The sequence below is a fragment of the Xyrauchen texanus genome, chromosome 12 (assembly GCF_025860055.1).
Source record: "Xyrauchen texanus isolate HMW12.3.18 chromosome 12, RBS_HiC_50CHRs, whole genome shotgun sequence".
NCBI lineage: Eukaryota > Metazoa > Chordata > Actinopteri > Cypriniformes > Catostomidae > Xyrauchen > Xyrauchen texanus.
Window position 1 is genome coordinate 34,773,586 of NC_068287.1, and position 62,356 is coordinate 34,835,941.

At 43.9% G+C, this 62,356-nt stretch overlaps 1 protein-coding gene across 1 annotated transcript; it reads left to right on the plus strand.

Moving 5' to 3' along the window:
- The first annotated feature begins 36,115 nt into the window (after nucleotides 1–36,115).
- On the plus strand, nucleotides 36,116–46,351 carry LOC127653381 (uncharacterized). Its single transcript, XM_052140055.1, has 6 exons — nucleotides 36,116–36,421; nucleotides 36,543–36,643; nucleotides 37,011–37,137; nucleotides 41,346–41,443; nucleotides 45,586–45,769; nucleotides 45,907–46,351. The coding sequence occupies exons 1-6, from the start codon at nucleotides 36,206–36,208 to the stop codon at nucleotides 46,093–46,095; spliced, it is 915 nt and encodes a 304-aa protein (XP_051996015.1). The 5' UTR covers nucleotides 36,116–36,205; the 3' UTR covers nucleotides 46,096–46,351.
- The last annotated feature ends 16,005 nt before the right edge of the window (nucleotides 46,352–62,356 follow it).

The window sequence follows — 62,356 nt, forward strand, 5'->3', positions numbered from 1 at the left end:
GTGAGCGAGTAGGAGCAAAAGTGGGCGTGAGGGCTCGAGCGAGCAAAAAGAGCGTGAAAAGCTCGAGGGGGCGGAGCGAGGGAGTGAGTGTGTGTGCGACGAAGCGGGGATGGGGCAGAGGAGCGGGGTTCGTGACAATATCTCCCTATGGAGGCCTTGTCCTCAAAACAATTTGACTGTAGCTTTAATAAAATGGGTTTACCTGGGGGGATTATCATTTTGGCAATGCTATTATTACACCTGCAGAAATTGGAGTGCCCTCCCAATCTCAGGATGAATATGTCACAGAGACATCACATTTACACTGGTAACATATCTTCCTATGGAGTCTGTGTCCTCAAAACCATTTGACTGTAGCTTTATTAAAATGAGCTTACCAAGGGGGATTATCATTTTGGCAATGTTATTATTACACCTGCCAAAATTGGAGTGCCCTCCCAATCTCAGGGTAACAATGTCACAGAGACATCACATTTACATTGGGGACATATCTTCCTATGGAGGCTGTTTCCTCAAAACCATTTGACTGTAGCTTTATTAAAATGAGCTTACCAAGGGGGATTATCATTTTGGCAATGTTATTATTACACCTGCCAAAATTGGAGTGCCCTCCCAATCTCAGGATTAAAAGTTCACAGGGACATCACATTTACACAGGGGACATATCTTCCTATGGAGGTTGTGTCCTTGTAAAGGTTGACAATGATAAGGAGGACATGAAAGGCGAGTTGCTCCTCTCAGGTAAGGATTTTTTATCAAATTAATTCCAGCTTCACAAAACAAACTCTTCAGCTTCACAATATTAACTCTATAGCTGGAATTAGAGACAGGTGTTAGACATAATTTAGCTCAGGTGTAAGTGCCCTACTGTTGTATTACACATTTATTAAATGTTTAATTTAGGTTCCAATACAATAGTATATAAGCTGAGAAAGTTTAATAGATTGAATTTAGTATTTGAGGTACAGTCAAGGTTTCCAGCAGGAGATTTCTGCCTGTCCTGATCTCTCTATTGTAAGTTAAATTAGTCGGAGTGCTGGGACTATCACCTTTTGTCTTTAAATGACTCTTGGAGCCCCTGACCCAGTTGTTGAGTAGTCCGGCTGATTAGATGTTGATTACAGCACTGTTATGCTGATTAGATCAGGGCTGGGGAATTTCCTGTAACGAGTTGACTTCTGTACCTCATTTACATGCTTTGTATCAACGTGTCTCCACCTCTATGTAAATCCCTCACCCTTGAAAGGTATAAAACTCTATCGTACTGAGTTATTGAGACAGACTTGGATGACTACAGCGATGCAACAGCGACTTCTCAATAAAGAGTAAATTCTGCTTGAAAGATATCCCAACATCTCCTGGTCTCTGCTTCGGAAAAGTTTCCAACACCTTACCGCTTTCTCTCTCTCTGGATGGGCACTTGACCACGCCCCCCACGTCTGTAAACTCTTGTGGCAACTTGGCCACTCCTGCGAGCTGATACGGTGAGAGGTGGTCTCCACAAGTGACTGGGGTGATATGAGTAGGTTATGTGTTTACCTCTGGGCCGAGCTCTGCTCTCTCCAGATCTACCATAGCCAACATCACAGGGACCGCCTCCCTCCATAATTTCAGGAGGTTGAGGTGATATATTTGACGTGCGCCCCCTCTATCGGTTCACTTTACCTCATAATAGAGTTTCCCCACTCGTTGTGTGAACTCAAAGGGTCCTTGCCACTTGGCGAGTAATTTAGAGCTTGATGTGCGGAGTAATACGAGTACCTTATCTCCCGGTGCAAATTCCCGTAGTCAAGTTCCCCTGTTATACAGTCGGCTCTGCCGATCTTGAGCTTGGAGCAAATTCTCCTGTGTTAGTTGCCCCAAGGTGTGGAGTTTTGCTCTAAGATCAAGAACGTACTGATGATGTCAAGCACCCCGCCCGTGCACCGCCCATACATCAGCTCGAACGGAGTAAAGCCGGTAGAGGCTTGCGGGACCTCTCGTACTGCCAATAACAGGGGGTTGAACCATTTATCCCAATTTCTAGCATCCTCGTCCAGGAACTTACGAATCATATTTTTGAGGGTTTTTATTAAATCGTTCCACCAGGCCATCTGTCTGTGGATGGTAAGCGCTGGTGCAAATCAATTTAATACCTAATAGTTCATAGAGCTCGTGTAGTGTTTGTGACATAAAGTTGTGCCCTGATCGGTGAGAATTTCTTTCGGAATCCCCACCCGGGAGATTATTTTGAAGAGTGCCTCTGCATCACTACGTGCTGATATGTTGCTCAGAGGCACTGCTTCCGGATATCGTGTTGCATAGTCCACTAGGACTAATACAAAGTGATGTCTGCGTGCTGTCTGCTCTTATGGTCCGACAAGGTCCAAAACCAGCAAGTCCCAAACCAGGCAGTGATGCAGATGCTCAGGATGCTCTCAATAGTCCCTCAATAGAATGTAGTGAGGATGGGGGTTGGGAGATGTGCTTTCCTCAGCCTTCGAAGAAAGTAGAGATGCTATTGGGCTTTCTTGGCAATAGAGCTGGTGTTGAGGGACCAGGTGATGTTCTCCGCCAGGTGAACACCAAGGAATTTGGTGCACTTGACAATCTCCACAGAGGAGCCGTCGATGTTCAGTGGAGAGCGGTCACTCTGTGCTCTCCTAAAGTCAACATCCATCTCTTTTGTTTTGTCCACATTCAGAGACAGGTTGTTGGCTCTACACCAGTCCATTAGGTGCTGCACCTCCTCTCTGTATGCTGACTAGGCGTTCTTGCTGATGAGACCCACCACGGTCGTGTCATCGTCGAACTTAATGATGTGGTTCGAGCTGTGCATTGCTGCACAGTCGTGAGTCAGCAGAGTGAACAGCAGTGGACTGAGTACACAGCCCTGGGGGGGCCCCAGTGCTCGGTGTGGTGGTGATGGAGATGCTGTTCCCAATCCGGACTGACTGAGGTCTCCCAGTCAGGAAGTCCAGGATACAGTTGCAGAGGGAAGTGTCCAGGCCCAGCAGGTTCAGATTTCCAATCAGGTGTTAAGGAATGATTGTGTTGAATGCTGAGCTGAAGTCTATGAACAGCATTCAAACATATGAGTCCTTTTTATCTAGGTGGGTGAGGGCCAGATGGAGGGTGGTGGCGATGGCGTCGTCTGTTGAACGGTTGGGACAATATGCAAACTGCAGTGGGTCTAGTGAGGGGGGCAGCTGGGTCTTAATATGCCTCATGACGAGCCTCTTGAAGCTTTTCATGATGATGGGTGTGAGTGCGACGGGACGGTAGTCGTTGAGGCAGGACACTGAAGACTTTTTTGGCATGGGGATGATGGTGGTGGCCTTGAAGCACGTTGGAATCTTCTGAGCACCCTGTCAGGAATGTTCTCTGGTCCAGCAGCCTTCCGTGGGTTGACTCTACGTATAGTTTTCCTCACATCAGCCATATTAAGACAGAGCATCTGGTCATTGGGAGGAGGGGTGGTCTTCCTTGCCACCACGTCGTTCTGTGCTTCAAACCTAGCGTAGAAGTCATTCAGCGCATCTGGAAGGGAGGCATTTTTGTCACAGGCAACTGATGTTGTCCTGTAGTTGGTGATGGCCTGGATGCCCTTCCACATGCACCGCGTATCGCCGCTGTCCTGGAAGTAACTGTGGATTCTCTGAGTGTGTGCGCGCTTTGCCTCTCTGATGGCCCAGGAGAGTATGGCCCTCGCTGTTCTTAGGGCAGCCTTGTTGCCTGCTCTGAAGGCGAAGTCTCGGGTCCTCAGCAGCACACGCACCTCCACAGTCATCCACGGCTTCTGGTTGGAGTGTGTTGTGATGGTCTTGGAGAAGGTGTCATCATCAATGCACTTGCTGATGTAGCTGGTCACTGATGCTGTGTATTCCTCCAAGTTGATAGAGTCGCCATATGTTGCAGCCTCCCTGAACATGTGCCAGTCAGTACAATCAAAACAGTCCTGAAGAGCAGAGATGGCTCCTGCTGGCCAGGTTTTCATCTGCTTCTGGAGCGGTTTTGTGCATCTGACGAGCAGTCTGTATGCTGGAATTAGCATAACAGAGATGTGGTCTGAGTAGCCAAGGTGGGGGCGGGGCTCTGCCCGGTACGCGCCTGGGATGTTTGTGTAAACAAGATCAAGAGTGTTCGCCCCTCTCCTTGCAAAGTCCACATACTGATGGAATTTAGGGAGCACTGTCTTGGTTGAAATCTCCGGCGACAATATACATTCCGTCAGTGTGAGCATTCTGCAGTTCACTAATAGCCCCATACAGTTCACCGAGCGCTTCCTTAGTGTTAGCGCTGGGGGGGATGTAAACGCCAGTTATAATAACAGTGGTGAATTCTCGTGGTAAATAAAAAGGTCTGCATCTAACAGTCACAAGCTCCACCAGCGATGAGCAGTAACTAGAGACTAGCTTAGAGTTATTGCACCACTCCGTGTTGAAGTAAACACACAAGCCACCACCGCGAGTCTTACTGCACAGAGCTGCATTTCTGACGGCACGAAACGAGGCGAGCCCATCTAGCTTAATGGCGGAGTGCCCTCCCAATCTCTGGATTAAAAGTTAACAGAGACATCACACACATTCAATCTGTCCCTGAGCCACGTCTCTGTGAAAACAAAGATGCAGCAGTCTCTAAGCTCACGCTGTGTAGTCCAGGAATCAAACATTTGAGAGCAGGATAGACAGGAGAGCTTCCTTGCAAACCGCTTACGGCGTCCCCTCCCCCGGCCACCGGCATCAGCTGACACCGAGGATTGGAGGCCTGGTCTCCGCAGCAAGCCGAGTTTGCGTAGCTTCTAATGCAGATCATCATGCAGCTTGGTTGTTGCATGAATCTTATATTTTAGCAGTGTCTGGCGAAGGTAGATACGAACACCAGTTTCTCCGATGTTCATGTGCCGTAAAAGTCAGGCTAAGTCACAAAAATAGCACCATTTTGGATCCGGAGTGGCCGCTGATTGCTACCACGCCGCCATTTTTCTTGCATAATGTGAAGTCTCTGTGACATTGTAATCCTGAGATTGGGAGGGCACTCCAATTTCGGCAGGTGTATTAATAGCATTGCAAAAATGATAACCCCTCCTGGTAAACCCATTTATTTAAAACTACAGTCAAATGGTATTGAGGACAAAGCCTCCATAGGGAGATATGTTACCAGTAAAAATGTGATGTCTCTGTGAATTTTTAATCCTGAGATTGGGAGGGCACTCTAATTTTGGCAAGTGTATTAATAGCATTGCCAAAATGATAACCCCTCCTGGTAAACCCATTTATTTAAAACTACAGTCAAATGGTATTGAGGACAAAGCCTCCATAGGGAGATATGTTACCAGTAAAAATGTGATGTCTCTGTGACATTGTAATCCTGAGATTAAGAGGGCACTCCAATTTCGGCAGGTGTAATGATAAGATTGACAAAATGATAATGCCCCCAGGTAAACCCATTTTATTAAAGCTACAGTCAAATGGTTTTGAGGACAAAGCCTCCATAGGGAGATATGTTACCAGTAAAAATGTGATGTCTCTGTGACATTGTAATCCTGAGATTGGGAGGGCACTCCAATTTCGGCAGGTGTAATGATAAAATTACCAAAATGATAATCCCCCAGGTAAACCCATTTTATTAAAGCTACAGTCAAATGGTTTTGTGGACACAGCCTCCATAGGAAGATAAGTCCCCAGTAAAAATGTGATGTCTCTGTGACATTGTAATCCTGAGATTGGGAGGGCACTCCAATTTCGGCAGGTGTAATGATAAGATTACCAAAATGAAAATCCCCCCTGTTAAACCCATTTTATTAAAGCTACAGTCAAATGGTTTTAAGGACACAGCCTCCATAGGGAGATATGTTACCAGTAAAAATGTGATATCTCTGTGGACTTTTAATCCTGAGATTGAGGGGGCACTCCAATTTTGGCAGGTTTTATGATAGCATTGCCAAAATGATAATCCCCCCTGTTAAACCTATTTTATTAAAATTACAGTCTAATGGTTTTGAGGACACAGCCTCCATAGGAAGATAAGTCCCCAATGTAAATGTGATGTCTCTGTGAACTTTTAATCCTGAGATTGGGAGGGCACTCCAGTTTCGGCAGGTGTGATGATAAGATTGACAAAATGATAATCCCCGCAGGTAAACCCATTTCATTAAAGCTACAGTCAAATAGTTTTGAGGACAAAGCCTCCATAGGGAGATATGTTACCAGTAAAAATGTGATGTCTCTGTGACATTGTATTCCTGAGATTGGGAGGGCACTCCAATTTTGGCAGGTGTATTAATAGCATTGCCAAAATGATAACCCCTCCTGGTAAACCAATTTATTTAAAACTACAGTCAAATGGTATTGAGGACAAAGCCTCCATAGGGAGATATGTTACCAGTAAAAATGTGATGTCTCTGTGACATTGTAATCCTGAGATTAAGAGGGCACTCAATTTCGGCAGGTGTAATGATAAGATTGACAAAATGATAATCCCCCTGTTAAACCCATTTTATTAAAGCTACAGTCAAATGGTTTTGAGGACAAAGCCTCCATAGGGAGATATGTTACCAGTAAAAATGTGATGTCTCTGTGACATTGTAATCCTGAGATTGGGAGGGCACTCCAATTTCGGCAGGTGTAATGATAAAATTACCAAAATGATAATCCCCCTGTTAAACCCATTTTATTAAAGCTACAGTCAAATGGTTTTGTGGACACAGCCTCCATAGGAAGATATGTCCCCAGTAAAAATGTGATGTCTCTGTGACATTGTAATCCTGAGATTGGGAGGGCACTCCAATTTCGGCAGGTGTAATGATAACATTACCAAAATGAAAATCCCCTGTTAAACCCATTTTATTAAAGCTACAGTCAAATGGTTTTAAGGACACAGCCTCCATAGGGAGATATGTTACCAGTAAAAATGTGATATCTCTGTGGACTTTTAAATCCTGAGATTGAGGGGCACTCCAATTTTGGCAGGTTTTATGATAGCATTGCCAAAATGATAATCCCCCTGTTAAACCTGTTTTATTAAAATTACAGTCTAATGGTTTTGAGGACACAGCCTCCATAGGAAGATAAGTCCCCACTGTAAATGTGATGTCTCTGTGAACTTTTAATCCTGAGATTGGGAGGGCACTCCAATTTCGGCAGGTGTGATGATAAGATTGACAAAATGATAATCCCACAGGTAAACCCATTTCATTAAAGCTACAGTCAAATAGTTTTGAGGACAAAGCCTCCATAGGGAGATATGTTACCAGTAAAAATGTGATGTCTCTGTGACATTGTATTCCTGAGATTGGGAGGGCACTCCAATTTTGGCAGGTGTATTAATAGCATTGCCAAAATGATAACCCCTCCTGGTAAACCAATTTATTTAAAACTACAGTCAAATGGTATTGAGGACAAAGCCTCCATAGGGAGATATGTTACCAGTAAAAATGTGATGTCTCTGTGACATTGTAATCCTGAGATTAAGAGGGCACTCAATTTCGGCAGGTGTAATGATAAGATTGACAAAATGATAATCCCCCTGTTAAACCCATTTTATTAAAGCTACAGTCAAATGGTTTTGAGGACAAAGCCTCCATAGGGAGATATGTTACCAGTAAAAATGTGATGTCTCTGTGACATTGTAATCCTGAGATTGGGAGGGCACTCCAATTTTGGCAGGTGTAATGATAAAATTACCAAAATGATAATCCCCCTGTTAAACCCATTTTATTAAAGCTACAGTCAAATGGTTTTGTGGACACAGCCTCCATAGGAAGATATGTCCCCAGTAAAAATGTGATGTCTCTGTGACATTGTAATCCTGAGATTGGGAGGGCACTCCAATTTCGGCAGGTGTAATGATAACATTACCAAAATGAAAATCCCCCTGTTAAACCCATTTTATTAAAGCTACAGTCAAATGGTTTTAAGGACACAGCCTCCATAGGGAGATATGTTACCAGTAAAAATGTGATATCTCTGTGGACTTTTAAATCCTGAGATTGAGGGGCACTCCAATTTTGGCAGGTTTTATGATAGCATTGCCAAAATGATAATCCCCCTGTTAAACCTGTTTTATTAAAATTACAGTCTAATGGTTTTGAGGACACAGCCTCCATAGGAAGATAAGTCCCCACTGTAAATGTGATGTCTCTGTGAACTTTTAATCCTGAGATTGGGAGGGCACTCCAATTTCGCAGGTGTGATGATAAGATTGACAAAATGATAATCCCCATAGGTAAACCCATTTCATTAAAGCTACAGTCAAATAGTTTTGAGGACAAAGCCTCCATAGGGAGATATGTTACCAGTAAAAATGTGATGTCTCTGTGACATTGTATTCCTGAGATTGGGAGGGCACTCCAATTTTGGCAGGTGTATTAATAGCATTGCCAAAATGATAACCCCTCCTGGTAAACCCATTTATTTAAAAATACAGTCAAATGGTATTGAGGACAAAGCCTCCATAGGGAGATATGTTACCAGTAAAAATGTGATGTCTCTGTGACATTGTAATCCTGAGATTAAGAGGGCACTCCAATTTCGGCAGGTGTAATGATAAGATTGACAAAATGATAATGCCCCCAGGTAAACCCATTTTATTAAAGCTACAGTCAAATGGTTTTGAGGACAAAGCCTCCATAGGGAGATATGTTACCAGTAAAAATGTGATGTCTCTGTGACATTGTAATCCTGAGATTGGGAGGGCACTCCAATTTCGGCAGGTGTAATGATAAAATTACCAAAATGATAATCCCCTAGGTAAACCCATTTTATTAAAGCTACAGTCAAATGGTTTTGTGGACACAGCCTCCATAGGAAGATAAGTCCCCAGTAAAAATGTGATGTCTCTGTGACATTGTAATCCTGAGATTGGGAGGGCACTCCAATTTCGGCAGGTGTAATGATAAGATTACCAAAATGAAAATCCCCCTGTTAAACCCATTTTATTAAAGCTACAGTCAAATGGTTTTAAGGACACAGCCTCCATAGGGAGATATGTTACCAGTAAAAATGTGATATCTCTGTGGACTTTTAATCCTGAGATTGAGGGGCACTCCAATTTTGGCAGGTTTTATGATAGCATTGCCAAAATGATAATCCCCCTGTTAAACCTATTTTATTAAAATTACAGTCTAATGGTTTTGAGGACACAGCCTCCATAGGAAGATAAGTCCCCAATGTAAATGTGATGTCTCTGTGAACTTTTAATCCTGAGATTGGGAGGGCACTCCAGTTTCGGCAGGTGTGATGATAAGATTGACAAAATGATAATCCCCTGAGGTAAACCCATTTCATTAAAGCTACAGTCAAATAGTTTTGAGGACAAAGCCTCCATAGGGAGATATGTTACCAGTAAAAATGTGATGTCTCTGTGACATTGTATTCCTGAGATTGGGAGGGCACTCCAATTTTGGCAGGTGTATTAATAGCATTGCCAAAATGATAACCCCTCCTGGTAAACCAATTTATTTAAAACTACAGTCAAATGGTATTGAGGACAAAGCCTCCATAGGGAGATATGTTACCAGTAAAAATGTGATGTCTCTGTGACATTGTAATCCTGAGATTAAGAGGGCACTCAATTTCGGCAGGTGTAATGATAAGATTGACAAAATGATAATCCCCCTGTTAAACCCATTTTATTAAAGCTACAGTCAAATGGTTTTGAGGACAAAGCCTCCATAGGGAGATATGTTACCAGTAAAAATGTGATGTCTCTGTGACATTGTAATCCTGAGATTGGGAGGGCACTCCAATTTCGGCAGGTGTAATGATAAAATTACCAAAATGATAATCCCCCTGTTAAACCCATTTTATTAAAGCTACAGTCAAATGGTTTTGTGGACACAGCCTCCATAGGAAGATATGTCCCCAGTAAAAATGTGATGTCTCTGTGACATTGTAATCCTGAGATTGGGAGGGCACTCCAATTTCGGCAGGTGTAATGATAACATTACCAAAATGAAAATCCCCCTGTTAAACCCATTTTATTAAAGCTACAGTCAAATGGTTTTAAGGACACAGCCTCCATAGGGAGATATGTTACCAGTAAAAATGTGATATCTCTGTGGACTTTTAAATCCTGAGATTGAGGGGCACTCCAATTTTGGCAGGTTTTATGATAGCATTGCCAAAATGATAATCCCCCTGTTAAACCTGTTTTATTAAAATTACAGTCTAATGGTTTTGAGGACACAGCCTCCATAGGAAGATAAGTCCCCACTGTAAATGTGATGTCTCTGTGAACTTTTAATCCTGAGATTGGGAGGGCACTCCAATTTCGGCAGGTGTGATGATAAGATTGACAAAATGATAATCCCCTAGGTAAACCCATTTCATTAAAGCTACAGTCAAATAGTTTTGAGGACAAAGCCTCCATAGGGAGATATGTTACCAGTAAAAATGTGATGTCTCTGTGACATTGTATTCCTGAGATTGGGAGGGCACTCCAATTTTGGCAGGTGTATTAATAGCATTGCCAAAATGATAACCCTCCTGGTAAACCAATTTATTTAAAACTACAGTCAAATGGTATTGAGGACAAAGCCTCCATAGGGAGATATGTTACCAGTAAAAATGTGATGTCTCTGTGACATTGTAATCCTGAGATTAAGAGGGCACTCAATTTCGGCAGGTGTAATGATAAGATTGACAAAATGATAATCCCCCTGTTAAACCCATTTTATTAAAGCTACAGTCAAATGGTTTTGAGGACAAAGCCTCCATAGGGAGATATGTTACCAGTAAAAATGTGATGTCTCTGTGACATTGTAATCCTGAGATTGGGAGGGCACTCCAATTTGGCAGGTGTAATGATAAAATTACCAAAATGATAATCCCCCCTGTTAAACCCATTTTATTAAAGCTACAGTCAAATGGTTTTGTGGACACAGCCTCCATAGGAAGATATGTCCCCAGTAAAAATGTGATGTCTCTGTGACATTGTAATCCTGAGATTGGGAGGGCACTCCAATTTCGGCAGGTGTAATGATAACATTACCAAAATGAAAATCCCCCCTGTTAAACCCATTTTATTAAAGCTACAGTCAAATGGTTTTAAGGACACAGCCTCCATAGGGAGATATGTTACCAGTAAAAATGTGATATCTCTGTGGACTTTTAAATCCTGAGATTGAGGGGGCACTCCAATTTTGACAGGTTTTATGATAGCATTGCCAAAATGATAATCCCCCCTGTTAAACCTGTTTTATTAAAATTACAGTCTAATGGTTTTGAGGACACAGCCTCCATAGGAAGATAAGTCCCCACTGTAAATGTGATGTCTCTGTGAACTTTTAATCCTGAGATTGGGAGGGCACTCCAATTTCGGCAGGTGTGATGATAAGATTGACAAAATGATAATCCCCGCAGGTAAACCCATTTCATTAAAGCTACAGTCAAATAGTTTTGAGGACAAAGCCTCCATAGGGAGATATGTTACCAGTAAAAATGTGATGTCTCTGTGACATTGTATTCCTGAGATTGGGAGGGCACTCCAATTTTGGCAGGTGTATTAATAGCATTGCCAAAATGATAACCCCTCCTGGTAAACCCATTTATTTAAAAATACAGTCAAATGGTATTGAGGACAAAGCCTCCATAGGGAGATATGTTACCAGTAAAAATGTGATGTCTCTGTGACATTGTAATCCTGAGATTAAGAGGGCACTCAATTTCGGCAGGTGTGATGATAAGATTGACAAAATGATAATCCTCCCTGTTAAACCCATTTAATTAAAGCTACAGTCAAATGGTTTTGAGGACAAAGCCTTCATAGGGAGATATGTTACCAGTAAAAATGTGATGTCTCTGTGACATTGTAATCCTGAGATTAAGAGGTCACTCCAATTTTGGCAGGTGTAATGATAATATTGCCAAAATGATAATCCCCCCTGTTAAACCCATTTTATTAAAGCTACAGTCAAATGGTTTTGAGGACAAAGCCTCCATACGAAGATATGTCCCCAGTGTAAATGTGATGTCTCTGTGAATTTTTAATCCTGAGATTGGGAGGGCACTCCAATTTTGGCAGGTGTATTAATAGCATTGCCAAAATGATAACCCCTCCTGGTAAACCCATTTATTTAAAACTACAGTCAAATGGTATTGAGGACAAAGCCTCCATAGGGAGATATGTTACCAGTAAAAATGTGATGTCTCTGTGACATTGTAATCCTGAGATTAAGAGTACACTCCAATTTCGGCAGGTGTAATGATAAGATTGACAAAATGATAATGCCCCCAGGTAAACCCATTTTATTAAAGCTACAGTCAAATGGTTTTGAGGACAAAGCCTCCATAGGGAGATATGTTACCAGTAAAAATGTGATGTCTCTGTGAATTTTTAATCCTGAGATTGGGAGGGCACTCCAATTTTGGCAAGTGTATTAATAGCATTGCCAAAATGATAACCCCTCCTGGTAAACCCATTTATTTAAAACTACAGTCAAATGGTATTGAGGACAAAGCCTCCATAGGGAGATATGTTACCAGTAAAAATGTGATGTCTCTGTGACATTGTAATCCTGAGATTAAGAGGGCACTCCAATTTCGGCAGGTGTAATGATAAGATTGACAAAATGATTATGCCCCCAGGTAAACCCATTTTATTAAAGCTACAGTCAAATGGTTTTGAGGACAAAGCCTCCATAGGGAGATATGTTACCAGTAAAAATGTGATGTCTCTGTGACATTGTAATCCTGAGATTGGGAGGGCACTCCAATTTCGGCAGGTGTAATGATAAATTTACAAAAATGATAATCCCCCCTGTTAAACCCATTTTATTAAAGCTACAGTCAAATGGTTTTGAGGACAAAGCCTTCATAGGGAGATATGTTACCAGTAAAAATGTGATGTCTCTGTGAATTTTTAATCCTGAGATTGGGAGGGCACTCCAATTTTGGCAGGTGTATTAATAGCATTGCCAAAATGATAATCCCCCTGTTAAACCCATTTTATTAAAGCTACAGTCAAATGGTTTTGAGGACAAAGCCTCAATAGGGATATATGTTACCAGTAAAAATTTGATGTCTCTGTGACATTGTAATCCTGAGATTGGGAGGGCACTCCAATTTCGGCAGGTGTAATGATAAGATTACCAAAATGAAAATCCCCCTGTTAAACCCATTTTATTAAAGCTACAGTCAAATGGTTTTGAGGACACAGCCTCCATAGGGAGATATGTTACTAGTAAAAATGTGATATCTCTGTGGACTTTTAATCCTGAGATTGAGGTGGCACTCCAATTTTGGCAGGTTTTATGATAGATTGCCAAAATGATAATCCCCCTGTTAAACCTATTTTATTAAAATTACAGTCTAATGGTTTTGAGGACACAGCCTCCATAGGAAGATAAGTCCCCAATGTAAATGTGATGTCTCTGTGAACTTTTAATCCTGAGATTGGGAGGGCACTCCAATTTCGGCAGGTGTGATGATAAGATTGACAAAATGATAATCCCCATAGGTAAACCCATTTCATTAAAGCTACAGTCAAATAGTTTTGAGGACAAAGCCTTCATAGGGAGATATGTTACCAGTAAAAATTTGATGTCTCTGTGACATTGTAATCCTGAGATTAAGAGGTCACTCCAATTTTGGCAGGTGTAATGATAATATTGCCAAAATGATAATCCCCCCTGTTAACCCCATTTTATTAAAGCTACAGTCAAATGGTTTTGAGGACAAAGCCTCCATACGAAGATATGTCCCCAGTGTAAATGTGATGTCTCTGTGAATCTTTAATCCTGAGATTGGGAGGGCATTCCAATTTTGGCAGGTGTATTAATAGCATTGCCAAAATGATAACCCCTCCTGGTAAACCCATTTATTTAAAACTACAGTCAAATGGTATTGAGGACAAAGCCTCCATAGGGAGATATGTTACCAGTAAAAATGTGATGTCTCTGTGACATTGTAATCCTGAGATTAAGAGGGCACTCCAATTTCGGCAGGTGTAATGATAAGATTACCAAAATGAAAATCCCCCCTGTTAAACCCATTTTATTAAAGCTACAGTCAAATGGTTTTGAGGACACAGCCTCCATAGGGAGATATGTTACAAGTAAAAATGTGATATCTCTGTGGACTTTTAATCCTGAGATTGAGGTGGCACTCCAATTTTGGCAGGTTTTATGATAGCATTGCCAAAATGATAATCCCCCCTGTTAAACCTATTTTATTAAAATTACAGTCTAATGGTTTTGAGGACACAGCCTCCATAGGAAGATAAGTCCCCAATGTAAATGTGATGTCTCTGTGAATCTTTAATCCTGAGATTGGGAGGGCATTCCAATTTTGGCAGGTGTATTAATAGCATTGCCAAAATGATAACCCCTCCTGGTAAACCCATTTATTTAAAACTACAGTCAAATGGTATTGAGGACAAAGCCTCCATAGGGAGATATGTTACCAGTAAAAATGTGATGTCTCTGTGACATTGTAATCCTGAGATTAAGAGGGCACTCCAATTTCGGCAGGTGTAATGATAAGATTACCAAAATGAAAATCCCCCCTGTTAAACCCAATTTATTAAAGCTACAGTCAAATGGTTTTGAGGACACAGCCTCCATAGGGAGATATGTTACCAGTAAAAATGTGATATCTCTGTGGACTTTTAATCCTGAGATTGAGGTGGCACTCCAATTTTGGCAGGTTTTATGATAGCATTGCCAAAATGATAATCCCCCCTGTTAAACCTATTTTATTAAAATTACAGTCTAATGGTTTTGAGGACACAGCCTCCATAGGAAGATAAGTCCCCAATGTAAATGTGATGTCTCTGTGAACTTTTAATCCTGAGATTGGGAGGGCACTCCAATTTCGGCAGGTGTGATGATAAAATTGACAAAATGATAATCCCCGCAGGTAAACCCATTTCATTAAAGCTACAGTCAAATAGTTTTGAGGACAAAGCCTCCATAGGGAGATATGTTACCAGTAAAAATGTGATGTCTCTGTGACATTGTATTCCTGAGATTGGGAGGGCACTCCAATTTTGGCAGGTGTATTAATAGCATTGCCGAAATGATAACCCCTCCTGGTAAACCCATTTATTTAAAACTACAGTCAAATGGTATTGAGGACAAAGCCTCCATAGGGAGATATGTTACCAGTAAAAATGTGATGTCTCTGTGACATTGTAATCCTGAGATTGGGAGGGCACTCCAATTTCGGCAGGTGTAATGATAAATTTACAAAAATGATAATCCCCCCCGTTAAACCCATTTTATTAAAGCTACAGTCAAATGGTTTTGAGGACAAAGCCTTCATAGGGAGATATGTTACCAGTAAAAATGTGATGTCTCTGTGAATTTTTAATCCTGAGATTGGGAGGGCACTCCAATTTTGGCAGGTGTATTAATAGCATTGCCAAAATGATAATCCCCCCTGTTAAACCCATTTTATTAAAGCTACAGTCAAATGGTTTTGAGGACAAAGCCTCAATAGGGATATATGTTACCAGTAAAAATTTGATGTCTCTGTGACATTGTAATCCTGAGATTGGGAGGGCACTCCAATTTCGGCAGGTGTAATGATAAGATTACCAAAATGAAAATCCCCCCTGTTAAACCCATTTTATTAAAGCTACAGTCAAATGGTTTTGAGGACACAGCCTCCATAGGGAGATATGTTACTAGTAAAAATGTGATATCTCTGTGGACTTTTAATCCTGAGATTGAGGTGGCACTCCAATTTTGGCAGGTTTTATGATAGATTGCCAAAATGATAATCCCCCCTGTTAAACCTATTTTATTAAAATTACAGTCTAATGGTTTTGAGGACACAGCCTCCATAGGAAGATAAGTCCCCAATGTAAATGTGATGTCTCTGTGAACTTTTAATCCTGAGATTGGGAGGGCACTCCAATTTCGGCAGGTGTGATGATAAGATTGACAAAATGATAATCCCCGCAGGTAAACCCATTTCATTAAAGCTACAGTCAAATAGTTTTGAGGACAAAGCCTTCATAGGGAGATATGTTACCAGTAAAAATTTGATGTCTCTGTGACATTGTAATCCTGAGATTAAGAGGTCACTCCAGTTTTGGCAGGTGTAATGATAATATTGCCAAAATGATAATCCCCCCTGTTAACCCCATTTTATTAAAGCTACAGTCAAATGGTTTTGAGGACAAAGCCTCCATACGAAGATATGTCCCCAGTGTAAATGTGATGTCTCTGTGAATCTTTAATCCTGAGATTGGGAGGGCATTCCAATTTTGGCAGGTGTATTAATAGCATTGCCAAAATGATAACCCCTCCTGGTAAACCCATTTATTTAAAACTACAGTCAAATGGTATTGAGGACAAAGCCTCCATAGGGAGATATGTTACCAGTAAAAATGTGATGTCTCTGTGACATTGTAATCCTGAGATTAAGAGGGCACTCCAATTTCGGCAGGTGTAATGATAAGATTACCAAAATGAAAATCCCCCCTGTTAAACCCATTTTATTAAAGCTACAGTCAAATGGTTTTGAGGACACAGCCTCCATAGGGAGATATGTTACCAGTAAAAATGTGATATCTCTGTGGACTTTTAATCCTGAGATTGAGGTGGCACTCCAATTTTGGCAGGTTTTATGATAGCATTGCCAAAATGATAATCCCCCCTGTTAAACCTATTTTATTAAAATTACAGTCTAATGGTTTTGAGGACACAGCCTCCATAGGAAGATAAGTCCCCAATGTAAATGTGATGTCTCTGTGAATCTTTAATCCTGAAATTGGGAGGGCATTCCAATTTTGGCAGGTGTATTAATAGCATTGCCAAAATGATAACCCCTCCTGGTAAACCCATTTATTTAAAACTACAGTCAAATGGTATTGAGGACAAAGCCTCCATAGGGAGATATGTTACCAGTAAAAATGTGATGTCTCTGTGACATTGTAATCCTGAGATTAAGAGGGCACTCCAATTTCGGCAGGTGTAATGATAAGATTACCAAAATGAAAATCCCCCCTGTTAAACCCAATTTATTAAAGCTACAGTCAAATGGTTTTGAGGACACAGCCTCCATAGGGAGATATGTTACCAGTAAAAATGTGATATCTCTGTGGACTTTTAATCCTGAGATTGAGGTGGCACTCCAATTTTGGCAGGTTTTATGATAGCATTGCCAAAATGATAATCCCCCTGTTAAACCTATTTTATTAAAATTACAGTCTAATGGTTTTGAGGACACAGCCTCCATAGGAAGATAAGTCCCCAATGTAAATGTGATGTCTCTGTGAACTTTTAATCCTGAGATTGGGAGGGCACTCCAATTTCGGCAGGTGTGATGATAAAATTGACAAAATGATAATCCCCATGAGGTAAACCCATTTCATTAAAGCTACAGTCAAATAGTTTTGAGGACAAAGCCTCCATAGGGAGATATGTTACCAGTAAAAATGTGATGTCTCTGTGACATTGTATTCCTGAGATTGGGAGGGCACTCCAATTTTGGCAGGTGTATTAATAGCATTGCCGAAATGATAACCCCTCCTGGTAAACCCATTTATTTAAAACTACAGTCAAATGGTATTGAGGACAAAGCCTCCATAGGGAGATATGTTACCAGTAAAAATGTGATGTCTCTGTGACATTGTAATCCTGAGATTAAGAGGGCACTCCAATTTCGGCAGGTGTAATGATAAGAATGACAAAATGATAATCCCCCCAGGTAAACCCATTTTATTAAAGCTACAGTCAAATGGTTTTGATGACAAAGCCTCCATAGGGAGATATGTTACCAGTAAAAATTTGATGTCTCTGTGACATTGTAATCCTGAGATTGGGAGGGCACTCCAATTTCGGCAGGTGTAAAGATAAGATTACCAAAATGATAATCCCCCCTGTTAAACCCATTTTATTAAAGCTACAGTCAAATGGTTTTGAGGACAAAGCCTCCATAGGGAGATATGTTACCAGTAAAAATGTGATGTCTCTGTGACATTGTAATCCTGAGATTAAGAGGGTACTCCAATTTTGGCAGGTGTAATGATAATATTGCCAAAATGATAATCCCCCCTGTTAAACCCATTTTATTAAAGCTACAGTCAAATGGTTTTGAGGACAAAGCCTCCATACGAAGATATGTCCCCAGTGTAAATGTGATGTCTCTGTGAATTTTTAATCCTGAGATTGGGAGGGCATTCCAATTTTGGCAGGTGTATTAATAGGATTGCCAAAATGATAACCCCTCCTGGTTAACCCATTTATTTAAAACTAAAGTCAAATGGTATTGAGGACAAAGCCTCCATAGGGAGATATGTTACCAGTAAAAATGTGATGTCTCTGTGACATTGTAATCCTGAGATTAAGAGGGCACTCCAATTTCGGCAGGTGTAATGATAAGATTGACAAAATGATAATGCCCCCAGGTAAACCCATTTTATTAAAGCTACAGTCAAATGGGTTTGAGGACAAAGCCTCCATAGGGAGATATGTTACCAGTAAAAATGTGATGTCTCTGTGACATTGTAATCCTGAGATTAAGAGGGCACTCCAATTTCGGCAGTTTTAATGATAAGATTACAAAAATGATAATACCCCCTGTTAAACCCATTTTATTATAGCTACAGTCAAATGGTTTTGAGGACACAGCCTCCATAGGAAGATATGTCCCCAGTGTAAATGTGATATCTCTGTGTATTTTTAATCCTGAGATTGGGAGGGCACTCTAATTTTGGCAGTTGTAATAATAGCATTGCCAAAAAGATAACCCCCCAGGTAAACCTATTTTATTAAAGCTACAGTGAAATGGTTTTGAGGACACAGCTTCCATAGGAATATATGTCCCAGGTGTAAATGTGATGTCTCTGTGAATTTTCAATCCTCAGATTGGGAGGGCACTCCAATTTTTGCAGGAGTAATGATAGTATTGCCAAAATGATTCTGCCCACAGGTAAACCCATGTTGTTATGGATAACGGATATTACAATTGATATGCTATAGTCAAAGGGTATTATTACAGATAAGATTCATCTTTATTCAAAAAATAAGCAGAAATTAGCTTGTTGCAGTACGTGAGCAAATGAATAAGTTTGCACTGTGGGAATAAACGTTTAAGTATATTGCAAAGTAAAATCTTTAAATCCTTTAGCAATTTTTGGATCTACCTTTCCCCTTTGGTGAAAATGTGAGTATGCTATCCACAAACATACTGGCTCACTTACAGGTGAAATTCGAAAAATTAGAATACCGTGCAAAAGTTCATTAATTTCGGTAATTCAACTTAAAAGGTGAAACTAATATATTATATAGACTCATTACAAGCAAAGTAAGATATTTCAAGCCTTTATTTGATATAATTTTGATGATTATGGCTTACAGCTTATGAAAACCCCAAATTCAGAATCTCAGAAAATTAGAATATTGTGAAAAGGTTCAGTATTGTAGGCTCAAAGTGTCACACTCTAATCAGCTAATTAATCCAAAACACCTGCAAAGGGTTCCTGAGCCTTTAAATGGTCTCTCAGTCTGGTTCAGTTGAATTCACAATCATGGGGAAGACTGCTGACCTGACAGTTGTGCAGAAAACCATCATTGACACCCTCCACAAGGAGGGAAAGCCTCAAAAGGTAATTGCAAAAGAAGTTGGATGTTCTCAAAGTGCTGTATCAAAGCACATTAATAGAAAGTTAAGTGGAAGGGAAAAGTGTGGAAGAAAAAGGTGCACAAGCAGCAGGGATGACCGTAGCCTGGAGAGGATTGTCAGGAAAAGGCCATTCAAATGTGTGGGGGAGCTTCACAAGGAGTGGACTGAGGCTGGAGTTACTGCATCAAGAGCCACCACACACAGACGGGTCCTGGACATGGGCTTCAAATGTTACCTGGGCTAAAGAAAAAAAGAACTGGTCTGTTGCTCAGTGGTCCAAAGTCCTCTTTTCTGATGAGAGCAAATTTGCATCTCATTTGGAAACCAAGGTCCCAGAGTCTGGAGGAAGAATGGAGAGGCACACAATCCAAGATGCTTGAAGTCCAGTGTGAAGTTTCCACAGTCTGTGTTGGTTTGGGGAGCCATGTCATCGGCTGGTGTTGGTCCACTGTGCTTTATTAAGTCCAGAGTCAACGCAGCCGTCTACCGGGACATTTTAGAGCACTTCATGCTTCCTTCAGCAGACAAGCTTTATGGAGATGCTGACTTCATTTTCCAGCAGGACTTGGCACCTGCCCACACTGCCAAAAGTACCAAAACCTGGTTCAATGACCATGGTATTACTGTGCTTGATTGGCCAGCAAACTCGCCTGACCTGAACCCCATAGAGAATCTATGGGGCATTGCCAAGAGATAGATGAGACATGAGACCAAACAATGCAGAAGAGCTGAAGGCCGCTATTGAAGCATCTTGATCTTCCATAACACCTCAGCAGTGCCACAGGCTGATAGCATCCATGCCACGCCGCATTGAGGCAGTAATTAATGCAAAAGGGGCCCAAACCAAGTACTGAGTACATATGCATGATTATACTTTTCAGAGGGCCGACATTTCTGTATTTAAAATCCTTTTTTTTTATTGATTTCATGTAATATTCTAATTTTCTGAGATTCTGAATTTGGGGTTTTCATAAGCTGTAAGCCATAATCATAAAAATTATATCAAATAAAGGCTTGAAATATCTTACTTTGCTTGTAATGAGAATATATTAGTTTCACCTTTTAAGTTGAATTACTGAAATTAATGAACTTTTGCATGATATTCAAATTTTTCGAGTTTCACCTGTATTTAACTTACCCTCATATATTCACTTCAATTGTCAGATTTGTCTGTGTGCCTTACTATTTAACAATATATTACTTATTCTCTTATTTACGGTCTTGTTGTATATACACACATTTCATCAATGTACTTTAGTATGTTTTTTATGGTGTAAACCATAATGATAGCTACAGATTAATTAATATACATTTGTATGATGTTCATATTTAGGTCCAATGATAAGAGTTCATATAGTCAATATTACATATAAAATGACTAGAATAACACCATAACCTACATGAATAGCATGTCAATGCAGTTCAATTCTATGTTGTTTTACCTGTGAAAGGAGTGCAATTCCTTGAATGCTTGTTCCCTTGTGCAGTCCTCTTACACATCATATACATATTACACTTTTTTGCATAATGTACACATTTGACATAATAAAAATATATCAATGCACATCACACAAACAGATTATTCACAACTGCAACGCTAGCAACATATGGTGTAATGCTTGCACTGTCGAAGCCTCTGCTTAGTTTCAGCTTTCGTTGTTACATCATCAAAATTAATTTACATAATGGTTTTTAATTCACACTTTCATGCATTTAAATAATAAATTACTACGTTGCCTTTTGGTTAACTGTGTGAAAAATATTGATTATAAACGCTTTTTAGACGGAAGAGTTTTAAACTCGCTGCACCGCTGTCTCGTCAACTGACGTAATGCGCGTGCACGCGAGGGGCACTACGATTCTGGCAAGGACTCAAATTTCGGCACAACACCTGTTAAAGTCTACCCCCCTCAGCGTGCACGCGCACAGTACCGCTGTGCTTCCTCTAGATGGCAGTAAAATGTGTGAATTTCGTCTTCCCCTAAACCATCCGAAAGATCAGTTTGGATGATAAGTTATACAATTTCCTGTAGATGGCAGCACAGACTCTGAAATTTAATTCAAAGGATTTCAAATGTCTTGCCCTATGTCCTTTTGATCCTTATGGAAACAGTGTTTCTACACAACAAGTCGATTCTAGGTCTCTTCTGTCTGCTATTTGAACGTTAAATCACTAGCCTACTGGTAGATTTTAAACTAAGGTGTCACATGCTTTACAAAAGAAAATTACTTCACACTCAACTCTTGTTATGTTATGTGTTATTAATAATGTTATGGGTATTATATCTAAACACTTGTTAAAATTGTACATGTAGTAAAGTTCTGTAATTGGCTCTTGGTGGAAAGCACCTTTCTACTGCACCTTTCAGATTTTAAGCAAAAAAAAACATAAATTAATAACATAAACACACATGACTATCATATATATATATATATATATATATACTGTGTACTGTCCCATAACATATTCTATTTACTTAAACAGTTTTTCTTCTTGGTTGTTTTTAAAATGTTTTAGCATACAGTAAGTGCACATACAAATCCCATGGCAACCCAAATAATAATGCAATTTCTTTATATTATTTGAGCAGGCAAGACATAGAAACACAACAAAAGGAAAAGAGAGCATTAAACATGCACAATTAGAAAACAAACATGACAGTAAAAAATAAATAATTAAAAGAATCATAAAAATATTAAGCCCGCCTAGATCCTACCTCCCTCATTATTCTGCATGGATGACCAAATAGTCATAAAAATAGGAACAGTGCATTGACACAAGAAGCACTTTATGTCTCATAACACTATTGATTCTATTGACTTAAACACCTATATTATTCAGGGGGGTATTATCTAGGCACGAACATTTTTACACCTCTGCCTAGATTCTACCTCCCTCGTTATTCTGCATGGATGCTCAAAAAGTCATAGAAATAGTTACAGTGCATTGACACAAGAAGCACTTTATGTCTCATAACACTATTGATTCCATTGACTTAAACACCTATATTTGTTATGAGTGCAGGATGAGGCAGACAAGGAGTTTGGATCTATGTGCGGGTTTATTGAACACAAAGTGAAAATAAACAGACAGGAACAAATGAAACTACCACGATGGGCAAACAGAAACTAAAACACGAAACATTCACGGGCACACGAACTGGGAAAACATGGCAGGAATGAACACGGGAAGACAGGCCCGCAAACAAACATCAGAACATGGGAAACACGAGAAACATCAGCAACATCAAAACAGTGGGAACAACGAACGACAAGGGAATGGAGGAACAGGCAAGGTTTAAATACACAAGGACAGGATGATTACAAAGGATAAACAGGTGCGAACAATAACACAATGGAACATGGTGACACGGAAAACACGGGACAGACAACCAGGGATCGTAACATAACCCCCCCTCAAAGGATCGGATTCCAGACGATCCTCACCAAAAAAAAACATACACAAAAAAAAAACAAAAAACAAAACCAAAATCGTCCATGGAATGAGGGGGGGACTGGCAGACCACGGAGAGCACACGGGGAAACCAGACAGTCCAAGGGGGCACAAGGGGCAGACAGGCAGACCAAGGGGAACAAGGGGCAGACAGGCAGACCAAGGGGGCACCAGGGGCAGACAGACAGTCCAAGGGGGTACAGAGGGTAGGCAGGCAGTCCAAGGGGCAGGGACAGGTTCAAGGGGCCTGGGAGCTGGCCACAGGGCAAGGACAGGTTCAGGAGGCCTGGGAGGCGGCCACAGGGCAAGGACAGGTTCAGGAGGCCTCACCGTGGGAAGCGGAGCCGTGGGAGGCGGAGCTGCAGGAGGCTCTGGAGGCGGAGCCGAGGGAGGAGGCGCCGTAGGAGGCTCTAGAGGCGGAGACCTGGGAGGTTCTGGAGGCGGAGCCGAGGGAGCCACTGGAGGTGGAACCATAGGAGGCTCGGGAGGTGGAGCCGAGGGAGGTTCGGGAGGCGGAACTGAGGGAGGTTCAGGAGGCAGAGCCAAGGAAGGCTTAGCCGAGGGAGGCTTCGGAGGCAGGGTCGTGGTTGGCGGAACCATGAAAGGCTCTGTAGGAAGGGCCGAGGGAGGCTCAAGGGGCGGAGCCGTGGTTGACGGAGCCGTGGGAGGCTCAGAGGGTGGAGCTGAGGGAGGCTCCGGAGGCGGAGCTGAGGGAGTCTCAGGAGGCGGAGGAGAGGGAAGCATGGGAGGCGGAGCCCTGGAAGGCTCAGGAGGCAGAGCCGTAGGAGACTCGGGAGGCAGAGCCATAGGAGACTCGGGAGGCGGGAACTAAAACACGAAACGTTCACGGGCACAGAAACTGGGAAAACACGGCAGGAATGAACACGGGAAGACAGGCACGCGAGCAAACATCAGAACACGGGAAACACGAGAAACATCAGCAACATCAAAACAGTGGGAACAACGAACGACAAGGGAATGGAGGAACAGGCAAGGTTTAAATACACAAGGACAGGATGATTACAAAGGATAAACAGGTGCGAGGCTGCAGGCGCTGGCTCACTGACATCTAAGGCTGCAGGCGCTGGCTTGCTGACGGTAGGGGCTGCAGGCGCTGGCTCGCTGACGGTAGGGGCTGCAGGCACTGGCTCGCTGACCGTGGCAGGCATCAACTGGGGAGTGGAAGCCTTTCTTCTCCTCCTCCTCCGGGCGGATGAAGCTGGCAGTACTGGCTCTTTGACCAAGGCAGGCGTGAAGGGACGAACCATGGGCGAATGGAGGGTTACCACTGTGGGAGGAGCGACGGGGTCCTCCTCGACGATGCCCACAGTGAACAACGAATTGCAGGCCAGCAGAGTCTCCTCCACAAATTCGCGGAGCGTCCAGCCGCGCGTTGCCGGTGGCAACCGCTCCTTGAGCACACTGTTTAGATTCACCCGGAAAAACACCACCAGGGAGGAGTCAGGGAAGTTGGTGGCACTCGCAATCGCGAAAAAATCGCAGATGTGGTGTTCAACCGGACGATTTCCCTGCATCAGGCTGAGCAGCTGACAGTTCGCTTTAAGAACCACTAGATCCATAATTGCGGTCGTTCGTTCTGTTATGAGTGCAGGATGAGGCAGGCAAGGAGTTTGGATCTATGTGCGGGTTTACTGAACACAAAGTGAAAAATAAACAGACAGGAACAAACGAAACTACCACGATGGGCAAACAGAAACTAAAACACGAAACATTCACGGGCACACGAACTGGGAAAACATGGCAGGAATGAACACGGGAAGACAGGCACGCGAGCAAACATCAGAACATGGGAAACACAAGAAACATCAGCAACATCAAAACAGTGGGAACAACGAACGACAAGGGAATGGAGGAACAGGCAAGGTTTACATACACAAGGACAGGATGATTACAAAGGATAAACAGGTGCGAACAATAACACAATGGAACATGGTGACACGGAAAACACGGGACAGACAACCAGGGATCGTAACATTATTATTCAGGGGGGTATTATTTATGCAGGGACATTTTTACACCTCTGCCTAGATTCTACCTCCCTCATTATTCTACATGGATGCTCAAAAAGTCATAGAAATAGGTACAGTGCATTGACACAAGAAGCACTCTATGTCTCATAACACTTTTGATTCCATTGACTTAAACACCTGTATTATTCAGGGGGGTATTATCTAGGCAGCACTATTGTTTACACCTCTGCCTAGATTCTACCTCCCTCATTTTTCTACATGGATGCTCAAAAAGTCATAGAAATAGGTACGGTGCATTGACACAAGAAGCATTTTATGTCTCATAACACTTTTGATTTCATTGACTTAAACACCTGTATTATTCAGGGGGGTATTATCTAGGCAGCACTATTGTTTACACTTCTGCCTAGATTCTACCTCCCTCATTATTCTGCACGGATGCTCAAAAAGTCATACAAATAGGTACAGTGCATTGACACAAGAAGCACTGTATGTCCCATAACAAATCTATTGACTTAAACACGTATATTATTCAGGGGGGTATTATCTAGGCAGCACTATTGTTAACACCTCTGCCTAGATTCTACCTCCCTCATTATTCTACATGGATGCTCAAAAAGTCATACAAATAGGAACAGTGCATTGACACAAGAAGCACTCTATGTCTCATAACACTTTTGATTCCATTGACTTAAACACCTGTATTATTCAGGGGGGTATTATCTAGGCAGCACTATTGTTTACACTTCTGCCTAGATTCTACCTCCCTCATTATTCTGCACGGATGCTCAAAAAGTCATACAAATAGGTACAGTGCATTGACACAAGAAGCACTGTATGTCCCATAACAAATCTATTGACTTAAACACGTATATTATTCAGGGGGGTATTATCTAGGCAGCACTATTGTTTACACCTCTGCCTAGATTCTACCTCCCTCATTATTCTACATGGATGCTCAAAAAGTCATACAAATAGGAACAGTGCATTGACACAAGAAGCACTCTATGTCTCATAACACTTTTGATTCCATTGACTTAAACACCTGTATTATTCAGGGGGGTATTATCTAGGCAGGAACATTTAATAATTAGAAGGGCATTATGCTATCAATGTGATTTATGAGGACATTTCTATTGTCCCCATAATTTAAATTGCTTGAAAAACATACTAAAAGATGTTTTATTGAAAATGTAAAATGCAGAAAGTTTCTTGTGAGGGTTAGGGTATAGAATCTATAGTTTGTACAGTATAAAAATCATTATGTCAATGGAAAGTCCTCATAATGATAGGTAGACCAACGTTTGTTTGTGTGTGTGTGTGTGTGTGTGTGTGTGTGTGTGTGTGCGTGTGTTTATATGCATTTAATGTATGTACACTGTTCATGAAAACCTACATGTAAATTTGTTAAGAATGAGGCAGCGAAGGCAGACGAGGAGAGCGGATCTAAATGCAGCTTAACTTTATTTAAACAAACAAACAAATAAACACAAAGGAAAAACCCACAATGGGAAAACAGGAAACTTAAACACGATGAAACAAAACTGAGAACTCGAGCAGGGAACCCATACCAGGCATGACAACATTCAACAATAGACAGCGACTAAACAAATAGACAGGGTTTAAATACGTGGACATGGGAAGACAGGAACCAATGAACAAACAGAACTCAAACAAGATAACTAGGTGATAAACTAAACCCAAAGACAACTAATGAACACGAGGGCTAACAAGAAGACTATGGAGCTACAAGGGTGACAAAAATGACAAACAAAGGGCAACAGTGAGACAAGACAAGGTATACATAACAGAGCCCCCCCTCAAAGGATCGGTTCCCAGACGATCCTAAAGAACAAAAAACCAAAGACAAAAACCCCACAAAAAACAAAATGAGGGCACCAGGGGCAGACAGGCAGGCCAGGGGGGGCACAAGAGCAAGAAGGCAGTCCAAGGGGCCGCAGAGGGCAGGCAGGAAGTCCAAGGGGGCACAAAGGGCAGGCAGGAAGTCCAAGGGGGCACAAAGGGCAGACCGGCAGTCCAAGGGGGCACAGAGGGCAGACCAGCAGTCCAAGGGGGGTACAGAGGGGACTGGGTCAGGGGGCCTGGGAGGTGGCCACAGGACAGGGACTGGCTCAGGAGGTCTGGGAGCTGGCCACAGGGCAAGGATAGGTTCAGGAGTCCTGGGAGCTGGCCACAGGGCAAGGATAGGTTCGGGAGGCCTGGGAGCTGGCCACAGGGCAAGGACAGGTTTGGGGGACCTGGGAGGAGGCCACAGGACAGGGACTGGGTCAGGGGGCCTGGGAGGGGGCCACAGGACAGGGACCGGGTCAGGAGGCCTGGGAGGAGGCCACAGGACAGGGACCGGGTCAGGAGGCCTGGGAGGAGGCCACAGGACTGGAACAGGGTCAGGGGGCCTGGGAGGAGGCCACAGGACTGGAACAGGGTCAGGAGGCCTGGGAGGAGGCCACAGGACAGGGACTGGGTCAGGGGGGCCTGGGAGGAGGCCACAGGACAGGGGCAGGTTCAGGAGGTGGAGCTGAGGGAGGCTCAGGAGGCGGAGCCGTGGGAGGCTCAGGAGGCAGCGCTGAGTGAGGTGGCGCCGTAGGAGGCTCTAGAGGCGGAGACCTGGAAGGCTGTAGAGGCGGAGCCGAGGGAGGTGGCGCCGTAGGAGGCTCTAGAGGCAGGGCCGTGGAAGGCTCGGGCGGCGGAGCTGAGGGAGGCTCTGGAGGCAGAGCCGTAGGAGGCTCGAGAGGCGGAGCCGTAGGAGGCTCCAGAGGCGGAGCCCTAGAAAGCTCTGGAGTCTCTGGGAGCAGAGCCGTAGGAGGCTCGGGAGGTAGAGCCGTAGGAGGCTCTGGAGGAGGAGCCGTAGGAGGCTCGAGAGGCGGAGCCCTAGAAAGCTCTGGAGCCTCTGGGAGCAGAGCCATAGGAGGCTCGGGAGGTGGAGCCGTAGGAGGCTCTGGAGGTGGAGCCGTAGGAGGCTCGTGAGGCGGAGCCGTAGGAGGCTCGGGGAGAAGGGCCGTGGAAGGCTCGAGAGGCTCTAGAGGCGGAGCCCTTGAGGGCTCGAGAGGCTGGAGGGGCGGAGCCCTGGAAGACTCGAGAGGCTTGAGAGGTGGAGCTCTGGGAAGCTCGGAGGGCGGAGCTCTGGAAAGCTTGGGAAGCTCGGAAGGCGGAGCTCTGGAAAGCTCGGAAGGTGGAGCTCTGGAAAGCTCGGGAAGCTCGGAAGGTGGAGCTCTGGAAAGCTCGGAAGGCGGAGCTCTGGAAAGCTCAGGAAGCTTGGAAGGCGGAGCTCTGGAAAGCTCGGAGGGCGGAGCTCTGGAAAGCTCGGGAAGCTCGGAAGGCAGAGCTCTAGGAAGCTCGGAAGGTTCGGGAGGAGGAGCCCTGGGAGGCTCGAGAGGCGCTGACTCTTGGACGGGCACGACCACTGGCGCTGGCCCTGGAGGGCTCGAGAGGCTGGAGGGGCGGAGCCCTGGAAGACTCGAGAGGCTTGAGAGGTGGAGCTCTGGGAAGCTCGGAGGGAATGCCCCAGGAATGACCAAAGCAATTTTGCACCCTCATCCTGACTACCTGCCTAAGGTGCCTTTCGCGACCCTACATCAGGTCACTCTCAAAGCCTTCTGCTCCCCGCTATTTGCAACGCCGGAGCAGCAAAGACTTCACAGACTGGTTGCGGCTCCCAAGGCAAACAAATAGTTGCCCTGACTTATGCCACTGGCTAGTGCGGTGGACATAAGTCTAAAGGGCACAGACTGGACACAGTCTGTGAAGTCTTTGCTGCTCCGGCGTTGCAAACGGCGGGGAGCAGAAGGCTTTGAGAGTGACCTGATGTAGGGTCGCGAAAGGCACCTTAGGCAGGTAGTCAGGATGAGGGTGCAAAATTGCTTTGGTCATTCCTGGGGCAAACTCTAAACAGGCTGGCAAAATAGACAGAGTCTGTAGGTCCCCAGTTCTCTTTAGAGAGGTAATCGCCATAAGAAAAAACATCTTGAGAGTCAGAAGTCTGTCAGACGCTGACTCTAGAGGTTCAAAAAGGGTCTCATCCAGACCCTCAAGGGGGGGGGGCTGGGTGACTCAGGGAGAAGTAGAGGAGACATTGCGCTATTCATAGAGGCGAAGAGGTCCTCTTCTGCCCTGTAAAATCTCACCCAGATTTGTTCCACTACCTGGGGGGGGGGAGTTTCCACTCCCCCGTCGGTATTTTCTGTCTGGACAGTAAATCGGCTCCCACATACGGGCATCCAGGGATATAAACTTCCTCCGAAGTGCCAGAAATTTAGCTGACGTGAACGTGGACCTCCTTGATGGTTTATGTAAGAGACTACCGCTGTATTGCCCACCCGCATCAAGACATGGCAGCCTCTGGAGGAAGTTTTCAGGGCCAGAAATACAGCCATCAACTCGAGACAGTTACTGTGACAACCGAGCTGACGACCCTCCCATCCCTTTGAGCTGGACAACCGCTTAAGACCGCTACCCAGCCCGTCAGGGAGGCGTCTGTCGTTAGCAGCCTGCGACGACGAGACGCACCTAGAGTGGGACCCAAGGTAAGAAACTGGGGTCTGAACCACATAGCTAGGGAATGAAACACGCCGTGCATAACCCTTATTAGCCCTAGGGGACTGGCCCTTGGATGAAATCCCCTGGCTTTTAGCCACATCTGAAACGGTCTCATATGGAGCAGGCCCAAAGGGATCACTGTGGACGCAGACGCCATGAGACCTAGTATTTGTTGATACTGGTGAACAGTGCAACCTTGACATAGCCTGAGTTTGCAGAGACAACTGTGCCCGCATCGTGATCGAATTCCATATAACCCCTAGATAGGTGATTTCCCGGGTGGGAGGGAGAGCGCTCACGTTGAGTCTCAGACCCGGAGAAACCAGATGAGCTAAGACATTATCCCTGTGCTGAACTGCCAGTTTTGGAGCTGCCCTAAGATCAGCCAGTCGTCTATGTAATTCAGAATGCGGATGCTCCGGAGTCGCAAAGGAGCCAGTGCCGGGTTAATAGGGCTAGGCCGAATGGAAGAACCCGATACTGGAAGGCTTCGCCCCTGAAAGCGAACCTCAGGAACTTCCTGTGCTGTGGTGGAATTTCTATATGAAGATATGCATCCATGAGATCGATGGTGACCAGCCAAACATGATGTTGGGGTTGAGACATGATCATCTTGATAGTTAGCATCTTGGACTTGAACACCCTGACTGGGCAGTTCAAGCCTTGAAGACCTAAGGTCGGACGCAAACCCCCTCCCTTCTTGGGAACCAAGAATTATTCGCTGTAATAACCTGACTCTTTCTCTGGAAGGGGAACATGTTCTATAGCCCCTTAGACCAAGCGATTTCGCAGTTCTTTCCACAGTAGAAATGCCTGGTCCTGTTTACGGTAGTTGGGACCACGCCATTGAAACACGGAGGGAGGCGAGCTAACTGAATTCTTTAGCCCTAATCTACTGTTCTTAGGACCCACATAAAAATATCTGGCAGATGTTTCCACGCTGCCAGGTACTTTGAGATGGGTATTAATTTAAGACATCCTGTGGAGGGGGTGTTGAGTCTTCTGGATAAATGCAGGAAGCAGCGGAACACCCAAATTTTTGTTCGAAGCCTCTGCCTCTCGAAACACCAGAGGCGGCGGGAAAGAAAAGAATTCATGGGGGTACCGGGAGGGGCGAAGTGAATAATACACGCACCCCGTCCCGAGAGGAGCTACCCCCAAAGGGCTAGGCACAAGACCGTCAGGGCTTTCTCCTTCTAGAAATTACTTCCCTGAGGTCTTGCTTTGGGAGCTGTCGAGGGCGACGAGCCTGTCCCCAGTCTCCGTGAGGGAGAGCACGACTCGCCACGCTCTGCTTCAGAGCCTCCCTTCTAGAAGGACCGGGGAACGGCCCCGCCCCCTGAGTGCAGCGAGGAAAAAACTTGGCTCTTTGCCTCCCGATGCTTGGAGATATCTATATTCATCGTGTCTCTGAATAGGCCAGAAGGCGAAACCGGGGTATCAAGTAGGAAAGCTTTATCTTTGTGCTTGATGCCCGATAGGTTGAGCCATAGGTGTCTCTCCGTGCTGACCAAAGCGGACATAGACCGGCCAATGGCACAGTCTGTTTGGATGCACAGAGAGAAAGGTCTGTGGCTCGACGAAGTTCAGTGAGTGCTTCTTCGTTGAGCGTTGAACTTGCACTCAGGTCCTTCAGCAGATCAGCCTGGTATGCCTGCAACACCGCCATAGTGTGCAGAGCAGCACCAGCCTGACCCGCTGCCTGATAAGCCCTCCCCACTAGCGTGGAGGTGGTCCTGCATGGCTTCGTGGAGAGAGAGGGTTTTGTCAGGGATTATGCCGAACCCGGCGAGAGATAACCCGCAAGTGTCTCCTCAACCGTCAGCATCATCGAATACCTTGTGTCTCAGCACCCACGATAGTCGAGTATATTGACGTCGAGGGCACGTGGATACGGGAAGTATAAGGCTTCCTCCATGAGTGAGAGAGCTCGTCATGGAGGTCATTAAAGAAGGGAAGAGACTCATGAGGCGTTCCCTTTCCCCACCCGCTAGACAGAAATCTATCCTCCAATTTGGAGCGTTTGGGGGTCTCTTGTTGGCGTGTCCAGTCTAACTGTAGCCTGGCCACCACATGAGTAACCACGTCGAGTAATTCATCCGCTGATTTACTATCACGGCCGGAATGATCGGAGGTGGGTAACTCGAAATCTGCCGACTCAAGAGATTCAAGGTCCCCCCATGAACCGAATAGGCGCCGGAGCACGCTTCGAGATCGCGGGAAGGACCAGATGGGTCTGGGGAGAGAATGAGCGAAAGGGATGAACCCGTCTCTCGCTCCTCAGCCAGATCCATGCGAGAGCACCACGAACAAAGTGTGGGCACTTACTCCCGGAAGTAAGCGAAGCATTTTGCCCGAAAGCATATCGCAATGCTCGCACCCGCCCTGCCCCAACATGACAGCAGCATGCTCTTCCCCCAGACAAACATAACAAAACTGATGCGTGTACCTCACGGATATAGAGTGGAGGCAGGGAAATCATTTGTCTTGACTTCCTGTCATATTTATATATATATATATATTTATTTTTTCCCCTTTTTTTTCTTTTGAAAGCAAGAAAGAGAAAAGAGAAAAGGTTCACTGCGCACTACTTAACAGATTCTAACTCCTAACAGAGGAAAGAAAGTTGGCACAGAATGGCTCTGAAAAAAAAGGAGCTTGCACTACGCAATGTCCTAATAAATCACATTTATAGCATAATGCCCTTCTAATTATTAAATGTTCCTGCCTAGATAATACCCCCCTGAATAATATACATGCTTAAGTCAATAGAATCACATTTGTTATGGTACATACAGTGCTTCTTGTGTCAATGCACTGTACCTATTTGTATGACTTTTTGAGCATCCATGCAGAATAATGAGGGAGGTAGAATCTAGGCAGAGGTGTAAACAATAGTGCTGCCTAGATAATACCCCCTGAAATATATAGGTGTTTAAGTCAATGGAATCAAAAGTGTTATGAGACATAGAGTGCCTCTTGTGTCAATGCACTGTACCTATTTGTATGACTTTTTGAGCATCCATGTAGAATAATGAGGGAGGTAGAATCTAGGCAGAGGTGTAAACAATAGTGCTGCCTAGATAATACCCCCTGAATAATACAGGTGTTTAAGTCAATGGAATCAAAAGTGTTATGAGACATAAAGTGCTTCTTGTGTCAATGCACTGTACCTATTTCTATGACTTTTTGAGCATCCATGTAGAATAATGAGTGAGGTAGAATATTGGCAGAGGTGTAAAAATGTCCCTGCATAAATAATACCCCCCTGAATAATAATGTTACGATCCCTGGTTGTCTGTCCCGTGTTTTCCGTGTCACCATGTTCCATTGTGTTATTGTTCGCACCTGTTTATCCTTTGTAATCATCCTGTCCTTGTGTATTTAAACCTTGCCTGTTCCTCCATTCCCTTGTCGTTCGTTGTTCCCACTGTTTTGATGTTGCTGATGTTTCTCGTATTTCCCGTGTTCTGATGTTTGCTCGCGTGCCTGTCTTCCCGTGTTCATTCCTGCCATGTTTTCCCAGTTTGTGTGCCCGTGAATGTTTCGTGTTTTAGTTTCTGTTTGCCCATCGTGGTAGTTTCATTTGTTCCTGTCTGTTTATTTTTCACTTTGTGTTCAATAAACCCACACATAGATCCAAACTCCTTGTCTGCCTCATCCTGCACTCATAACAGAACGAACGACCGCAATTATGGATCTAGCGGTTCTTAAAGCGAACTGTCAGCTGCTCAGCCTGATGCAGGGAAATCGTCCGGTTGAACACCACATCCGCGATTTTCTCGCGATTGCAAGTGCCACCGACTTCCCTGACTCCTCCCTGGTGGTGTTTTTCCGGGCAAAACTAAACAGTGTGCTCAAGGAGCGGTTGCCACCGGCAACGCGCGGCTGGATGCTCCGCGAATTCGTGGAGGAGACTCTGCTGGCCTGCAATTCGTTGTTCACTGTGAGCATCGTCGAGGAGGACTCCGTCGCTCCTCCCACAGTGGTAACCCTCCATTCGCCCATGGTTCGTCCCCTCATGCCTGCCTTGGTCAAAGAGCCAGTACTGCCAGCTTCGTCCGCCCGGAGGAGGAGGAGAAGAAAGGCTTCTGCTCCCCAGTTGATGCCTGCCACGGTCAGCGAGCCAGCGCCTGCAGCCCCTACCGTCAGCAAGCCAGCGCCTGCAGCCTCAGATGTCAGCGAGCCAGCGCCTGCAGCCTCGCACCTGTTTATCCTTTGTAATCATCCTGTCCTTATGTATTTAAACCTTGCCTGTTCCTCCATTCCCTTGTTGTTCGTTGTTCCCACTGTTTTGATGTTGCTGATGTTTCTCGTGTTTCCCGTGTTCTGATGTTTGCTCACATGCCTGTCTTCCCTTATTCATTCCTGCCATGTTTTCCCAGTTTGTGTGCCCGTGAATGTTTCGTGTTTTAGTTCCCGCCTCCCGAGCCTCCTACGTCTCTGCCTCCAGAGCCTTCCAGGGCTCCGCCTCCCATGCCTCCCTCTGCTCCGCCTCCTGAGACTCCCTCAGCTCTGCCTCCAGAGCCTCCCTCAGCTCCACCCTCTGAGCCTCCCACGGCTCCGTCAACCACGGCTCCGCCCCTGGAGCCTCCCTCGGCCCTTCCTACAGAACCTTTCATGGTTCTGCCAACCACGACCCTGCCTCCGAAGCCTCCCTCGGCTCTGCCTCCTGAACCTCCCTCGGTTCCGCCTACCGAGCCTCCCTCGGCTCCACCTCCCGAGCCTCCTACGGCTCCACCTCCAGTGGCTCCCTTGGCTCTGCCTCCAGAACCTTCCAGGCCTCCGCCTCTAGAGCCTCCTATGGCACCACCTCTCTCGGCTCCGCCTCCAGAGCCTCCCAGGTCTCTGCCTCTAGAGCCTCCTATGGCGCCTCCTCCCTCGGCTCCGCCTCCAGAGCCTCCTGCGGCTCCGCCTCCCACGGTTTGGCCTCCTGAACCTGTCCTTGCCCTGTGGCCGCCTCCCAGGCCTCCTGAACCTGTCCTTGCCCTGTGGCCAGCTCCCAGGCCCCCTGAACCTGTCCCTGCCCCTTGGACTGCCTGCCTACCCTCTGTACCCCCTTCGACTGTCTTTCTGCCCCTGGTGCCCCCTTGGTCTGCCTGTCTGCCCCTTGTGCCCCCTTGGTCTGCCTGTCTACCCCTTGTGCCACCTTGGACTGTCTGGTTTCCCCGTGTGCTCTCCGTGGTCTGCCAGTCCCCCCCTCATTCCTTGGACGATTTTGGTTTTGTTTTTTGTTTTTTTTGTGTATGTTTTGTTTTGGTGAGGATCGTCTGGAATCCGATCCTTTGAGGGGGGGTTATGTTACGATCCCTGGTTGTCTGTCCCGTGTTTTCCGTGTCACCATGTTCCATTGTGTTATTGTTCGCACCTGTTTATCCTTTGTAATCATCCTGTCCTTGTGTATTTAAACCTTGCCTGTTCCTCCATTCCCTTGTCGTTCGTTGTTCCCACTGTTTTGATGTTGCTGATGTTTCTCGTGTTTCCCGTGTTCTGATGTTCGCTCGCGTGCCTGTCTTCCCGTGTTCATTCCTGCCATGTTTTCCCAGTTCGTGTGCCCGTGAATGTTTCGTGTTTTAGTTTCTGTTTGCCCATCGTGGCAGTTTCATTTGTTCCTCTCTGTTTATTTTTCACTTTGTGTTCAATAAACCCGCACATAGATCCAAACTCCTTGTCTGCCTCATCCTGCACTCATAACAAATATAGGTGTTTAAGTCAATGGAATGGACTATTTGGTCATCAATGCAGAATAATGAGGGAGGTAGGATCTAGGCGGGCTTAATATTTTTATGATTCTTTTAATTATTTATTTTTTACTGTCATGTTTGTTTTCTAATTGTGCATGTTTAATGCTCTCTTTTCCTTTTGTTGTGTTTCTATGTCTTGCCTGCTCAAATAATATAAAGAAATTGCATTATTATTTGGGTTGCCATGGGATTTGTATGTGCACTTACTGTATGCTAAAACATTTTAAAAACAACCAAGAAGAAAAACTGTTTAAGTAAATAGAATATGTTATTGGACAGTACACAGTATATATATATATATATATATATATATATATATATATATATATATATATATATGATATTCATGTGTGTTTATGTTATTAATTTATGTTTTTCTTGCTTAAAATCTGAAAGGTGCAGTAGAAAGGTGCTTTCCACCAAGAGCCAATTACAGAACTTTACTACATGTACAATTTTAACAAGTGTTTAGATATAATATCCATAACATTATTAATAACACATAACATAACAAGAGTTGAGTGTGAAGTAATTTTCTTTTGTAAAGCATGTGACACCTTAGTTTAAAATCTACCAGTAGGCTAGTGATTTAACGTTCAAATAGCAGACAAAAGAGACCTAGAATCGACTAGAAACACTGTTTCCATAAGGATCAAAAGGACATAGGGCAATGACATTTGAAATCCTTTGAATTAAATTTCAGAGTCTGTGCTGCCATCTACAGGAAAATGTATAACTTATCATCCAAACTGATCTTTCGGATGGTTTGGGGGAAGACGAAATTCTTGGGTTTCAGTCACGTGATTATGATGACGCGCGAAGAGTCCGTATTGTACGAATTTAGAACCAGTTTCAAGAAATAGATACAAGGAGTTAGTAAGCGCATATGTTGGACGTGACCCGTTCCTCATGAAGATGAGTGAGTTTTCGGTCGAACTTGAAGATTTGCCGACAGTGGAGGCTGTTGACATCACCAACTATCTGGTCCTTCAGACATCGTACTACACCAGACAGCAAATGAAGGCATATAAAAGTCTGGAGGCGTACAACTTTTTTGTCAGCGGGTGGGTCCACAACCTCGGTACCAAACGGCTCCACGATGATCATCATTTGGTCTTCGCTAGGGTGAGTGTTTGTTCTTATATTGTTTTATGTGTTAAGATGCTAGCAGTAACGCCTATAATGTCAATAAACATGCAACACATCTTAACGACGACGTTAGACTGACAATCGTTTATGTTTCAAGGTAAACCACTCTCAGAGATCAGGCGAAACACCTCTGAAGACCTGGATTATTGCGAAGGAGGATGGAGAAGTCATTGCAGCTCATTGCAATTGCATGGCAGGGTAAGTAATTTATGTAGGCTAGGATGTTTAACGTTACCATATATCTTTCTCTCTACACACACACACACACACACACTGCTAGCATACTGGAGAGAGCTTTAAAGGGGTCATGAACTGGATTGTTTTATTATTTTATAATGTTGCCTGGGGTGCCCTTATAATGATAGTATCGTTTTTACATCAAATATTATCTTAATTTGGAAATAACATGCATTTTTCCTAGCCGGATTTTAGCCTCTGATTTGAACGCTCTGGGCTATATCGCACATCATCAAAATGGGCTGATATAGATTGCACTTTTCCCCTGGTGTAGATTGCATTTGAGGTAAAAATAAATAAAAATAATCATATTGTATTCTATTCACAGACTATCAGAATCGTGTTCTCATGTAGGGGCAGTTCTTTTTTCCATTGAAGTTGGGGTAAAGATGCGAGATACAGCTTCCTGCACAACAGAGCAGTGCAAGTGGCTGATGCCATCACATGTAAAAAAGGTAAGGTGACTGTGGAATAAATAATGCTTCTCAACAACTTATCTGGTGATGTAATGTGGAATAATGAAGGCCTCTTTTACACTTCTTTTGTTGGGGGTAGCTACAACTGTTTCTTGTTCCAAAGATGTTCTAAGGAATGTGTTTTTGTCTCTGTTCTCACGTTTCACATGTAACTGAAACATGTATGTCACCCCCATATAAGGTAAAGAACTATTTCATTGGTGAGGGTCCAGTGGAATGTGGTTTTCTGGACCATAAAACAGAGTGTTGAGACAATAAACTTAAAAGAGGAGATTTGATACCATGGAGTCTCTGTGTCATTTCTTTTCTTCCCTCAGCTGAGCCGTATCGAGACGGGTATTGCAGATCAACAAATAAATTAAATACATTGGATGACAAAATTATCTAACAGTTTGGGGGCTCGTCCGGGATCTCTCCAGACAGGTAAGACTGATTTAAGTATCAGGTATTCCTGTGTGATGAGAGATTGAATAAAATTGAATAAAACTTAGTTTAATTTGGCTCGATATTAACTCCGTTAATAACTCTGCTCGGGGGCCCCGTCAGAGGGATGAATTTGCCTTATTATAAATAGGAAGGAGGGTTTTTGTTCTATTATAAATAGGGAAAACCCCACGACCGCAGCAGCAGTTTTAAGGATATCCTTATTCTGGTATGAATAGGAAGAGGACGGTAATTGTTTGATCTGCATTATTGATCTGCAGGAACCGTGTCGATTGGGAAATTGTTTGTATTATTATTATTAAAAGGGTGACATTGTGGGACAGGAAATAAGCCGCCCGTTATCGGAAGTAAACTCCAAAATAATGGATGTTTTGCAATAAATAAGATTATAATACTGAGCCATCAGCAATTTGGCTGGGTGGTCAGAGAAAGGAGAAAGGAAAAAGGAGGAAAAAAAGGAAAAACGTAGTTAGATCAATTCAGGAGTAAATCCAAAATCTATGGTTAAAAAAGGGTGAACGGACCCTCAGTGAGATTATAAATATATAGTAATAGTATATATAGAATCATACGATGAGTGGAAGAAAATAAAACTATTCTGGGACATAGGTCCTGAACAAAAAGAGACTAATCAAATGCATGCAGCGGTCTCTGTTTCAAAACAAGCCACCTAAATATGATATTGTCGTGAACAAAGCTTTAACCCCTAGCTCCCCAAAGACACCATGTGATTGTATCCCGATTTAACACAATTTAAAGGGTAGCCTAACTCATTCGCTTCGATTCAGATTCAAAGAAAAATACGAGCAAAGATACAACAGCTGCATTTCCTTTAATCAAGTGCCCAGACGGATATAAAATCGTTTCAATAACATTGTCAGAGACGCTGACTAAATGCAAAGAATTACTATATAAAAACCGCATACCTTTATCATCGAAACTGCCGCATTTAAAAGTTTATTAACGGCGCATTGCTATGAGGGCTCTATTACAGGACGCATTCTGAACTCTGTGGGAATGAATGGCATTCCTGTGAAGTGTAATATGACACCAAAATTACCCGTAACATCTCCAGATAACACAAACTTGTTTAAAATGCATGATTTTGCCTGACTCGTCTGTGATCCGATGCATAAAATCGGGGGGAAAAAATAAATAAATAAAAACTTTTGATTCTAACTCATTACTATTGCTGTTTCCCTCAGTATATTTTCAGTCTGTGTATACAGGACATTACGGAGAAGTTTGCAGCTCAACGTCTGACAACACTTCTGCTGCGAAACAGGAAATGCTCAACGTCGACCCAGCACTATGGGCCACCCACAAAGATGAGGTGGGCTTTATTGACGTAAGACCATATGTTGCCAAACTCTGCTTTAACTAACCAGTATACTGCAAACAGTATCCACTTTCCAAAGAAAAAGAACAGGGCATTGGCCCAATTATACAGGAATGCCTGTAACAAGGTATTTTGAAACACATTCACTCATCATATAAATCACCAATTAATAATACATGGAAATTAACACAAGATTTGAAAATTAATGACATTGTCACCAGTGGTGCCGGATGTGTGCACTACTATTAACTAAAACTAAAAACTCATTTTACTATTATTAATTTGTGTTAATTCAGTGTCAGTTATGCCAATTAGCCGCTGTTCACATTCACATATGGAGGCCAATAGTAACAGAATTTAGAGACTCGCCTGCTGTGTTCTCTGCTGTAGTGCACGCTACTTTGAAGGACACCAAGCTGCCACCTGTCTACTGCAATATACTGACGACATTCTGCTTTCCGTCCCGGACATCAAGTCATGCACAGCCACTTCAACTACAGTGCGCAATGTATTAGCGAAGGCTGGCTTCGAGACATCAAAAGAAAAGATGCAATGGGTGAAACTGAACTATCAATCTGGGTCATGAACTACAGAAACTAACAGTACGTCTCTCCACAGACAGAGTGAAGATGATTAATACCTTCCAACACCCTAAAACAAAGGCTAAAATGCAAAGCCTATTGGGTTTAGTGAACTTTTATCGAGCATGGTTGCCAAACGGCTCGTTATATGACAAAATCCTGAGAGAAGCAACACTCTCAAGGGCTGAGGAACCTATCAAATGGACTGCTGAAATGAACATTACTACCAAATCATGATGAACCCTTTCATCTGTACGTGCACAAGGTGACAGGCACAGCGGAAGCGATCCTCGCTCAGTCCCATTGCGGAACATATAGACCAGTGGCGTACTTGTCAAAATTTTGGAGGCAGTCGCCAAAACCTCCCTGCATGTTTGTGAGCAGTGACTGATGCGGCGTTGATGATACAACATGCAGAACGCATTGTACTTTCACATCCATTAGTTGTGCACACCTCACACCAGATAGGAACAATCCTGCACAACATTACCACATGACAGCATAACATTGATCGGGGTATCAATTACTAACTAAAGGTGAATTTTCTAACGACACATATAATTGATTCAATCGCCTAAAACATGTACTTTATGCAGGCCGGATGTTTCATCATCTGCCCTGGAAGAGGAGACTTGATACCATGGAGTCTCTGTGTCATTTCTTTTCTTCCCTCAGCTGAGCCGTATCGAGACGGGGATTGCAGATCAACAAATAAATTAAATACATTGGATGACAAAATTATCTAACAGTTTGGGGGCTCGTCCGGGATGTCTTCCATTATATCGATTGGTGTATCCATTATACTTATGTTATTATTTGGCCCATGTTTGCTACAATTACTAATGCAAAAGATGAATGTAATGATAAACAGGCATAATATCGCCATGCTCCATTATATGCGTGTACCTAATACTGAAGTTGGTTGAGAAGGCTATGTGATCCTTTCAGGATCAAAGTGGGCATTGTGGAATAAATAATGCTTCTCAACAACTTCTCTGGTGATGTAATGTGGAATAATGAAGGCCTCTTTTACACTTCTTTTGTTGGGGGTAGCTACAACTGTTTCTTGTTCCAAAGATGTTCTAAGGAATGTGTTTTTGTCTCTGTTCTCACGTTTCACACGTAACTGAAACATGTATGTCACCCCCATATAAGGTAAAGAACTATTTCATTGGTGAGGGTCCAGTGGAATGTGGTTTTCTGGACCATAAAACAGAGTGTTGAGACAATAAACTTGGAAGAGGAGATTTGATACCATGGAGTCTCTGTGTCATTTCTTTTCTTCCCTCAGCTGAGCCGTATCGAGACGGGGATTGCAGATCAACAAATAAATTAAATACATTGGATGACAAAATTATCTAACAGTGACACTGTATTTTTTGGACACTGTGTAACTGTAGGCTAAATTATGATGTTAAATTAATGTTTATATTGTGCCCCTTTGGTTACGTCTTTGCCCTGGTTACTTCATCAGGCAGATTGCTTGTCTTCGTCTACATTTCATCTTCTTTTAGGGGATTTTCATTATATTCCATCATACCTAATGTTGGGGTTTATTAAATTATTTCTATTCTATATTCTGCCTTAATATGTGTAGCTTGTGACAATATGGTCAGTCACAATTTCCCTGTTGGACAAAGAGAAGCTAAGACTGCAAAGACCCACATAAACAGTTTGGCATCTCAATCCTGTGATGATAGCCTTACCTGTTTTTCTCACAGCCATAGGATAAACGCCAGATTTATACTGCATATAGATATGTTATGGTTATGGAGCACAGAAATGTGGACTTAATGAGCTTCTTTGTGTTAACTTATTTTCAGATTCCTGCTGTTCCAGTAGCTCTGATCGACTTCGCCTCTGCTAAAGCCAAAAAAAAAAGCTTGACCATTCTATTGATGGCAGGACAACTGAAAACCAGGTTGGGAAATCACTTTCATGCCCAAGAGTGAAGAGAGGGTCAGAAACATATGCTATTTTTTTTGAGACTTTAAGCAAAAACTGTCCAAGGAGTGCAGCACTGATGGCTAGGGAGCCTTACTACAAAGAATTCATCCCCAAATCTAGTATGCTTCCTAAAACTGTTCTTGAATACAGAACACCAGAGACTCTGCAGCTACCCCCAAAGAGTTGGAGAGCTATGCCAGGTATTCCAGCTAGAAGAGCTCATCATGTCCCAGGTCCAGGCTGTAGAGAGGGCAACTCGAAGTCAGAGTGCAAGCAGGATTTGGTTTAGGCAAAGAGCTGGACGCATAACTGCTTCCAAGCTGAAACAAGCTATTAAGACCAACCCCCAGCAACCATCCAAGAGCTTGATCAAGGCCATATGCTACCCAGAAGCATATAGGTTCACCACAGCCGCTACAAGGTATTTAGGGTTTGAATTAGGGTAAGGCAGAGGTAAGGCCGCGTGTAAACAGTGTTTATGTCCAGAAAAAGAAACACTGACAACAGAGGGTATAATTTGGATAAAAAAGAAGCTTGTCTATTAAGTAAATGTATCTTACTGGTGGAATATTAAATGAAATGTATAGTAACACATTGCTTTGGTGCGCGTTAGTTATTAGTTATAGGGTTATAAGACTATGGTTATGCAGGAGTAGAACTAAGTATAGAGGTTATAGGTATAGGAGATGGTTATAGGTATAGGAGATGGCACTCAAGATGGCGCCGAGTATGGCTGCTGCGTTGCGAGCTCCGTTACAACACTGCGGTTTATTGTTTGTTTTGTTTACAGTTCTTTGTTTTTTTGTCTTGGATGTTGTCTGCCTTATTGTTTACGACAGACAAACGCTTTTGGACATTAGTTCTACAATCACACATCGAAAACCGGACTTCAAATTCCTTAATGCCGACCCGCTGTTTACAAACACGCCGGCGGAGCCCTTTGTCTGTGCTGCTCGGCCGCGGAAACGCAGAAGGAAAAGAGGAAAACGAGCCGGCGTTCTCATCAGAGTAAGACGTCGTGCAAATCGACCCCGCTACCCAGTATACTACTGGCAAATGTTCAGTCTCTGGACAACAAACTCTGTGAGCTGAGAGCCGTATCTCTTTCCAACGAGAGCGAGGGACTGCTGCGTTATGTGCCTTACAGAAACCTGGCTGTCTCACGGAGATTCCAGACTCGGCCATCGAAATCACAGGCTTTTCCGTGCACCGAGCGGACAGAGCGAAAGACCTCTCTGGTAAAAGCAGAGGTGGTGGTGTATGTTTTATGATCAACAAATCATGGTGTGATCAGAGGAACGTACATTTCATCAAGTCTTTTGCTCTCCTGATCTGGAATATCTCATGCTTCTGTGTCGACCATTCTGGCTGCCGAGGGAATTCACAGCGGTTATCATCACAGCTGTGTACATCCCCCGCAAGCCGACACAGACCGGGCACTCAGGGAACTGTATGGGTGTATAAGTGAGCAGGAAACCGCAGCACCCTGAGGCTGTGTTCATTGTTGCCGGGGACTTTAACAAAGCCAACTTCAAAGCAATCGCCCCAAAATACCACCAACACATAAAGTTCAACACACGAGGGGACCGGGTTTTGGATCATTGTTACTCTCCCTTCCGGAAGGCTACAAATCCCTCCCCGCCCCCATTTGGCAAATCGGACCATTCTTCCGTTCTGCTTCTGCCCGCTTACAGGCAGAAACTGAAACAGGAAGCACCCACCCTCAGAACGATCCAGTGCTGGTCGGACCAATCAGACTCTGCGCTACAAGACTGTTTTGATCACGCGGACTGGGAGATGTTCGGTCCGCCTCTGATGACGACATCGAGGTTTACGCTGACAGCGTAACGTGTTTCATCAGGAAGTGCGTAGAGGACGTTGTTCCGACCAAAACTATACGGATATACCCCAACCAGAAACCATGGGTTAACGGCGATGTTCGGCGGCACTCACTGCGCGGACCTCCGCTTTAATTCTCCTAACACGGAGGAGCGTAAACAAGCCAGTTATGCCCTCCGTAACACTATCAGTGCAGCTAAACGCCAGTACAGGCACAAACTTGAAAGTCAGTTCAACACCACTGACTCCAGAAGTATGTGGCAGGGAATTAACACAATCACGGACTACAAGCGGAATAAAGTCTCCGCCATGAACACCGCTGCATCTCTCCGGACGAACTTAATACATTTTATGCTCGTTTTGAGGACAGTAACACCGCCCTCGCGGAGAGTGCACTCGCGACTGACGCTACAGAGGTTGATTCACTCTCCGTCTCTGTTGTGGATGTAACCCGATCATTCCGACGGGTGAACATCCGTAAAGCCGCGGTCCAGACGGCATTCGGGCCGCGTCATCAGAGCGTCGCGCGAATCAACTGGCTGGTGTTTTTACGGACATTTTCAATCTGTCCCTCTCCCTGTCTGTAGTCCCCACATGCTTCAAAACATCAACCATTGTGCCTGTACCGAAGCAAGCTATAATCACATGCTTAAATGACTGGCGTCCTGTTGCTCTGACCCCCATCATCAGCAAATGCTTTGAGAGGTTAATCAGAGATCACATCTGCTCTGTTCTGCCCCCTCTTTGGACCCATTGCAGTTTGCCTACCGCAACAACCGCTCCACTGATGATGCCATTGCATCTACAATACACACTGCTCTCTCCCACCTGGAAAAAAGGAACACATATGTGAGAATGCTGTTTGTAGACTACAGCTCAGCATTCAACACCATAGTGCCCTCCAAGCTTGATGAGAAACTCCGGGCTCTGGGCTTAAACAGCTCGCTGTGCAGCTGGATCCTGGATTTCCTGTCAGGCAGACGTCAGGTGGTTAGAATGGGCAGCAACACCTCCTCATCACTGACCCTCAACACTGGAGCCCCGCAGGGCTGTGTTCTCAGCCCACTCCTGTATTCCCTGTACACACATGACTGTGTGGCAACACATAGCTCCAATGCCATCATTAAGTTTGCTGACGATACGACGGTGGTAGGTCTGATCACTGACAATGATGAAAGAGCCTACAGAGAGGAGGTGCACACTCTGACACGCTGGTGTCAGGAGCACAACCTCTCCCTCAACGTCAGTAAAACCAAGGAGCTTGTTGTGGACTTCAGGAAGAAAGACGGAGAACACAGCCCCATCACCATCAATGGAGCACCGGTGGAGAGAGTCAGCAGCTTCAAGTTCCTCGGTGTCCACATTACTGAGGAACTCACATGGTCCGGTCCACACTGAGGCCGTTGTGAAGAAGGCTCACCAGCGCCTCTTCTTCCTGAGACGGCTGAGGAAGTTTGGAATGAACCACCACATCCTCACACGGTTCTACACCAGCACTGTAGAGAGCATCCTGACTGGCTGCATCACCGCCTGGTACGGCAATAGCACCGCGCACAACTGCAAAGCCCTGCAAAGGGTGGTGCGAACTGCCAGGAACATCATCGGAGGTGAGCTTCCCTCCCTCCAGGACATATACACCAGGCGGTGTGTGAAAAAGCTCGGAGGATCATCAGAGACTCCAGTCACCCAAGTCATGGGCTGTTCTCACTGCTACCATCAGGCAGGCGGTATCGCAGCATCAGGACCCGCACCAGCCGACTACATGATAGCTTTTTCCCCAAGCAATCAGACTGTTGAACTCTTGATCTATCAGGATCAATAATTAGCACTGCACTTTATTCAGCTATAATCTCACACTGGACTGTCAACATATTCTCCTCAATACAACTGCTATATATATATATACACATATATATTTCATATACTCCCACTTATTGTATTGTATTGTATATTCTGTTCTATATTCTGCATTGTATATAATTATTGTGTTGTGTAAGTATGTGTACATCTGATTTGTAAATTGTTTTGTGTAAGTATGTTGTTTATTGTAATTGGTATATGTCTCGTCACTGTCATGACTGCTATGTTGCTCGGAACTGCACACAAGAATTTCACCTACTGTTGCACTTGTGTACATGGTAGTGTGACAATAAAGTGATTTGATTTGATTTTATTTGATTTGATAGGGTAATGGCATTTTAATCACTGAACTGGCTCTACACATCCAATACTAAGTAATCATTTCCTTTTCATGTTTTGCATGTGTACTGTGTACAGTTATGGATGCAACCATGAAGCACAAGCCAGAGGAGTCTATGAGAAGCTGATGGGTCGAGAGCATGCAGGCTTCTCCTGTATGGACAGTGGTCTCTGGCTGAACCCCAAGTGGCCATACATGGGGTCCTCCCCTGATGGGATTGTTGCTTGTGACTGTCACGGAACTGGCATCTGCGAGATTAAGGTAATATTACAGTCTCTGTTGTTGTAAAGTCCCTAAATCTCGAGACTGAGTCATGTCTCAAGTCCTAAACTGAGCAAAAAGGCAGAAAATATATTTGTTAATCTATTGTTCACGTGTCCTTCTCTCTGCGATTTTAGTGTCCACACTCTCACCAAGATGAAGCCAATCTGCGCTTGTGTGCTGGGGAAAAGGGCTTCTGCCTCATCAATGATGGGGATAATGTCATGCTGGACCGGACTCATGACTACAACTACCAAGTTCAGGGACAGCTTCACATTGTAGACGCTGAGTACTGTGATTTTGTTGTGTGGAACCACAATTTATGATGTTATCCCTAAAGTTGAGTGCTTTTTTAGAAACGGTATACTTCCAGAAATACTGGGACAGCAAGTTACAAACTCACATGTGTAATGTAATGTAATGAAAGGATCCAGGCACTCTTGAAAGTGGGCTGTGTGATATTGCTGTTATATCAATACGGTTGTATGAGACAAGATTACATTTTGACTATTGTTATGAGTGTGGTCTTTGTGAGTTCTGGCTGTTGTATAATTGAAATGAAAAGATTAAATGCCATTGAGAAGACAGAATTATACATGGTGGTTTATTTACAAGATTAGATTTTTCAACAATTGTTATAATAACAAGAACATGGTGTGCAATAACAGATTAGAATCCATTTCATTACGTATAATACATATAGCCAGTACAATTGGACTAGTGGATAAAAGTATTACACTTGTTGAAAACATATTAACAGACTGATATGTGTCAGGGCTCAAGTACTACTAATCCCTGTCCTCTTACAGACACAGGCATTAACAGACTCTGCTCCTCCCGACCGCAGACGTACGTTAAAAATCCACTTTTTACGGCGTTTTTCTGTGAGCCTTTTACATTTCTCACCTTTATGAGTGACAATCTTCGGTACTCTATAAAAACCCTTTCCCTTTTCTCGATTAGAACGATTGGAGCAGCCGTAAACTACACAAAACATTGGCATTTTGCCAGACGGCAGATCCTCAGCTATTTCACTTCCTGCCCTCCATCTGAAATGCGCGCTCTCGCGATGCAGCAGCGTGATGTCACATGAAACCAACCTATTCACACATTTTACTGCCATCTAGAGGAAACACAGCGGTACTGTGCGCGTGCACGCTGAGGGGGGTAGACTTTAGCCGGGCAGTCGGAATTAGGCACAACACCTGTTGAAGTGTCACCTCTCACGTGTCAATCATCTGCTGTACTAAAACAAGAGTTATCACATCAACATGCGCTACCCAGACAGATTTTGCGGTTGCGCACTATATCCATTTTTATATCCGCATCTCCCGCTGCACGCGTTTAGATGCACTTTACAATATGAAATAGCCTTTCTGTGAAAGCTTCCATTTTATAGTATTATTTTTTATTATTGCAAATTATATCATCATTTTAAGATGTTGAACTGAAAAATCAACTTGAAATGTTTTCATTTTTGCTTTATTGACAGCATGCACTTGAGTTGACATGGACTGATGGGGATGTGTCTGGCTATTGGGATATGTTGTAACAAAAGGTCACCGTGTGTTCAATGAACTGCATAATTTTTCCTCTGCTATAACTGTAAATGTATATTTAGCGTTTTTATATCAAGGTATGTGCCTATACAGAAATACAAAATAAAACTATACACTGAAGTAAAATGTCTGACAACCAGCATAGGCTGTTAGTGGTTAGTAAGAGTGATGAAAGAAACAGAGTTGAAACACAAAATAGAAAAGTACCAGACCAGGCAAAGGAGGGGATAGTAACGGTTGATCTAAAGAAGTTAGTCACTTTCATAGCAGGGGTGATAAATGCAACTATGGAGGTTAAATCTAAAACGGAGAGAATACAAATAATTGTAAAAGCAGCAGTTCATCACCTAGATATCAGGGAGCTGACATGGGAGGAGGTGAGGAATGAGCTAAGCAGTCAAGCACGCCAGGAGCAAGTAGGGACTGGATAGTATTAATAATGGTTCTCTTGCTACAATGGAATGCTAGGAGCTTGATGGCCAATGGACAGGAATTTAAAAAGTATATTGATGATCTTCCCAATAAACCTGACATTATTTGTGTACAGGAAACTTGGTTGAGACCAAATTTAGAATTCAGGTTAGATGGATATGCCTCTGTAAGGTGTGATAGGGAAGATGGAGTAGGGGGAGGATGTGCTACATTTATTGGAAACGATATTTCATTCAGAGAAGTGAGGGTAGGGGTGAAATAACAAGAATATGTTAGTGTAGCGATATGGACGAATGAGGGAGAGTGTGTAATTATAAATTATTATAATCCTTGTAGGAAATTAGAGTTGGGGCAGATATCACAAATAGTAGGGTTGGATGGTAACAAGGTGGTAGTGTGTGGTGACTTTAATGCACATAGTACTTTATGGGGAGGAATAAGAACAGATGCAAATGGTGAGGTTATAGAAGAATTGCTAGAAGAGAGAAACATGGTTTGTTTAAATGATGGGAGAGGGACTAGAATAGATGTGCATACAGGGAACATCTCAGCATTAGATTTAACTTTAGTTTCTAGGAATTTAGCGGAATATGTGAGTGGGATCTATCTGAAGATTCATCGGTAGGTAGTGATCATTTTCTAGTATGGTGTAGTGTTTTATTGGAAACAAATAAGGATCAAAGGGAATTAGTGGGGAAGTGGATATTTAGTAGTGCAAAATGGGAAAGATTTAAATATATGTGTGAGATAGAAATGGACAAAATAGATCTAAAAGAGGAAATAGAAGAGATTGATAAAAGTATTAGAACAACAATACTACAAGTTGCCAAAGAATCGATCCCCAAAAGCAAAGGGAAAATGAAAAGAAAGGCAGTTCCCTGGTGGACAGATGAATGTGGGAAAATAGTGAAAGAAAGGAATAAAGCACTCAGAATATTAAGAAGAACCCATAATTTTCATAATTTGATTAAATATAAAGAAACACAAGCAAAGGTTAGGAAAATTATACGAAAAGCAAAAAAGCAAAGCTGGCAGACTTTCTGTAACAAAATTGGTAGAGCAACACCTGTTGGAGATGTGTGGAACATGATTAAGAGTATGCAAGGAATTAGAAGGGAATGGAAGTATCCAATATTGAAGATGGGGGAGGAAGCAGCAGTGTCTGACCAGGAGAAGGCAGAGATGATATCGAAGGCATTTACTCTTATTCATAGTTCCGATAACTTAACGGAGGAGGGCAAGAGAGGAAGGACAATGACAAGATTAGCATATGGAGATTTACTTGAAAGAAGGGAGGATAGTAACAGTATAATGGATGCGCCAATTACAATGGAAGAAATGAAAAGGGCAATAAAAGGATCTGGATTAACATCCTCGGGTAAAGATGATATCTGTTATGTAATGATAGAACATCTAGGTGTTTTAGCATCTACAAAGTTGCTGGGGTTTTATAATAAAGTATGGGATTTAGGGAAATTGCCAGCAGGGTGGAAAGAAGCAGTAATTATTCCTATCAGGAAACCAGGGAAAGATTTGTCAAGCCCAATGAATTATAGACCTATAGCACTTACGTCACATGTAGGAAAGATAATGGAAAGGATCATTACAGATAGATTATCCTTTTATATGGAAAGAAGAGGAATTTTATCACCTCATCAGAGTGGATTTAGGAGGGTAGAGGAACGATGGATCCTGTTATGTGTTTGGAAACCGAGATAAGGAAAGCTCAAGTTAATAAAGAATCTGTAATGGCAGTGTTCTTTGATGTAGAAAAAGCCTATGATATGGTTTGGAAGGAGGGAGTAATGATAAAATTAAAAATGATAGGAATAGCAGGTAGGACATATAATTGGATTAAGGGATTCTTGGATGAGAGAAGTATACAAGTAAGAATTGGGACAGCTGTTTCAAGAAGATAAATGGTAGAGAATGGTACTCCTCAAGGTAGTGTTATTAGCCCTATACTCTTTTCCATAATGATTAATTATGTTTTTTCACAAGTGCAGGGGGATATCGGACAGTCACTGTTTGCTGATGATGGAGCCTTATGGAAAAGGGGAAGGAACATTAATCAAATTAAAGGTAAAATACAAGAGGCAATTAATGTGGTGGAGAGATGGTCAATTGCATGGGGATTTAAGTTTGCAATTGGGAAGACCAAGACAGTATTGTTCACTAGAAAGAGAGGGGTTGAGGCTCAGGTAAAGATGTATGGACAAGATATAGAGCAAGTAAAAGTTTTTAGGTTTTTGGGTATGTGGTTTGATGATAAGTTAACATGGAATGAACATATTAGAAGGATAAATACTAAGTGTAAAAAGATACTAAATGTGATGAGATGCATAACAGGGTCAGAATGGGGGGCAAGTAGGGTTGCTAGTAAAAACGTGTATATAGCATTGATAAGATCAGTATTAGATTACGGGAGCATTGCTTATGGATCGGCAGCAAAAACGGCATTAAAGAAGTTGGATGTGGTGCAAGCTCAAGCTCTAAGACTATGCTGTGGGGCTGTGAAAACAACTCCTGTGGCTGCTCTTCAGGTTGAGATGGGGGAATTGCCGTTGCACATTAGACGTAAGCAGTTAATGATGCACTACTGGATAAATTTACAAGGGCATTCTGGGGATCGACATCCTACAACTAAGATACTTCTCCCATGTTGGGAGAGTGAAAGAGCTAAACGGGGATGCTTTGCATGGAGATGTGGGGAAATAGCTGGAGACATGACATTAAATCAAGGAGGATATATTCCGACAGTGCCATTATCAGTGACACCACCTTGGTTGTTTCCTCCAGTGTCAGTAGATTTATATTTCCTGGAAAAAATGCAGGGTCAAAAAGGATTTGTAAATATTGCAGTACTGGTGGAAGATAGAATACAAACACTATATCAAACATATGTTCAAATATATACAGATGGATCCAAGGATCCTAATACAGGGAAAGCAGGTTTTGGTTTTAGTATTCCTACATTGCATGTTTCTGGTAAAAGAAGGACTTCAGATCATCTATCAGTGTATACAGTAGAGATGTTGGCAGTTGTAATAGCATTACAGAAGGTAGAAGAATTACAAATTAAAAAGTTATTTTATGTACAGACTCATGCTCTGCATTAATGTCACTGCAGTCATTTACATCTAACAGCAGGCAAGATATAGTAAATGAGATCTATGAAACATTGTACAGAATTAAAAATATGAACATGCAGGTAATATTTATGTGGATTCCAGCACACAGAGGGATTAAGGGAAATGAAGATGTGGATGCATTAGCAAAACAGGCTCTGATGCAGGAGGAGGTATTGTACGTTCCACTCAGTAAGTCTGAAGCTAAAGGAATAATCAAACGAAACATCATTAAGGAGTGGCAGAACAGTTGGAATACAGGAAACACAGGGCGACATCTCTATATATTACAGCAAGATGTGGGTACAGGAAGGATAGCCAGAAGAAACAATAAAGAGGAGAGCATCTTGACAAGGCTAAGGGTAGGACATACTAGGCTTAATAAAACTTTGCATTTAATAAATAAACACCCTTCAGGAGTGTGTGAACATTGCCAAATAGAGGAGTCAGTCGAGCATGTCAAAAAAGTTCTCGAGAGCGGGAAGTGTTAAGGGAGGAAAGTAGAAAGTTTAAACAGGAAGAATTAAGTCTAAAAAATGTTTTTGATATTGAAGTAGGGAAGTTATTCAGTTATTTGAGAGAAACTGGATTGATAAATAGAATTTAGGGGCAGGAAATATTATTAGTATTATTACTATTATTAGTTTTAGTTATTTTGTTTCTTCAAGGGAAGGAAAGCTCTGGCCCACATTCCAACATAGTAGGTGGCGGTAATGCGCCATAATGCTGGTTGCCACCCGCCATGAAACGTAACAAAGAAGAATAACAAAGTACAAACATTTACAAATGAAGTCAAAGACCAGGGGGCTGTTCCATAAAAGCCACTTAGAAAAGCGGGGATTAAAGTCCAAAACCTGACTTGAATGAGCCGAGCTAAACATCCGCGCTTAAATTGGTTCCATAACAGTAAGTTGAGGATCATCTGATCTTACTAATTTGAGTCAGGTTTAAATAGTCTAGATAATTGCGCGTGCATGCCATTGTTTAAAAGTCCTGAGAAGTCGAGCATGGGTCAATCGATTTACTGTGGGCTACCATGGCAACAAAAGGAAAAGATAGAGCAGCGATGTTCACGGCAACAGAACAGCGTTTGCTATTGGAAACATATGAAGAATTTAGAGATGTCATCACCAAAAAAGGCAATACAGCGGCAATAAATAAAGCAAGAGAGAAAGGTTGGCAGGAAATTGCTGATCGTCTCAATGCGTAAGTAGCGGTGTAAACTATTTAAAATACTTTATCAACATTGAATGTGTGTCACAATACATTGCAAAGTTTGTGTGTGAATAACAGTAACGTTAATTGCTTTCACGCAGCAGCAACTTAAGTGAAGGAAAAAGAACCTGGCAGCAGGTGAAAATAAAATATAAAAATATAGGTCAGAATGGTAAGTAAATCTAATGGTATGTACATATGTAATCAATGCCAGCTTGAAGTTACAACTATTCAGGTTTTTTAAAAAAAATTTTAATTGCAGCGACCAAAAAGAAGATTGAGGTTGCTGGCACTGGGGGAGGGCCACCACCAGCCAGCTTCACTCCTGCAGAGTAGCTGGCTTTGGAAATTAATAAAGGGAGGCCCGTCCTTGAGGGAATAGAGGGGGGGACATCATCTAAAATGATATCACGTAGTATAAGGAGTGAGTATATAAAAGGTGTGTGTGTGTTTTATTATCATTATTCCTTCCTGACTAACTGATTTCCTCCTTCCTTAGGCATTGTAAGCCTAAGTACATCATAGCAGTAATGTCACGTAGAGGTACTTGTGCAACTGTAATGGTGCATTTTGGTAAAAAATATATATTTTTTCTATCAAGATTCTGTATGCATTATGGATCCACCAGACATCATGTTGCCTGTGAGTATGAGACCTTTTAAATCAGTCATGTAAGCTAATGAGTTTAACTGAGTTTAAATATGTCCCATGTAAAATCAACAGTCAAGAAATATTTCCATGTTTTATAGTTATTTGAACTTACCAGCTATTCCATAAAAGGCATGTTTAATGGTACGAATAGCTTTGTGGCCAGGGAATGTGATGAACACATTGAGTAGTCTTTTTAAAGAAAGGTACACAGTTCGTACAGAGCGGCAAACTGATGCTTTGCTGATATTCTCTGCATCTCCAACTGTGTACAAAAATGTTCCACTGGCAAAAAAGCGAAGTGCAATGCACACCGTCTGTGGGACTGTGAGCGCTCTGTTGCGGCGTGTATTATTTGCAATGTGTGGGCTTAGTAATCTACAAATATATGCAATCCCATCTCTTGAGAACCTATATCACTCATACAGGTAGCTGTCATTAAAAGCCAATGGGTCTGACCTGTCTCTGAAAGTTCTCTCTCTTTGAAATGCCCTCCGCAAGACTATAGCTCCCTCATCCACCACCTCATCTATGAAAGGACACGCCATGGTTAAGTTTGGAAATTAGTTCAGCTCCCTATTTAAATACTTTTAATTAATTAATTACCAAACTCATTAACCAAACTCACCAATTAAACACACAAGTTTTGAACATTTCTTAGTGTATTTATACCTTATAATTTCTTACATTTATTAGTAAAGTACATTTCCTTATTTATTTAAAAAAAAAAATATTGATTGTAACCCGCACAAGAAGAGACAGTCACAATGTAAAGTAAAATTGCTTTATTTGCAGGCAAGGAAAAAGTACAAAAGGGCAAATCCAGAGAAGAGTAGTCAAGGGGAAAGAAAGGTCGAAGCCGGGGAATCAGAGTATGACAAAGGGGCAAATCCACAGAAGAGTAGTCAAGGGGAGCGTAAGGTCGAAGCCGGGGAATCAGAATATATATACAGACGAAACAAGCGAATTGAAAAGACAGGGGGAGCTAGGGGAACACTAGAGCTGGCAAAGCGAAGGGGTAAACTAAACAATAACCAACAAGCGTGAAGAGAACGGGCAGCATAGATATAGGGGAAAACGAGCAGTACAGGTGAAACTAATAATCTAGTGATTGGAACGAGTACGGGTGAAACTAATACTCTGGTGATTGGGAGCGAGCGTGAGAGCTAGAGGGGGCGGGGTGAACTTGAGAATCAGAGTTCGTTACAGTACTCCCCCCTCTGCTACGGACGGCTCCGGACGGCCGCGCTCGGTTGCGAGGAGCGCGACCTCTGGGAAGTGGTGCGGGACGATTGGGATGCTGGCGATGGTAATCCAGCTTGAGGGCTTGGTCCAGGACATCACTCGACCGTACCCACGACTGTTCCTCAGGTCCGCAGCCCTCCCAGTCTACCAGATACTGCAACTCGCCACCCCGACGTTGGGAGTCTAGCAAGGCCCGGACCGTATAGGCGGGTTGACCTCCGACATCGAGTGGTGGAGGGGGTGTTTGGGCTGCCGTGGGCGGGAACATGGGGCTATAAATCACTGGCTTCAGAAGGGAGACATGAAACACAGGACAAATTTTGTAGCGGGGTGGCAAAAGCAATTTATAGGTGACTGGGTTAACTCTTTTAACAATTTTAAAAGGGCCGACATACTTAGGGCTGAGCTTCTTGGACGGGAGATGGAGACGGATGTCTCGGGTCGAGAGCCATACCCTTTGGCCCGGATGGAATATGGGGCCAGGTCGGCGTCGGCAGTCTGCCTTGGACTTCTGGGTCTGGGTGGAGCGTTGTATCCGGTCATGGGTGGCTCTCCAGACCTGGGCACACCTCCGGGCCCAGGCATCCACCGCCGGAACGTCGCTGGGATCAGCCTCCCATGGAAAAAGGGGTGGTTGGTAGCCCAGGACGCATTGGAAAGGGGTAAGACGAGTCGAAGAGCTGACCAGGCTGTTCTGGGCGTATTCGGCCCAGGGGAGGTAGGTGTGCCAGCTGCCTTGGTTCTGGGCGCAGTAGGCTCTCAGGTACTTGCCAATTTCTTGGTTGAGGCACTCGGTCTGGCCATTGGTCTGGGGGTGGTATCCCGAGGAGAAGTTGAGTTGGATACCCAGTCTGTCACTGAAGGCCCGCCAGAAGCGAGACGTGAATTGGGTACCCCGATCTGAAGTAATCTCCTCGGGAATGCCGAAGTTTCTAAAGATGTGGTTAATCATGTGGTCGGCCAGTTGGGTAGCGTTGGGTAACCCGGGTAGGGGAATCAGGCGGCACATCTTGGAAAATCGGTCTATCACAACCAGGATCTCAGTCCGACCGTCGGAGGAGGGTAAGTCGGTAATGAAGTCCATGGTGATGTGGGACCACGGTCGGTCAGGTATGGGTAACGGTTGGAGGAGTCGAGGCGTTTTGGACTGGGCACAGACCGGACACGAGAGGACATAGTCGTGGACGTCGTCCTTGAGCGAGGGCCACCAAAATCTCCTTGTGAGTAGCTCGGTAGAACAGGTAATCCCCGGGTGGCCAGAACAAAGGGAAGTATGGACCCACTGCATAAGCTGAGGGCGAATAATGGTGGGTACGTACGTCTTGTTGGGGGGGGTCTGAGGAGGCGCGGGCTCGTTGTCTTGAGCCTGCAGGATGGCCTCCATCAATTCCCACCTGATGGGTGCAACGACGCACGACGTGGGGAGAATAGTCTCCGGCCCCGGGGATTCAGAGCTATGGCTGAAGAGACGAGAGAGGGTGTCAGCCTTGATGTTCTGAGAGCCCGGGCGAAAAGTAACAGAAAAATTAAAACGGGTGAAGTACATCGCCCACCTGGCTTGTCGGGGGTTCAACCTCTTGGCTGAGCGAAGGTACTCCAGGTTCTTATGGTCGGTGAAAACGACGAAAGGGAACCTAGAGCCCTCCAACCAATGGCACCATTCCTCCAGGGCTAGCTTAATGGCCAGCAGCTCTCTATTCCCGACGTCGTAGTTTTGTTCGGGGGAGGACAGTTTATGGGAGTAGAAAGCACAAGGGTAAAGCTTAGCGGGAGTCCCGTGTGGTTGGGAGAGTACTGCTCCCACCCTTACCTCAGAGGCGTCCACCTCTTCCACGAACGGGAGAGTGGGATCGGGTTGTTGGAGAACTGGGGAGGTCGTAAAGGCTTCCTTTAGGGCCTGGAAGGCCTGCTGGGTGGGTGCGTTCCAAGTGAGGAACTTCGGGTTGCCTCGTGTCAGAGACGTGAGAGGTGCGGCGATTTTGCCAAAGTCTCTGATAAAGCGCCTGTAATAGTTGGCGAAACCCAGGAACCATTGGAGCTCCTTGAGCATCCTAGGTTCTGGCCAGGACAGGACTGCGGCGACCTTGTCAGTCTCCATCTCCATAGTTCCAGCAGACAGGTCATAGCCCAGAAAGGAGACGGAGGGACGGTGAAAGGCACACTTCTCTGCCTTGATGAACAGGTCATGTTCTCTCAGTCTCTGTAACACTCTCGAGACGTGAACGGTGTGTTCAGAGAGCGTGGGGAGTAAATTAAAAGGTCGTCTATGTAGATGACGAGGAAGAGGTCTAGCATGTCCCGGAAGATGTCGTTCATAAATGACTGGAACACTGAGGGGGAGTTGGCGAGGCCGTACGGCATCACCAAGTACTCGTAGTGCCCCCTGGTGGTGATGAACGCAGTCTTCCAATCGTCTCCCTTGCGAATGCGTACGAGGTTGTACGCGCTCCTGAGGTCAAGCTTCGTGAAGATCTGGGCCTTACTGACCTGCTCAAGGGACGGCTGGATGAGAGGCAGGGGATAGGCGAACTTCACCGTTGCCTTATTTAAGGCACGGTAATCAATGCAGGGGCGAAGCCCGCCATCCTTCTTGCCCACGAAAAAGAAGCCGGATGCTACAGGGGAGGTGGATGGCTGAATAATGCCCAGACCGAGCGCCTCGTCGATATAGTCCTCCATGGCTTTAGTTTCGGGTAGCGTTAAGGGGTACACTCTGCTCTTAGGGAGTGGGGACCCCGGAAGGAGATCGATGGCGCAGTCCACACTACAATGTGGAGGGAGACTAACCTGGGTCTTCTCGAACACATCAGCGTAGGAAGAGTACTCAGGAGGGATGGAGACCGGAGATCTCCCTTTGGGGCTCTCTACGGAGGTGGAGAACACCGGAAGGGAAATACAGTGAGACAAACAGTGGTCGGTCCAGCGCAACAGCTCCCCTGTGTGCCAGGAAATGTAGGGGTCACGAAGCGCTAACCAGGGGTGACCCAAAACCACTGGGTCTCTGGGTGACTGAACAATAAAAAACTGGATGAGTTCTGTGTGGAACAAGCCCACCCAGAGGGACAATGGCACGGTCCAAAAGGAAATAAAACCCGATCCGAGGGGTGCCCCATCCAGAGAATTGACCCTGAGAGGTGGCACGACCGGGCTGAGTGGGATTGACAGTTTTTGGGCCAAGCCATCGTCTAAAAAGTTCCCCGCTGCCCCGGAACCTACTAGGGCTGGGGTAGAAAAGGAGACATTATTAAAACTCAAAACCACAGGGAGGCAGACTTGTTTCTGGGTAATGTTGAGAATGACGGACGTTCTCACCTGGCTTTTGGAGAGAGAAGGCTGGGGACAGGCCGGGCATGAGGCAATATGGTGGCCCGGTGTGCCACAGTACAGACAGAGGCCCTGCGTCAAACATCTAGTGCGTTCGGCCGGAGTTAGTGGGGCGCGACCAAGTTGCATGAGTTCGGACTTGGGAGAGCCTTCGGGAGTAAGGGGTTTAGACGAGTTGGGACCCGTTGAAAGCTCTTGGATGACAGAGGGGCTGCGAAAAGCACGGTCACGAAGCAGATTATCTACCATGATGGAGAGCTGAATATAATTCTCCAGCGACAGTGACTCTCCTCGACATGCTAATTCCATCTGTAGTTGGTTGTTCAAACTCAGGCGTTAGACAGTCAACAAAGTCGCTCCACACGCTACCCGCGGCAAGGGTGAGGAAATCAAGTGCGTAGGCTGCGGCTGTGCGTGACGCCTGTTTTAAAAACACGAGGCGACTGCCCACATCCCTACCAGCTGCCGGGTGATTAAAAACCACGGCAATCTGGTGGCAAAACTGATCATACGACGTAAGAAGGGGGCTATCAGCAGTCCATAATGCGGTGGCCCATTGCCGTGCTTTACCTGTGAGCAGTGAGATTAAAAAGTGTACTCTCTCACTGTCAGTGTGTAAAAGGGGGTGATACCTCATGTACACGCTACATTGCATCAAAAACCCCTGACAAGCTTCCGACGAACCGTCAAACCTCTCGGGGGGTTGAAAGCTAGCGGCGCTAGGAAATGCGGTGGGAACATCAACGGGTACAGGGACAGACACAGGTGGAACAGGGTGAAATTGATCTGAAATAGCACGTACCGTTTGTAGTATCTCCTGTATCTGCTGTCCCTGGGCCGTGAGCGCTTGGTTGTGTTTCCCAACCGTAGATCCTTGGGCAGAAAGTGCCGTACAAATCCGCTCTAGTGAGCTGCGGAAATCCTCCATGGGATCCATTGTGACTGTTTTCAGTATGGTTGGTTATTATGTAACCCGCACAAGAAGAGGCAGTCACAATGTAAAGTAAAACTGCTTTATTTGCAGGCAAGGCAAAAGTACAAAAGGGCAAATCCAGAGAAGAGTAGTCAAGGGGAGTGAAAAGTCGAAGCCGGGGAATCAGAGTATGACAAAGGGGCAAATCCACAGAAGAGTAGTCAAGGGGAGCGTAAGGTCGAAGCCGGGGAATCAGAATATATATACAGACGAAACAAGCGAGTTGAAAAGACAGGGGGAGCTAGGGGAACACTAGAGCTGGCAAAGCGAAGGGGTAAACTAAACAATAACCAACAAGTGTGAAGAGAACGGGCAGCGTAGATATAGGGGAAAACGAGCAGTACAGGTGAAACTAATAATCTAGTGATTGGAACGAGTGTGGGTGAAACTAATACTCTGGTGATTGGGAGCGAGCGTGAGAGCTAGAGGGGGCGGGGTGAACTTGAGAATCAGAGTTCGTTACATTGATAGTGGTTAAGTAAAATAAAATGACATCGAAATACCAGCAGGTGAGTATAAATGGTATGCTTGTTAAGCCTGAACTCAGACTTAGCCTGAGAGTTAGCCTGCCCCGGACCAGGTTAATTTGCCAGCATAAGTTGCCGGGGTAACTGAGTTTGAACTTTTTTAAGTTTGATTTATGAAACCAAATCTACCAAAAATAAGCCTGACTAACCGAAATAAGCCTGGCTTATACTCTAATCTTGGTTTATGGAACAGCCCCCAGGGGTGTATTCCAGAAAGCAGGTTATGTGACATACCCGGGTATGTTTAAGAGTAAGTAAGCGGATAACCTCAACTTTCGGTTCCCAAAACGGAGGTAACTTTCAGGGTATGTTAGTAGTCATAGCAACTCACTCTCTGAACTTAACCTGCTCCGGAGCAGGTTATGTTGCAGGGTTAGTTTGTTTCAGAGAGGTTTCCGAGCATGGCGTGCCCTTTTGATGAGGATCCTGTGGACGTAGAGGCACAGATTATACGGGGTTTTATTCGCCGTGAGAGGGTGATAAGACCACGTATCGATGTCTTTTCTTATCCTAACGAATATTTGCAGGAGCGCTATCGTTTTTCTAGGGAGTCGTTAATTTATTTAACAAACCTACTAAAACCACACATCTCAAACGTAACAAACCGCGGGTCAGCGCTTAGCGCCGAACAAATTCTTTGTATTGCTCTGCGCTTTTTTGCTACGGGGAGTTTTCTCTACAATGTGGGCGATGCAGAGCATGTGGGAAAGGCAACAGTGTGTAGAGCCGTTCGTACAGTATGCATGGCACTGAAACTGTGCCATGCATACTGTACAGTTCCCTGGCCATAAACCTGTGTGCTTTATTAAAGAAGAATTCCACAGGGTGGCAGGTTTGCTCTCAGAAATTCTGTCATCTACTTCAATTAAATGACATTTCTTAATAGGTTTATTTTGACTGCACACACACGTAAAGGCTACACAGACTTCTTAAACTTGTAATTAATCTTAGTTTCAGGGTTCCCAAACATGATTGGGTGCATTGATGGCACCCACATTCCTATTAAAGCTCCATCTATCAATGAGGGAGACCATGTTAATAGGAAGTCTGTGCATAGCATCAATGTGCAGGCAATAGCTATATTTTGGCTCCTTAATATTGGTGTTACAAATAATAAACGTATTGTTCTCCACAGGTAATATGTGATGCAACCCACCTCATCACTAATGTTGAGGCAAAATGGCCTGGGTCTGTACATGATGCCAGAATATTTAGAGAGTCATCTCTGTGCAACAAATTTCAACAGAGTACGTTTTGTTAGACAAATGCTTGTAGTCTTTATTACATTTACAAAACACCGCAAACATTACAGGACACGTCTATGGTTACTTGCTGGGGGACAGAGGATACCCTTGCCTCCCCTATATGATGACACCCTACCCTGATCCTGAGCCCGGACCACAGACACGCTTCAACCTGTCTCACAGCAGAACACGGGCCAAGGTGGAGATGACAATAGGCATTCTGAAGGCGAGGTTTCAGTGTCTGCGTGGGCTCAGGGTCAATCCAAATAGGGCATGTGACATCACAGTTGCTTGTGTGGTACTTCACAACATTGCCACAATAAGAGGAGAGAGGCATCCCCCCTGTCCTGATGAAGATGACCTAGAACAACACCCATTGAATCTAGCAGACCACAGAGATGGCAGAATGCTTAGAGACATGATTTGTCAAAATCAGTTTATTTAATCTGTTCTATTTCTTCATATCCTGAAATAAAAGAGACATGACAGATTTGTATTTATTGCTTTATACACACACACAAAAAAAATTCAAATAACAGATTCATGTTCACATATGATTCTTCACCTTAAGGCGATGCTCCAGTAGTTCTATTTCAAGTTTGGCCTTTTTAATGGCCAGCCTTTTCTCCTCTAGCTGAAGCTGTATAAGGTCCATGACAGTTTTTTTAATTTGCCTTAATAGATGGACCTTATACACCTCCTTTGCAGACAACTAGGAAGGCAAAGTAAATAAGATGGTTAAAGAAGAAAATCTGCCACATAGTAACATTATGTAAATAAGGACAACCAGGGACAAGTTTACTGCTAAGATTATGTGTAGAGGTAGATGGACCCTCATCTGCATGTACATCCCCAGCTAGATTCTGTCACAGGACAAATGACACATTTTTCACTCCATCTAAAAAGCTATGCATTGTCCAGTATATGCATTATACCTCTGTGGTGTATTCCAGAAAGCAAGGTTAACTTACCGTCAGATAAACCTTAAACTCTTGGTTGATTAACCCCAAACTTGCTTACTCTAGGTATGTCGGTTCCAAAACACCTGTGAGGAGTTAGTTTAATCAACCTACTGCTAACAACACCAGCCGATTGAGCATGTTGAAATGGCGGCGGAGCTTGTCTGTGAGTTTGATCATTCTGATCAGATGCGGCGGCAGCCGATTTTGCCAGGGCTGAAGCCCCGAATGTTTTGAGTGTAGCCCCGAATGTATTTTGAAAAGTTGACAGACAAGTATGAAACCGGCAATAGCCTATGTAAACCCCCGAAATCATAAGTTGCCTTATTTCATTGTGTTTTGGCTTTGCACATACTGCATACAGCCTGTAAAAATAGACATAGGCATAATCTAGCCTATAGAATAAGTTCCTTTGCTGTCGGTAGCCTATGGGCGACTCCGTTTCTTCCTCTCTGTTGAATATGCAGCAGGTGGGGAGGAGCTGGCATCAACTTAGTGGCGAGTTAACAGCAGTTAGCAGGAAAGACAGCAGAAATGAAGCAAATGAGGCTTCTAAAATTTCCGAAAGAAGTCAGTGGGTAAGAATTCACATTTGTTTTTGTCCTTAAAGTCTAAAGATCATCATCTGGCTGGATTTCACCCACAGTAGGCTATCACATGTTGTAGCCTCTAGCCTCTCACGCCGGAGACCGTGGTTTGAGTCCCTTTCGGAGCATAATTTTCTTGTTTATCAGGTGTTGTTTTCTCTAAGGATAACCAATAAGCATTAGCATAAAATGTATGTGTGACTTGTTTTGTGATATTAGTTTGTAGTAAATATAAACTTCGAGGGTAGCAAAGATGTGCCAGAATCAGGCATGGAAACTGGTAACAATTAATCAGTCACTTTACTTTAGAGAAAGTTAAAAGTGAAACATTGTTTATCCCAATGATCCTAATGAAAGGATTTTGACAGATGAACATGGTGCCATGGTGTGTCAATGAACTTAGACTAAAGTCATTCATGTATTGCTTTAACTTAGGATCTTATACATCATTTTGACTATTTATGTCAAAAAATAGAAATTATTTATATAAAAAAAAATTGTTTACTTCACTTTACTCACTATAATATAACTCTTTTGTGATGACTTTATGTTAATGTACATTAAAATTCAAGAATCATGATAGAGAGATGGAGAGATCTGAAAATGGCTGTGCACCGACGCTCCTCATCCAACCTGATGGAGCTTGAGAGGTCCTGCAAAGAAGAATGGGAGAAACTGCCCAAAAATAGGTGTGACAAGCTTGTAGCATCATACACAAAAAGACTTGAGGCTGTAATTGGTGCCAA

Excerpts from the sequence above, each read along its gene's own strand:
- LOC127653381 (XM_052140055.1), top strand. The coding sequence starts at position 36,206 with ATGAAGATGAGTGAGTTTTCGGTCGAACTTGAAGATTTGCCGACAGTG. Across the intron at positions 36,644-37,010 it reads CATTGCAATTGCATGGCAGG|ACTATCAGAATCGTGTTCTC; the intron begins GTAAGTAATTTA and ends TTCTATTCACAG. Across the intron at positions 41,444-45,585 it reads GCAGGACAACTGAAAACCAG|TTATGGATGCAACCATGAAG; the intron begins GTTGGGAAATCA and ends TACTGTGTACAG.